The sequence below is a fragment of the Magnolia sinica genome, chromosome 2 (genome assembly GCF_029962835.1).
Source record: "Magnolia sinica isolate HGM2019 chromosome 2, MsV1, whole genome shotgun sequence".
Taxonomy (NCBI): Eukaryota; Viridiplantae; Streptophyta; class Magnoliopsida; order Magnoliales; family Magnoliaceae; genus Magnolia; species Magnolia sinica.
Genome location: NC_080574.1, coordinates 60,759,487 through 60,831,575, shown reverse-complemented (window position 1 = coordinate 60,831,575; position 72,089 = coordinate 60,759,487). Strand labels below are relative to the sequence as shown.

Here is a 72,089-nt window from a genome sequence, read left to right as displayed (position 1 = left end):
TTGTGAACCACATCGGGGTGGACTCCTGTCCACGTGATCCTATCAACAGGGTTGTATGGCAAATAAATAGTACAATGGGCCCACATGTCCACGTGACCTTATGGACAGATTGGATGATAAATAAATATTACGGTGGGCCCTACCCTAGTCCACGGACCTTATGCATAGGTTGGATGCAAAATAAACATTATAGTGGGCCGAGGTTAGGTGGAAAATAAACATTACAGGTGTACCCAGGTTGGGTGGAAAATAAACATTTCGTGGGCCCCAGTGTCTAAGTGACCTTATCAATGGGTTGGATGGGAAATAAACATTATGGTAGGCCCCACATGGGACCCACTTATGGATGTATTGTAAACCATACCCTCCATTAGTGTGGGCCCCACCATGATGCATGTGTTTCATCTAACCCGTCCAATCATTTGGAAATTATTTTAAGACCATGCGATGAGGCCCACTTTGAAATGTATAAGGCCCATTGTAATGTATGCAAGGCCCATGTGACTAGGCCCGTCTTGATGCATTTGTGAGCCCGGTTTCGAGTTCGGGGTGTGACAAAGTCTACAAGGACGCTAAAGGAAGGTCACAATGTGGATATTTAACCATCATTGCCCATCAATATGCACATTTAACCAACATTGCTCTAAGGAGTGGCCCACATAAAGCCTAAAATATAGTGGGGCCCATGGCCTCACACAGGGGCCTAAGATACATCACTATGGGCCTCACTTAAGGGCCTGATACTCATCACGATGGACCTCACTCATGGGCCACATATGCATCACATTGGGCCTCACTCATGGGCCTCATATTCATCGTATTAGGCCTCATCAAATGGGCCACAATTACATCACAATGGGCCTCCTTACATGGGTCATATATATATATATATATATATATATATATATATATATATATATATATCACATTGGGCCTTAAATACGGGTTGAATACATATCAAAATGGGTCTCAAATACGAGCCACACATACATCACATTGGGCCTCAAACACGGGTAGCATATACATCATATTGGGCCGCGACAATCGGCCTCGATATCTGACCTCGACAATCGGCCTCGACAATCGGAACCAGCCTCAACAATTGACCTCGACTAACAGAATCAGCCTCATCAATTGGACTCAGCCTTGACTAACAGAATTGGCCTCATCAATCGGACTCGGCCTCGACAATCGGAATCGACAATTGGAATCGGCCTCGACAATCGGAATCAACAATCAGAATCAGACTCAACAATCGGCCTCGACTAATGGAATTGGCCTCGTCAATCGCTAGTGGACTGGATGGCTGGTTAAAACACATGCAACATGGTGCAACCCACCATCCAGCAATCTAAACGGTGGAGATAAAACACATATATCATGGTGCGGTCCACATAAATGGACGGCATGGATAGTAGATACATCAGAGGTGGGTCCCACCATCCCAGACAGTGGACGGTGAGGATGAGGCATCTACATCATGGTGTGGCCCATTAGACAGAAGGCCCGGATATAACGTATACCTCATGACAGGGCCCACTGAACCTATTGATGTCAATTAGTAGCTGTGCTGCTCGTCCAACAGATAGACGACATTGATAAAAATGCATCAGAGGTGGGTCCCACCATCCAGCCATCTGAACGGTGTGGATCCCACACGTGTGGCCTATCTACACCGTCCAGGATGGTATGGACGTAATACATACATCAACGTGGGGTCTACAGAATTTGTTGACGTCATGCATCAGCTATGTAGCTGGTGTGAGTTACACCAGCCAATCTGCTTCCATATCAGGTGGGTCCCATGTGGGGCCCACCACATATAATATAATATATTTTTATTTTTATTTTTTTTGAAAAGGGGCACGTAACTTGCACGCTTCTCGGCTACGTAAAGAAAACGCACGCAGGAAGAACGTCCACCGACCTTGCTGGTTATAAAAATAGGGGGAGAGAGAGAGAGAGAGAGAGAGAGAGAGAGAGAGAGAGAGAGAGAGAGAGAGAGAGAGAGAGAGAAGCTCAAGTCATTGACAAGCTATTGGTTGGTATTTACAATTTATTTAAATAGCCTTTTCAATTCCCTTTAGTCTCACCAACGATCAAAATCAATGGTGGAGATCCCTTTCCACCATAAAATGCAAGGTCTAGATGACCATTCACAATGGGAAAATAAACATCATGATGGGGTCTATGGAGAATGGCCCCATCATGGGATGATCTTATGAATCACGGTGAGCCATCGACCACACTTAGGGTCCAAAGTGAGATCCATACCATCGATCGATAGACCCCACTTGGCTCATCATCAAAATATGAAATTGATCCTATTACAAAATACCTACCTATGGCCTTCTTCTTTAGCTCCTAGGACTCCTTGACTCCTAAGCTAACTCTTTAAGGGTGGATGATGAAGTTTGAAGGGTTAGATAATGAGATTGGGTGGGTAGGGAGTGGGCCACACCTAGGTTCTTGTCTCCTTAGATCTTTTCTCTCATGGACGCTTGGGAAATGGTGGAGAGAATGAGAGAGGAGAGGGTGTTATAAGAGAGATGGGATGGGAGGAATGGATGTTACAAGAAGAATGACATGGAGGGTATGGGATTGGTTGAATTTTGGATGAGAGGGGGATGGGTGGAGAGAGAGAGAGTTGACTTTGGCTAAGGCTTGTGTAAGAGAGGGATGGGTTGTATACTTGACTTAATATTGATTGATTGATGTGATTAGTTGTAGAGATTCTCTTCACACGTGTAGCGTTTTCTTTGAAATAAACACGGGCCCACAACTCCTGGCACTGGGTATCGGATCGGCGCGCGAGATACGGTGTTGGAACTGCGGTGACAATGAAGTCGCTAGGGTATAAGTTTTAAGTCGAGTCGACATAGATCTACAGGATGCTGCTTAGGGTCGTGCACAAACCCCGATTTAGATCGCGGGTTGTCAAAATTCGACCGGGAAGACCGCGGAGGTCTACGGAATGTAAGCTGGGATGAGTTTGACCAGCTCGAAATGGGTCCACTCTTGATGAGTGGGTAGATATCGGCTAACTGGTTAGGCGGGTAGCGAGGTCTCTTACACTCACTTGGCCGCGTGCCTGGGAGAGGAGCAATCAATGTGGTACTAGACCCTAGTAATATTCTAGAGATGGACTATACTAATATGTAGATCTATGAGGAATGGTATGCTTGCGTTGCATCTTACATATGACATTTGGTCATATAGGCCTTGCATCGCATAGCCTGTACGGTTGATGGTATTCATGGACTGTACTGATATGTAAATACAGCTGAGGGCTGGTATGCTTGCGTTGCTCTTGCATTTGACATTTGGCTATGTAGGCCTTAAATCGCATAGCCTTGGTATGGTGATGGTATTAATGGACTTATATGTGGATTCAGTTGAGGATTAGTATGCTTGCGTTGCATCTTGCATATGACATCGGCCATGTAGGCCTTGCATCGCATAGCCTTAGTACGGATGATGGTACTCATGGACTCACCAGTATATATGATGAGGATGGCATGCTTGCGTTGCATCTTGCATATGACATCGGCCATGTAGGCCTTGCATCGCATGGCCTTGATACGACTGATAGCATTCATGGACTTACCAGGATATTCCGCATTACTTTGATATTATATACTTGACACATATATTGTGCACACACATACACTACCCTCTAAGCTGATAAGCTTATGCACGACCGTTGCGTGTAGGTGATGCTAGGACGTAGTAGCACTAAGGCAGGAGCGTGCGGCTAAGCTTCTAGAGTTTTTGATACCTATCTTATATTTTCCCTTATGCATTGCACTCAAAAGTTTTTTTTTATAGTGGATTTGTGGTGATGTTGTTGTTTGTGTCTTGGTTATGCTTCTTACAAGAAAAAAATCATCGAAAATCCTCCTTGTAGGATCCCATGATCGCAACTGGTATATAAGTGCCAAGAGCTAAGAATGGGCTATTACGGAGGTTGTCGGCTCCAGATTCGATCGAGAATTTTATGTGCCCGAGTTTGGGGCGTGACACATAGTGTCCCGGGTATGGCTAGATGATGGAATCACTTCCAAATCTCTACAACTCTCATCCATTGAGAATTAGGTCAGTGGAAGTTCATCTGTGTTTATTGATATATCTTCTAATTGGATAGGATAGGACTCCAATTCCAAATGAGTTCCTTGAATCAAATAAGGAAACATCCTAATTGCTACAAGTGGATCCTTGGAAACCCTACTTCCCACCTTTAAGTTATTGTCCTGTGGTGGTGCTGCACTCCCTTCACTTTCTGATTTAGGTTTAGATCTTTTTCTAGTTCCAGTTCTAATCTTCTTCCGAATACACACGAGATTAGTCCCTTTGGATTCAACCTCGGTCTTATTGAGGTTATTACTACATCGCGACCCTACACTTGGGGTTGTGAACACTTATATGCTTTGATTATTATTATTACGAATCGTCACCTTATGAATGACTGTTACACAATTTAAATCATCACATTATTACTTTGTCACGCAAGTAATATATTGGAAATCTCACTCCTAATGATCAATATATTATCGTGGATATAATGCATTTCGGGTAGCGGCCCTCTTGGTCGGCACATAATCCCGTGGTTGGGTAATGGTACACAATCGATGCAAGTAAACTATTATATGTGTTACTTCACTTCTCGGGATTGGATGTCGCAAATAGTCCTCCATAGACAAATTGTGTCATGTAAATATTCCAATCGCGTTGTTGTATCGCATTGAGATGTTTGCATAAATCCTTGTTAGCATTGGACACGCCAACAAATCTCTGTAGTATGGGATGTGGGGTGAGACGGGTATTTTTGAATTATTTTCTACATTGTGATGAATCCCTAAGTGTGATGCACCACACATACTTTGCTAGGTATGCATTTCATGTAGAATGTTTGTGCATACCATTACCAGATATTACAGGTGAACTACATGTTGATGATACGGATGCTAATTATTCTATGGAAGATCCTTTCAAATAAAGAAGAAGGATAACACCATGGAGTGTGTGTACTGACATGGGTGCTTACTAACAAACTAACCCCCCCAAAAAAAAGGATAGCACCATGAATTTTTTTATTTATTTTCCGCTGTAGACTTTGATAATGTAATAAGCTCCCAATTGAGAGGACATTCAAGAATTATTTGTATGCTTTTTAACTTTAATGGAATAATAAATACCGTTGATTTTATTTTCATGAATGTAATCGGATGTGACTTTATCTTTTTATAAAAAAATAAGGTGCGATTTTGAAGCATCCAATTTTTCATTATTAACACCTACAATTCTCGAGAACGAGTATATATTCAAGCCGTGAAAATTTGAGATGTTACACACATCTATAAATAGGAGTCCCTAAGACATTTCAAAGCATCTTCTATGGTTTGGAAAGGGAGAGAAGGTAAGGTGGAGCACTGACATTGTTCTTTCACATCGATTTCTTCTCAGGTTATAGTTGATCTTTTTAGTTTTCTTCTAAGATGTTAGTCTTGTTAGACTAATATCTTAGCTAAATATTTATCTAACTTTGATTCAAGCTTATGGTTGAACTTCCATTGATTTCTAGTTTGAATAAGGGAATACTTTCAATTTTTTATGGTTTATTGTGACTCCAATTACAGTATATGCTTGGAAAGCTTTTAATATCTTCTTATCTATTTTGTAATTATTTGATCTGTAAAATTCGTGATTTACCATTGTCTCTTGGATATTGTAGATGGTTGAATTCTCTACGATCATCACATTGGTGCTTCATAAGGGAATTAATCCAATAAAAGTTCATAATTCCATTATGTTTTAACCGCTCCATTATCTGATTGGATAGGACAGGACTTCGATTCCAATCGAGTTATTGTTGAGTCAAGTAAATTGAATGTTGAGATTGCTATGAGTGGATTCCTGGATCTTTAGGCTCTTATTTTTATTATTTAAAATCCTTTTTCTTCAACGCCGGATTAAAAACCCAGACAACCAAGTTAAATTTATATTAGTTCTAGACTGTGTTCCCTATTCCCTGTGGATTCGACCTCGGTCTCACCGAGTTATTACTACAGTGTAGCACTGCACTTGGGGTTGTGAACAAGTTTTGGCGCCATTGCCGGGGAGTGGCGTTGAACACAATAGGTTTAGGTTTTCTATGTTTAATTTTTGTTTTCGATTTAGATTTTTCTTCTTTTTTTTTCTGAATTTTTTTAATATAGGTTTTTGTTTTTATAAAATTTTGAACATTTTCAATGTTTTGATGTGAATTATTTTTTTAACATTACTAATATTATTTATGTTTCTGTTTTATAGGATCTTCATTCTAGTTCCTCTTTTTGGTAACACCCTTCCTTACTCCACCTACTTGCTTTTCCATATTGTTGTAGGATTTTTATAAGAATTTATTTTAGAATTAGATTTAGAATTAGGGTTTCATCATGTTCATATAAGAGTGGACACGTGAATATTCTAATCTACTTCTCGAAGATGAGAGATACCGTGAAGGGCTATCAAATAATTATGTTAGGAAACAACATGTCCCAAAAATTTTCTAAAACCGTGATCGAGAACTGACCAGGATTTGATATTCCACCAGTTAAGAAATCCATACGCGATCATATGAGGGAGAACAATTATCATCCACCAGTATAGAAAAAGATAATGTGTGATTATATTTTGGGTGATAACGCTTACCAACAACAGTCATATACTCTCTCATATGACCCATATGACTATAATCGGTGGAAGTATCGGAGTTTAGATTAGAGAGGTGTACCAACCATGGGTTCTAGTGACTATCCTCTTGAATCTTCTACTTATGAGATCCAACCAGAAACAGTCTAAGAGGATTCGCTTCAGAAATCCATGTATGCTCAAGAATAATTCAACTAATTCATCACACAATCATTAGCAAACATTAGAAAATCATTAGAAGTGATTTAATCCTCCATTAAAAAAATTCAACCACAACCTATTGATGAGGAAGAAGCTAGTTTATCTGAGCCTCAACCTAGTCTAGAAACATAATGTGAGGAAAGTAATCCCTACTTAGTTGTGGAGTATGATAAATTTGAGAATGAGGAAGAGTTGGATTATAATCATAAGTATACGGTTTAACTTCCCAAGGAGTTAATCTCGATTACATTCCAAGTTAATGATCAAGAGGCACAAGTAATTTTCAAACATATTGATGATGATTTACTCCACCCACATAACACGCTTGACCTCAATGTGGAGAATGAGTCCCTTTCAACTAAATATCTTGAATCTTTAGAAGATTGTTTGGCACACTTTGATAATTCTAATAATATTATGATTAAAGAAATATTGGATGCCTTGTAAGACAATACCTTGGTAGTTGTTATTGACCAAGGGAATCATATTTCTGAAGCCCCTCCTTTTACACATTCAGAATGTTTACCATTAGAAATGGATGAGCTAGAATTTGAACCAAAGTATGAAATTTTGGAATGTGTTGAGACTACCTAGTAAGAATTTTTCTGAATTTCATTTACTTGTAGTCTCTGATTCACGGTGGTGTACTAACATTGAAAATTTTTCTGTCACAGGTAAATCGTATATACTTTGGATACCTCAGGGGATTAAATGAAGATTTTTTGCTGAGGTTCATAAATTTCTCTGGACATTTATGCTCTAGGACATCCAAGCCTACTGCAAAAATGGCTTTTGGATGATCTTATTGAGAAATCTATTGAGAAATTTATCAAGATATTGGCCGAAGGAGGAACCTTGCTGCATGATTGAGTAGTTTTTCCTTGCTTTCCTAGTTTAGGATTAGAATTTGTTTACTTCCTTAGGATTAGTTTTCTTTTCACAATTTAGTTACTCACTAGAACCACATTTTATTGGAAGATCGAATTCACTTCATAGGTACTATTCATCTACTCCCCTTTATTTTCATTGCTCTTAATTTTTTTATTTTTTTTTGCATATGTTTATACATTGAGGACAATGTAGATTTTAGGTTTGGGGGTAGGTTTTCTATCGAAAATTCTTCAAAATTGAGCAAAATTGTTAAAATTTTGAGCTAAAATTCTTCAAAATTCTAGGAATTTTTATGAATTTAAGTGATTTTGAAATTAATTCATAGATTAGAATTATAAGATACTTAATGTTGATGACTTATGACTCTTAGATTTTAGTTATTTAATAGATTTCAAAGTTAAGTTTGAGTTATTAATTCATAATTAGAAGTTTTTAAACATTGATTGAGTCATGATTTCACATATCACATCTAGCTTACACCTTAAAGTTTAAGTATGATATTGAACTAAGCCTGACAAATTTATCCATCATGTTCAATGAAAAGAATTAAATAGAAAGAAAGACAAAAAGAAAATACTAAAGTTACATGAAAGGACTGTAAATAAAAAAGAGTGAAAATAGTGTGAAAAACGTCAATGGAAAAAGTCAAACGCTGGACGAGTAAAAGGTTGAACTATAAGGCAAGTTTTGGTTATCCTAAATTTTATTTTGATTATCAATGTTATGATAAAAGTAGAATACTAAACCTTTGGTTGTTTTAAGTTTGGATTTCATTATGCACATGGAACTTAATGTTTAGAAATTAACTAATTATAGATTCATACTGTGAATTTGATTAGGATATTTACCAAGTGTTAGAATTTAGGTATAATTTATGCTTTTACATTAACTCGTTCATACTTGATTACACAAAGGATTGATTTCTACAAAAGTTTTGAACATTGAGAATTGAAGATTATTTCATGCATGTTTTGCTCGGGACTAACAAAATGCTAGTTGGGGAGTGTGTTGAGTGTCAAATATTACATATTTTCCTCTACCTATATCTTGTTTTTGTAAACATGATACTGTTTAATGTTATATTTTATACATGTTTGTGTTACAAGGTGAATCTGAGAGCTTGGATTCAAAAGAATGCTAAAAACATGGATTTAATGCTCAAGAATCACCAAGGTGAAAGATGGATCTTAGGAGATTAAGAATGAAGAATTTACATGACAAAATTCAAGGAAACCAAGAACAAAGGATGGAGAAAAGACTGGCAAAAGCACAAGTTAAATAAAAGAAAAATCAGACAATTCGATCCCACCTAAGCTAACTTCGGTTCGACCGAAATCGTACAAAACAATCCAGCAAGAAATCAAGATTCTCAAGCTTAATTCGGACCTACCTAAGCCAATTTCGGTCCCACCTAAGTACTCTACACATAAAATTCAAATACGATTTCGGTGCGTCCGAAGGTAATTTCAGTGCAACCGAAGGCAACTTCGGTGAGACAGAAATCGTGTAGAATTGTCTAGTAAAAAAGTACAATTTTTAATCTTAATTCGGACCAACCAAACCCAACTTCAGTCCGACCGAAGCACATTCCAAAGTATCTTCTAAGACTTGAAAAGGGAGAGAAGGCCTAGGTGGAGTGTCGACAATGTTCTTCTACTTCGATTTCTTCACGGGTTCTGGTTGATCTTTTTAGTTTTCTTCTAAGATGTTAGTCTTGTTAGGATAATCTCTTAGCTAAGGCTAAGGGATAAATCTTGTAGTTTATTTAGACATTTATCTTACTTTGATTCAAGTTTATGGTTCAACTTCCATTGATTTCTAGTTCGAATAAAGGAATACTTTCAGTTTTTTGTGGTTTATTCTGACTCTAATTACAGTAGATGGTTAGAAAGATTTTAATATCTTCTTACCTATTTTGCAATTATGTGATCTATAGAATTCATGATTTACCATTGTCTCCTGGGCACAATCTGAACTTCTCATTAAATTAGTTCACACGTGAAGGAGTATTGTGATGATTTGGAAAAGAATTCATTCATCCACCTTGTCGAGGAGACGATGGTGAATCAAGGATTTTACTAATTAATCTTACAATCTAAAAACAAAAAAGAAGATATTCAAAGCTATCATAACATCTATTGTAATTTGAGTCACAATAAACCATAGAAAACTGAAAATATTCATTAAATTCAAACTAGAAATTAATAAGTTCAATATAAACAAGAATCAAAGTAAGATAAACATCCCAACATGGCACAAGCTCCGGATTTCGAGGGTCGAGCAAAGCTCTACTCCGGAGATCCAGCACATCACTTATGCAATATGAATGATGATGTTCAGAATTTGTCCATATTAATGAGTTAAGCATGAGTAAGATTATACTAAAACAACATATCATACTCCAGATATAATTAAATTAAGCAAGCGGAAGTCTGAACCATAGATATTTAAGCATGTGGGGGTTTCACAAACCTTCAGAGTATGATTACGTAACCGGGTTTAATATATACATGAATTGTTTCAAAATAACAAAATGTGGGAAAGTAGATGTATCCAACTAAGCCAAATATCCCTGTAGTCCCTGCGCATTGACACGAGGTCTACATAGACCCGCTCAAGAGCTGAAAGTAGGAGAACTCTTCCTCCTCATCCATAAAGTCATGCTCCATTGCATAGACTTTATCATCACCTGTATATAAACCAGAGTCTGGTTGGTGTTTTAAAATACCGTCCCAGGGTGGGAATGAGTAGCCAACTCAGTGGTACTATAAGGCAAAAGTTAACATGTTATCAAGTCAATCAAGCAGTAATGATAAAGCAATACAACAATCATTTCCTAACTAGTCTTGTTAATGCAGGGATGGTATACAGTAATGATGTATGCCCTCGCACAAAGCTCCCTCACAAGCCACTCCTATAACTAAGTTGTAACGACCTTGGAAATTTTGTGCTAATCTTTCCTTAGTAGTTGTTTTGGAGTAATTAACGTTATACTCGATTGCTTGTGAAATCGCATCAATCACTTTAAATTGTATCCGCATGGCTCAAAACGTGTAGATTAGTTAGTGTTATGTTACTCTGATCTGGGATCCATCGCTAAATCCGGTTGTTCTAGGGATTTTTGGAAGTTTTGGATCGGACCTGGACCGCGCGCGAAAGTCCGATAGCGATGATCTTAGTCATTGCGGTCACTATGTTGGGCTTGACCATCACCTCAAAAATCAAGTCCAGGTGATGTTCTGGGTCGATTTAATTGAGTTCGGAGTGAAGAGTGTGAGAATGGTTGGAAATTTAATAAGCTTTTATGAAATTTGAGTCGTGTCGCTGCGCGATGATTTTAAGCAATCGACCGTTGGATTCTGGACCCAATTTCACCCTCCGATCGGGAAGGTGGCCGAGGCATATCCTTGTGCTTGTGGACTCGATCGAGATTCTATGACCGTTGAATTGAGTGTGGTCCGCCATGGCCGATCGAAGAGCCGGTCGGTACGAAAACTCGCTTGACCTAGATCCATGGTCAAAGAGCTTAAGTCCGACCTTTCGTGGTATTTGGCCTACGAAGTGCTTCGTTGGATCGCGAGAGTCGGGTTTTGGTTATACTCTAAGTATACCTTGACCCTTGGGTTATTTTCATCAATAATAGGCCTATTTATAGTCCTTAAACCCTAGCTTTCTTTTCAATACGAATTTTCTCTAACCCTAGCTTGGAAAGAGAGTGAAATAGAGAGAGATAGTGAGAGAGAAGTTGGTGAATCATCTTGGATTCTTTCCTGTTCTTCTACATCCTTGAACCTTCACTTTAAATCGTTATTTTGACGGTTCTAAGTTCATCTTGGGGTAAGTTAACCTAATCCTAATCGTGTTAGAGCTTAAATTAGTCTTGGTGTTGTTGTATCTCATTTTTATCCTTGCTTTAGGGTATTCTATCACCGTTGACGAAGACAACTCATTTCGAAATCAGTTCGGTGTTTCTTTTCTTTGCTTAAGGTGCACTTTAAGCATATAGGTTATGGTTTTCAAGGCTTTCAATGCCGATTAATGATTTATTCTTGTTATGGATGAGATTTCACATGCCAAATGTTATGTTTGCTTGCGTTCTGATATGCATGTGTTACTTTGAGATTTGTGTATTCTATGTGTATGTATAAAGTACCGTATACGTATAAAATATGCACTTGTGTTTGCCATGATTATTTGTCATGTATGTATGCTCGGTGTATGTATGACAACTCCTTGGTAAAAGGAATTGTCCAAATGCTTGTTTTTCAACATACGTCATGTATGTTGTATTATGTATTCTAAGTGTTTGTAGAAATGTCTGAATGATTTAAGGTGTGATATTTCAACCTAATATGGGTGTTGAGAAGCGATTCTCAACTCTCCCACTAGTGTGTATATTTTCCTTTATGCAAGTTACATTCCTTGTTATTTAAATTCAAGCATTTCTTATGCTTACATTTACGTTAAGTTGATATTCTTCAAATGTTTGAGTACCACATGATTTGAATTGTTGTTCCATTTCTGTTTTAATGAATATCCGTTGTAGTGTAATGTGTGTGGGACTATGCATTAGTCCAGAAATCGGTAATCTACCCTAAGGTTGTGGTGAGGTTGCTTTCGCCACGTAGGACGTATTAGACGAACCCGAGCCGTATTAGAGTTGTCGGCAGTGGTTTGGCCACCCGGAGTGTTTGCGCACTCTATGTCGTTCAACTCAACGTGCGCTCATGCTAGTCGAGTTCGCTAAGTAACCCGATTGTCCGATGTATGTTCACCATGTATGGACATTACTGATTGAATCTAGGGTACCGAACTTACCAGTGAAATCCTAATAACCATAGTACCTTGATCCGCTAAGACTCATGAGCCGGACATGGTGGTATGGGACACCATGGTCGAGCTATCGGCCTACGCTGGGGTGACTAGTCTCCCCGTAGTGACCAGTGAGCAACTAGACTCGTAAGCCGATTATGGTGGTATGGGATACTATATTCGTGTTGTCGGCCTACATTGATTGGTGACGAGCCCTTTGTAGTGACCTGGAGCATACCTTGATACCGCATTGAGGTGACGAGCCTTATTGTAGTAACGAAGGTTTGATAGGCGTGCATTGATTGGTGACGAGCCCTTTGCTACGACCTACAACCATATGATCGTATAAGATGTCTAGGACTGACGACCCTAGAATGGATCACTGTTTGGATGGCGATATGAGGAAGGTATCTTAGCTTCCCAATTCTGCTGTATGAAAAAGGACTAATAACAACTTGGTAATCATATCCATGCACCGCATTTGCATGTACTTTGTAGATGTGGCGCACTTTGAGGTGGTGTTATGCGTAACGTAAGATGAAGACGCTGAGGGTATACGCGTGAGGGCACGCATCATTCTACATACATCCTTGCATTAACAAGAGTACTTAGGACTTGTTTAATTATTCTGCTTTATCATTACTGCTTGATTGAACTGATAACATGTTAACCAGTGCCTTATTGTTCCACTGAGTTGATCACTCACTCCCATGTTCTGGGACGGTGTTAAACACCTACCAGACTCTATCTTAGGTTCTGATGTTGCAGATGTGGATGCGACTTCTGAGGCAGAGCGGGAGATGGATGATGATGAGGCTGCTTTCTCTTATATGCAGTTTTCAGAGGGGTTCTAGCGAGCCTTGGTCTGATGCACGGGATGCTGGGATTATTTTGGGGATTTAAATGATGTAACTTGATACTTATAATTTTGATAGAAACACTTACATTACGACTTGGTTTGTATATGTACTTCAGGGATTTGCACTTGTATACATATATTTCTATAAGTCTTCCACTTGCTTTCTTCACTTATCCTTGGATTATATCTGTGTTTTGGCTTAATCTATTCTATGTTTTATGCACTAATACAGTCAACATACATCTATCATTAAATATATTGCATAAGTGATGTTTTGGAACTTGGGAGCTGAGATATGCTCGACCCCCGAATTTCAGGACGTTACACAAGTTCGCGCATGATAACCTATAAGCCCCGTATCCTAGACCGTACTGCAAGGATAAAATTTTGCGGTCTTCCCGGTCGAATTTTCGGCAACCTTTGACCCTTAAACGGCATTTGCATGCAACCCTGTGTCATAGGCCGTCAACCTGATTAGACTCAAATTGTGACTTGTACCCTTGCTATCGCGCCGTCACCGCGGTTCCGATGCCACGTCTCGCGCGCTAATCCGATACTCTAGCTAGGAGATGTAGGCCAGTGTTCAGTGCGAGGAAAATGCCGCGCGTGCGAATTACAAGAGAATCTCTACGAGACGTCACATCAATCAATCAATCAATCCCATCATGTCAAGTACATGTCAAGTACACATCACCTTTCACCCTTCCCCAAGCAACCCCCAAAGTTAAAAGTTTATTACACAAGCCATACTTTTCTTACACAAATTACCTCAAAAGTCAAAAAAGGGCTCTTATACCCATCACTCACCACATCAACACATCCATCACCTTTCTCTCTCTTTACAACCCACACTCTCTCACTTTTTTAAACTCATTTCCAAGCAACCAAAATACCATATGTCCAAGCCCTCTAAGAGAGCCACAAGTGTAGCCTACTTTCCTACCCTCTCATCTCCCATCTCAACCATCTAAACCCTATCTCCTCCGTTAAGATAGAAGCTAAGGAGCAAAGGAAGCCAAGGGAGCAAGAAGATCGAACGGTGGGTGCTTCTATAGACTAGTTTTTCTTGTTTACATGATGGGCCAAGTGAGGCATACCGACCAATGGTTTAGATCTCACTTGGGACCCTAAGATGTGGCCGATGGCCCACTTTGATCATCATGATCATTCCATGATGGGGCCATTCTCCATGGACCCCATCATGATGTTTTTTTTCTTTGCATGGCTAGAGGTCATCTAGACCTTCCATTTTGGTGGAGAAGGGATCTCCACCGTCAATCTTTGATTTGTTGGGCCCACATGTTATGGGACCCACTTGATGTATGATTTAGTACAAGGGAGGGCTCATAGTGGCGGAGCCCTCCATCAAGCATGTCCCACTCTCTCTTTCTCTCTCTTTCTCTCTCTTTCTCTCTCTCCATCTTTTCTTAATTTTTTTTTATGTGATGATGAAGTGGTTGTGTGGCCTACCTGGATGGACCCCACCACGAGGTATGTATTTTTTTTAATCCAAAATATCTAAAAGTGGGGCCCACCTTTTATGTGTTGTACCCACATCATTCATCATGAGGTGGCCCACTTGAGCAAAGCCCTCCATACATGTGCTGTGAGGATCCGTCCAGCGTCCCTGGATGCTGGACGTCACTAGTAAAACACAAGTATTAGCTTATTTCCAAGCTCATGGGGTGGCCCACTCATATAGGCCCCATCTTGATGTATATTTTTAATCTATACCGTCCATTCCTTTACCTAGATCATTTTAGACGTTGAGTTAAAAACTGAACTCAATCCGATGTTCTGGTGGGCCACATCATAGCAAACGGTGGTTGTTACCGTTAAAAATTCACTTGATGTTTTAATGCACCAAAAGATATTGAATATTGGGCTTGTTCGGCTTGTATTAAGATATGGGAAACAATGGCGAGGTTGGATTCATCCGATGCGGGCCCTACACGTGAAAAACTGAAAAAAAATTGGATTCATCCGATGTTTTAATGCACCAAAATATGCTACCAAGAGGCGCAGGCAGCGCCTGCGCTGTAGGCGAGCGGGCGGAAGGTAGGAACCCACGGCCCCTGCCGTGGGCCCCACCATGATGTATATTTGATATCCAACCCGTTCATTAGGTGGGCCACCCCTAGAAGTAGGTCCCTTCCAAATATCAGCCACATCCGAATCTCAGGTGGCCCACACGATAAGAAACAATGGGATTGAGTGGCTGCCATTGAAACTCTTCTGGGTCCTCCCTCTCAGCGGATTGGATGAAAATTTAACATTTCGGTGGGCCCCACATGGGGCTACACCTAATATATGTGCTGTCTAGGCCATCCAGGGCCTGAACGATGATAATTTTATTATATTTTATTATATATATATATGGTATATATTATATATAGTATATATTATATTATATATATTATATATGGTATATATCACTGTCCAGGCCATCCAGGGCTTGGATGTGGTTTATATTATATTATATTATATATATAGTATATATGATATTATATATATTATATGGTGGTTGGCCCGATGTGGGATCCACCTCTACCTTCCTAGTGCAGCTACAACATGTGTAACAGCTATATAGCTATCCCTTTTTAACGGCAGCAAGCCCACTGGCCCCACATTGATGTATGTATTTTACACCATTCATCGTAGGAATGCTGGGGCCCATCATGATGCACACGTTGTATCCATACCATCCAAACATTTTGAGATACCATTTTTATGGCATGAGCAAAAGGATGAATTAGATCTAATGTTCAAGTGGACCCCACCATTTAAATAGTGGGCCGTGACATTCACAGTTCAACTTCTAAGGGCAACAGTAGTTTCCAATTTAAGTTGTTAATTATTTTCATTTCATCTATCTCTATGTTAACTTGTGAATGGGACGGATCTCAAAAAAATATGTGAGGGTGGGCTCGATCTGATATGCCTGAGGCCCATTTGATTCAGCCCATCTGACTCAGCCCATATGATTAGGCCCATTTGATGTAACTAAGGCCCATGGGTCGAGGCCCAATTGGATATACACAAGTCCATTACAATGTGCGACTCTACCATGGTTTGTGTAATTATGTTTATGATGGTCGTACCTTGAGAGCAATGTTGGTTTAACGTCCACATTGTAAGATTAATGTTGGTTAAATGTCCGCATTATAATTCTCCCCAGGCCCAGTGTTAGGCCCATACTTGTAGGCCGTCTAGGCCCATCTTCATTATGAACAGTGTCCATCACCATATAACATGTTTAGTATAGTTCCATGATTCATGATCATACGCATCATATATATGCTAGATATGAGAAGTGATTGATCATAGCATATGCCTTCGGGCAAATTATTCAAGGGCTCTCGGATAGGCGGTGTTGCCCTACATGAGCACACGATATGCGCAGGATTACTTTATGACTGGATAGTGTGATTCATGCATTCGCATTGTGTGATATGGTTATTGTATGCCCTAGCGACATCAGGGCCGTAGCCTCCACAGATGTATCGTGGTTGGCAGGATTGGATGCCGAAAATCTTATTTTACATGGGGTGCTACAGATATCCCTGGGTAAAAGTCCATAAACCCTTATGCTACCAAGATGTTGCTCCAACGTCGAGACTGAGTGGATGCATGAGCGCTGAGTGCCGATACCAGACGGTCGCTCTTTCCACTGTGTCGTGGTCGATTGAAAGGGGGTGCGGCCTTACTCGCCCTAATGGAGGGGGCAAAGCTAGGCTGAGTTTGACCAGCTCGAGGAATGGGTCCACTATTGACGAGCCGAGCCCGATATTGGCAGGCGGATAGTGAGGTATATTCTACTCACCTTATTGCGCGCGATGGGGCGGCAATCTGGTTGGAGTGTACTAGACCCCGGTGATATTCCAGAGTTGAGTTGTATTGATATGTGGACTTAGATGAGGATTCGTATGCTTGAGCTTGCATCTCGCATCGCATGGCCTTGGTATGGCCGACATCATTCATACCTTGCATCGCATAGCCTTGGTACGGCTAATGATATTCATGGATTTATCAGCATGTTCCGCATTACTCTGATACTGCATAACTACTACCTTGTGCACACACTTTCACCACCCTCTAAGCTTTCCATAAGCTTATGCACGACCGTTACGTGCAGGTGACGTTGGAGCGCAGCAGCGCTGAGGCAGGAGCGCTTTGCAGATCATCTGAGAGCTTTTTGTTCACTATCATTGTATTTCCCTTTATGCTTATTGTACTTGTAAAGTTTTTTATCATAGTGGAAATGTGATGAGTTTTTGGTTGTTGTTTGTGGGTTATGCCTTTGGTTATGTTTATTACGAATCAAACTAGGGTTGAAAATCCACCTCGTAGCATCCTAGGATCGAAACTCGGGAATAACCAGGAACAACATTACATGTCTGCCATGAATAATTAAGTCCTAAGTCCGGATAGCTTAGTAATCTGCTGTTACAGTCCCTTAACATGTGTGCCTTTGAGAGCTTTCAAGTTGATAGGCGCCTTTGCTCTTACTTGTAGGACAAGATGCCTAAGAGAGTAACCCGATCGACTCCCGCACCACCACCCGAGACTCCCGCACCACCACCTAAGACTCCCGCACCACCACCTGAGACCCCCGCACTACCACCTATGATTCCCGCTCCACCACCAGAGATTCTTACTGCCCAGCCTATGGATGCAGCTCCTTTACCAGAGACCGGTACGGATCCGACCGTATCCGTGAGTGCTTCCCAGTTACAGCAGATGTTGCAGGCTGTGACGGCCGCACTTCAGGGGCAGAGCAGACACCCCGTCGTTTCCCCAGCCCAGGCAAAGCAGGAGCGCGCGAGTGCCCTCCTTCGAGAGTTTCGACGACTCGATCCCCCGCGTTTTCAGGGTGAGTCAGACCCGACGGTAGCTGAGAGATGGGGCACCGATGTGGAGAAGATATTCGAGACGATAGGATGCACGACTGAGCGGCGAGTCCGATTAGCTGTATTTCTCCTCCATGGTGAGGCTGAGCACTGGTTGACGTCAGTCTCCCAAGCAGCTGGCGCTGATTTTGTATGGACTTGGGATGATTTTGTAGATCGGTTTGACCGACAGTATTTTTCTGATCACATTCGCCGACAACGAGCATTGGAGTTCGAGGCTTTGGTGTAGGGTGATATGATGGTGGCTCAGTATGCCACTCGTTTTGTAGCACTGTCCATATTTGCACCATACTTAGTAGATGATGAGGAGTGGAGAGCCTACCGATTTGAGGACGGCTTGCATTACAGTCTTCGAGGCTGTGTCATTGGGCATGAGCTCCCGACGTTCGAGGGGGTGGTACGGAAGGCCCAGATTTTTGAGGTTAAGTGGGCGGTTCTCAGTCTGATCGTGGTTAGAGGAGAGACCGGAAGAGGCAGGCTCCTTCCAGTGATTCCCAGCAGGGTCGACCACAGCAGAGGCGTACAGGTCGCCCAGCCTTCCGAGCGCTAGCAGCACCTCCAACACCACCTCCGAGGTAGTTCACAGGTTCTTGTTTTAGGTGCGGTGCAACGGGGCACCGTATGTGAGAGTGTCCTCGCCCCCAGCAGCAGCAGCAGTAGAGAGGTCCACAACAGCCTCTACCACAGCCGCAGCCTCCAGCAGCAGCGACAACAGGCCCCACCACCGAGGCCACCTCAGATAAAGACCACCTCTAGATCGCAGCGAGAGAGCGATTTCGCAGCCTCAACGACAAGAGCAGCAGACGCTCGAGAGGGGACAAGCACCTCCCGAGCCGGCTTAGGCTAGATTCTATGCAGCCCAGCAAGATCCTCAGTCATCCGGAGGAGTCGTTGAGGGTATACTTCCGGTCTACATGCATTGCTCGAGTTTTGTTTGATTCAGTGCTTCGCACTCATTTATGTCCAAGGGATTCTGCCGTTCGACTGGATTGCAGACTCTGCTTGCGAAGGGTTAACCATATCGACGCCCTTGGGGAAGACTATAGTATTAGGACTTCTGTTCGTCTTGCCCGTGTTAGTGGGAGAGATTTTCTTGCCCGCCGACTTTTACGTGTGATGTCAGATTTCGATGTCATCCTGGGCATGGATTAGTTACCGAGTACCACGCCATCTTGGATTGCTCCACGAGGACAAGTCACGTTCGTATACCCAACTTGTCACAATTCTAGTTCATTACTGAGCCCAGAGGAGAGTCGTTGTCTTGTTTGATGTCATGTGCCATAGAGGAGCCCATAGCGGTGAGCATCGACCAGTTGCCTGTGGTTTGTGATTTCTTCAATGTGTTCCAGGAGATTCCAGGATTATCGCTTCGCCGACTCACTGAGTTTCAGATTGATCTCGTGCCCGGTACAGCCCCTATTTCGAAGGCCCCGTATCGTATGACACAGTTGGAGTTGTGGAAACTGCAGAAGCAGTTGGACGAGTTGCGCGAGTTGGGCTTTACCGGTCTGAGCAGTTCGCCGTGGGGAGCGCCGGTACTCTTTGTGAAGAAGAAGGTTGGCTCATTGAGGCTCTGCATAGATTACCGCAAGCTCAACAAAGTTACGATCAAGAACAAGTACCCACTCCCGAGGATTGATGATTTGTTTGATCAGCTGCAGGGTGTATAGTTCTTTTCGAAAATCGACCTGTGTTCCGGTTATCATCAGATTCGGGTCCGAGAGGAGGACATTCCGAAGACGGCTTTCAGGATGTGTTATGGTCATTTTAAGTTTCAGGTCATGTCCTTCGGACTGACCAATGCTCCCGCAGTGTTCATGCAGCTGATGAACGAGGTCTTCCACCCTTATCTCGATCAGTTTGTTGTAGTCTTCATCGACGATATTCTGATTTATTCGAGGACCCGTAAGGAGTACGAGCAGCATTTGGAGGTTATGCTGCAGACCCTTTACGCACATCAGCTCTATGCGAAGCTGGAGAAGTGCGAGTTCTGGTAGGAGGAGGTGAAGTTCCTCGGTCACGTGGTGACGAGGGAGGGTGTCGCAGTGGACCCCTCGAAGGTTGAGGCAGTGCGTCAGTGGGGCCAGCCCACGACTGCGTCCGAGATCCGCAGTTTCCTTGGTTTAGCGGGCTATTACCGGCGTTTCATTGAGGGCTTCTCTCGTATTGCAGCCCCGCTGACCAGGTTGACTCGGAAGGGTGCAGAGTTTATTTGGAGCGACATCTGCGAGCGAGCATTTATGGAGTTGAAGGACCGCCTCACGTCTGCTCCTGTCCTCACTCTTCCCTCTGGGAGTGATGGATTTATTGTATTTACCGATGCCTCGCATATTGGTTTGGGTGCTGTCCTGATGCAGCACGAGAGACCAGTGGCCTTCGCGTCTCGTCAGCTCAAGGTCCATGAGCTGAACTACCCCACGCATGATTTGGAGCTGGCTGCAGTTGTCTTCGCACTGAAGGTGTGGAGGCACTATCTCTATGGGGTTAGGTTCGAGCTCTTCTCCGACCACAAGAGCTTGAAGTACCTCTTCTCGCAGTCTGAGTTAAACATGAGGTAGAGGCGCTGGATGGAGCTCTTGAAGGACTATGATTTCGATCTTCAGTATCACCCGGGTAAGGCGAATGTGATGGCGAATGCCCTCAGCCGTCAGCTACGAGGCCTGGTGGCGCATATGATGATTCAGGAGTGGAGGATGCTCGAGGATATAGCATAGTATGACTTTGAGTTTGGCTGCAGTCTTCTATTGTGCAGTTATCGAGCCTGTCGATTCAACCCTCTCTTGTCGCAAGGGTGATCGAGGCTCAGCAGGCAGACGAGTCATTACAAGATTACTGAGCAGAGGCAGCATCTGAGAGTCAGACAGATTGGCAGATTGGTTCAGACAGTGGACTTCGCTTCAGAGGCCGATTATGTGTCCCGGATATTCCTGAGTTGCGCAGAGATCTTATGACCGAGGCACATCGATCGGGGTTTTCTATCCATCCTGGCTCGATGAAGATGTATCGTGACATGAGGCGACAGTATTTTTAGGCGGGGATGACGCGCCAGATCGCCAGTTTTGTGGCCGAGTGTGACACGTGCTAGCGTGTCAAGGTCGATCATCAGAGACCCCCTGATCTATTGTAGGCGTTGAGTGTCCCGATGTGGAAGTGGGAGCACGTGTCGACAGATTTCATTATGGGCTTGCCGAGGACTCAGTGCGGTCATGACGCCATCTGGATTGTTGTGGATCGTCTGACGAAGTCGGCACACTTTATTGCGATTAGTGCAACTTGGCCTTTAGACTGGCTTACGAGATTATTTATCAAGGATATTGTGAGACTGCATGGTGTTCCAGTCTCGATCGTTTCTGACCGAGACCCGAGGTTCACGTCTCAGTTTTGGGAGAGCTTCCAGAGAGTGATGGGGACTGATTTACAGCTGAACACCACGTATCATCTGCAGACCGATGGCCAAACCGAGGGGTCAATCAGATCCTTGAGGATATGCTTTGGGCCTGCGCGATTGATTTCGGGGGTAGCTGGGATGAGCATCTGTGATTGGGTGAGTTTATATACAATAACAACTATCAGGTGACCATCGGCATGGTTCTATTTGAGGCACTATACGGCAGACCATGCAGATCATCGAGTTGTTGGACCAAGTTTGGAGAGCGCCGTCTCCTAGGTTTCAAGCTTGTTCAGGAGACGTCAGAGGCTATTGATATCATCAGGCAGAGGATGCGCGGCAGAAGAGTTTTGCTCATCGTCGGCGTCATCCCTTGGAGTTTGATGTAGGGGACTATGTGTATCTTAAGGTCTTGCCCATGAAGGGCGTAGTTCGATTTGGAGCGAAGGGCAAGCTTGCCCCGAGATTCATAAGACCTTTTGAGATCACTGGGCGTGTTAACACCGTGGCCTATCGGCTTGCCTTGCCATCTCAGTTGTCTGGCGTCCACAACATTTTCCATGTCTCTATGTTGAGGAAGTGTGGGTCAAACATCATTCCTGTTATTGATTGGCAGCCGTTAGAGGTTCATGAGGACGCTTCCTATATTGAGCAGCCAGTTCATATCCTTGATCGGAAGGAGCAGGTCCTCTGGACCAAGGTCATTCCGTTGGTGAAGGTTCAGTGGGGTCACCATTCTGTTGAGGAGGCTTCTTGGGAACGTGAGGCCGAGATTCGAGAGCACTATCTCCATCTCTTCGATGATTGATTATGTGTTGTATTTTGTATACTGTCTTTAGTTTTATATGATGATGATTATGTTTCTTATTCCTCTTGAATTATGCCTAGTTGCGATGATTATGTAAATTTCAAGGACAAAATTTTTATTAGGAGGGAAGAGCTATAAGCCCCGTATCCTAGACTATACAGCTCCGTAGACTTCTGCAGTCTTTCCGGTCGAATTTCGACAACCTTCGATCCTTAACCAGCATTTGCGCGCGACCCTGTTTCACACGCCGTCAACACGAGTCGACTCAACCCGAGACTTGTACCCTTAGCGACCGCGTCGTCACCGCGGTTCCGATGTCGCGACTCGAGCGCCGATCCGATACTCTAGACAAGAGATGCGGGCCAGCGCTCAGTGTGAGGAAAACGCCGCGCGTGCGAATTATGAGAGAATCTCTACGAGACGTCACATCAATCAATCAATCAATCAATCCCATCATGTCAAGTACACATCACCTTTCACCCTTCCCCAAGCAACCCCCAAAGTCAAAAGTTTCTTACACAAGCCATACTCTTCTTACACAAATTACCTCAAAAGTCAAAAAAGGGCTCTTACACCCATCACTCACCACATCAACACATCCATCACCCATCTCTCTCTCTCTTTACAACCCTCACTCTCTCCCTTTTTCAAACTCATTTCCAAGCACCAAAATACCATACGTCCAAGCCTTCCAAGCCCTCTAAGAGAGCCACAAGTGTGGCCCACTTTCCTACCCTCTCATCTCCCATCTCAACCATCCAAACCTCATCTCCTCCATTGAGATCGAAGCTAAGGAGCAATGGAAGCCAAGGGAGCAAGAAGATCGAACGGCGGGTGCTTCTATAGGCTAGTTTTTCTTGTTTTCATGATGGGCCAAGTGAGGCATACCGATCGATGGTATGGATCTCACTTTGGACCCTAGGTGTGGCCGATGGCCCACCTTGATCCACATGATCATTCCATGATGGGGCATTCTCCATGGACCCCATCATGATGTTTATTTTATTTGCATGGCTAGAGGTCATCTAGACCTTCCATTTTGGTGGAGAAGGGATCTCCACCGTTGATCTTTGATTTGTTGGGCCCACATGTTATGGGACCCACTTGATGTATGATTTAGTGTAAGGGAGGGCTCATAGTGGCGGAGCCCTCCATTACGAGTGTCCCAGTCTCTCTTTCTTTCTCTCTCTCCCTCTTTTCCTAATTTTTTTATGTGATGATGATGTGGTTGTGTGGCCCACCTGGATGGACCCCACCACGAGGTATGTATTTTTTTTTATCCAAAATATCTAGAAGTGGGGCCCACCTTCTATGTGTTGTACCCACACCATTCATCATGAGGTGGCCCACTTGAGCAAAGCCCTCCATGCATGTGCTGTGAGGATCCGTCCAGCGTCCCTGGACGCTGGACGTCACTGGTAAAACACAAGTATTAGCTTGTTTCCAAGCTCATGGGGTGGCCTACTCATATGGGCCCCATCTTGATGTATATTTTTAATCTATACCATCCATTCCTTTACCTAGCTCATTTTAGACGTTGAGTTGAAAACTGAACTCAATCCGATGTTCTGGCGGGCTGTAGCATAGCAAACGGTAGTTTTTACTGTTAAAAATTCACCTGATGTTTTAATGCACCAAAAGATATTGAATATTGGGCTTGTTTGGTTTGTCTTGATATATGGGAACCAATGGGCAGGTTGGATTCATCCGATGCAGGCCCTTCGCGTGAAAAATCGTAAAAAAAAAATTAGTTTTCTTAAAAAATATATATATATATGTAACAAGCAGCAGCCGCCGCTGCTGCTAAGAGGCGCAGGCAGCGCCTGTGCTGTAGGCAAGCGGGCGGAAGGTAAGAACCCACGGCCCCTGCCGTGGGCCCCAGCATGATGCATATTTGATATCCAACCCGTTCATTAGGTGGGCCACCCCCAAAAGTAGGTCCCCTCCAAATATCAGCCACATCCGAATCTCAGGTGGCCCACACGATAAGAAACAGTGGGATTGAGTGGTTGCCATTGAAACCCTTTTGGGTTCTCACTCTCAGCGAATTGGATGGAAATAAAACATTACGGTGGGCCCCATGTGGGGCTACACCTAATATATGTGCTGTCCAGGCCGCCCAGGGCCTGGACGATGATAATTTTATTATATTTTATTATATATATATGATATAGGGTATATATTATATATAGTATATATTATATATGGTATATATCACTGTCCAGGCCGTCCAGGGCCTAGACGTCGAAGATATTATATTATATATAGTATATATTATATATTATATTATATAATACATACATGGTGGTGGGCCCTATGTGGGACCCACCTCTACCTTCCTAGTGTAGCTACAGCACGTGTAATAGCTATATAGTTGTCCCTTTTTAACGGCAGTAAGCCCATTGGCCCCACATTGATGTATGTATTTTACACCATTCATTGTTTGAACGCTGGGGCCCATCATGATGAACACGCTGTATCCATACCATCCAAACATTTTGAGATACCATTTTTATGGCATGAGCATAAGGATGAGTCAGATCTAATGTTCAAGTGGACCCCACCATTTAAATAGTGGGTCGTGACATTCACAGTTCAACTTCTAAGGGCAACAGTAGTTTCCAATTTAAGTTGTTAATTATTTTCATTTCATCTATCTTTATGTTAACTTGTGAATAGGTCGGATTTCAAAATATATGAGGGTGGGCCCGATTTGATATGCCCGAGGCCCATTTGATTCGGCCCATCCGACTCGGCCCATATGATTAGGCCCATCTTGATGTAGTTATGGCCCATCCATTGAGGCCCACCTGATATACATAAGGCCCATGTGATTTATCAGGGTCGTATCCTCCACAGGCGTATCGTGGTTAGCAGGATTGAATATCAAAAATCTTGTTCTACATGGGGTGTTATAGATATCCCTGGGTGAAAGTCCCTAAACCCTTATGGTACCATGAGGTTGCTCCAACGTCTAGATCGAGTGGGTGCATGAGCGCCGAGTGCCGATTACTAGACAGTCGCGCTTTCCATTGTGTTATGGTCGGTTGGAAGAGGGTGCGACCTTACCTACCCGAGTGGAGGGGGCAAAGCTAGGCTGAGTTTGACCAGCTCGAGGAATGGGTCCGATATCAACGAGCCGAGCCCGATATTGGCAGGCGGATAGTGAGGTCTCTTCCACTCACCTTATTGCGCGCGATGGGGCGGTAATCTGGTTAGAGTGTACTAGACCCTGGTGATATTCCAGAGTTGAGTTGTATTGATATGTGGGCTTAGATGAGGATCCGTATGCTTGAGCTTGCATCTCGCATCGCATGGCCTTAGTATGGCCGACATCATTCATACCTTGCATCGCATAGCCTTGGTACGGCTAATGGTATTCATGAATTTATCAGCATGTCCTGCATTACTCTGATACTGCATAACTGCTACCTTGCGCACACACTTACACCACCCTCTAAGCTTTCCATAAGCTTATGCACGACCGTTGCGTGCAAGTGACGTTGGAGCGCAGCAGCGCTGAGGTAGGAGTGCTTTGCAGATCATCTAGAAGCTTTTTATTCACTGTCATTGTATTTCCCTTTATGCTCATTGTACTTATAAAGTTTTTGATCATAGTGGAAATATGATGGAGTTTTTGGTTGCTGTTTGTGGGTTATGGCTTTGGTTATGATTATTATAAATGAAACTGATGTTGAAAATTCTCCTCGTAGCATCTCAGGATTGAAACTTGGCGAATGAGCGCTGGGAGCCGAGAATGGGGTACTACAGAGGCTGTCGATACTGGATTCGGCAATCGAGAATTTTGTGATCCCGGTTTTCGAGTTTGGGGCGTGACACAACCTTCCTAAAGTGCACTTTCCTCGCCAAAGCACATGCAATGCACGCATGGTCGTGTTAGCCGTGTACTTAATTAGGCTCATTCATACGATATTTAGGAAGCTAAGGTACCTCCCTTTATATCATTGACTCAAACCGAAGGATCCATCTATAGTCGTCAATCCTAGTTAATCACATTCGATAGGCAAGTTGTAGGGCACCACCCCTAATGAAAACAGTCGATAAGCAAATTTAATAGTTTATACTCGTGGTCACTACGGGGAGGCTCGTCACCCCACCGTAGGTCGACAGCTCGAACACGGTGTCTCATACCACCATACCCGGCTCACAAGTTTGGGTTGCTTATTGTCACTACGGGAGGTTGTCACCTGAAGCATAGGCCGACGCTCGACCACAATGTCCCATACCACCATGCACGGCTCATGAGTCTTAGCGGATCGTGGTACCATGGTTGAAACGGGCTTTTACATTGGTAAGTGGTACCTTAGATTCAAGCAGTGATGTCCATATATGGTAAACACACAATAGACAAATCGATTTATTTGGTAAGTTCGATTGATACGAACATACGTTGACTTAATCGACATGGAGCATATAAGCACCCCACGTGACCTAACCACTGTCGACAATCATCGTACGACTCAGATTCATCGAGTTACCTAATGTGGCGAGACTAATTCAGCCACTCACAAGGATTGTTACCGATTTCTTAGGCTACGTTGTAGCCCCAATCTTACTTGGATGCAATAGATAGACACATGTGATAATCATACCGCATTTAACAAATAATCTAAAGAAATCCTTCATTTGAGCATTTTATCAAACACATTGAACATGCCAACAAACATTTGCATTATATCCATAAATTGTGTAGCGGTAAATATGATTACACGAAAGAAACTATATATATGATCAAGGTAATTAAGAATCCTATCTTAATACTCTTAATATGTACAATTCATCAACAATTTTGAGATAGTTAAGTCCCGCCACGAGCGCAACCCTCGTGTTAAGACAAGCATACAAATGATTTGTATGGGCATGTATTATGATGCTTTGCTAAGTATGTCATTTAGGTCATCGATTGATTATAGGAGAGTACAACATCACCATTGGACATACCTAGTAGAGCATCATAATGCATGCCCATACGATCATTTGCATGCTTATTATGAGATGTGATTGATTATAACATGTGCCATTGGGCTGGTTGTTTTTGGGACTTCCCGAGAGGCGGAGTTGCCCTACATGAGTGGGCTGCGCGTAAGATTGCTGCATGACTAGATAATATGACTCATGTATCTTGCATTTGTATGTCTCGATCATTGCATGCCCTAACGATATCAGGGTTGTGGCCTCCACAGGCATGACGTGGATGGCAGGATTACACACCGGAAATGTTTTGGTTCTTGACATGGGGTGCGATAGATGTCCTTAGGTGAAAGTCTCTAAACCCTTATGGTACCAGGAGGTTGCTCCAACGTCTAAACTGAGTGGATGCATGAGCACTAAAGGACCAAATACTAAGAGGCCGCATCTCCCACTATATCGTGGTCAGTTGGAAGGTGGTTGGGCCTTACCCGCTCAAGAGGAGGGGGTATAGCTAAGCTGAGTTTGACTAAATCGAGAAATGGGTCTGTTATCGACATACCGGATAAGTATTGGCAAACTATTGGTAGACGGATAGTGAGGTCTCTTACGCTCATATTGGATTGCGTGCCTAGGGGAGGGGTAGTCAATGTGTAGTGCACTAAACCCCGGTGATTTCCAGAGAGGAACTGTACTATTATGTGGACATTTCAGAGGTGAACTATGATACATGATGTTCTAGAGGTGAACTGTATTAACATGTGGATTAAGATGAGGACTAGTATGCTTGCATTGCATCTTACATATGACATTTGGTGCATAGGCCTTGCATCGCATAGCCTTAGTATGGCTAATAGCATTTATGGACTTAATGCTCTTGTGTCAAGGATCCATGTCCACAACCCCAAGTGTAGGGTCACGATATAGTAATAATCTCGGTGAGACCGAGGTCGAATCCACAGGGACTAATCTCGTGAGTATTCTGAAAGCAATTAGAAGAAGAACTAGAAAAAGATGAAAACCAAATCTGGAATATTCGAGAGAGTAATTGTGATTGAAGTAATTAAAACTAATGAATTTAAAGGTGGTAACTAGGGTTTCCAAGGATCCACTTGTAGCAATTGGGAAGCTACCTTGCATGATTCAAGGACACAACTGGAATCAGAGTCCGATCCTATCCAATGGGTAAGAAGAGATTTGTCAAATCTCTGAACTTCTCATGGATCTAATTATTAATGGATGCGAGTGGTGAAGATTTGAAAGTGATTCTGTCACCTAACTATGCCCATGAGATAAGGCAAACAACAAGATTTACCAATCCCAAGACCAATCATAAGAGAATTATGAAAGTTAGGAAGGATTCCATCATCCTACCATGCCCAAGGGACGATGATGAACAATAGGATTTCTTAATTTCACAATCTCAATTCAGGAAAAGAAGATATCTCAAGCTATCACAGATCTATTGTAATTTATCACAAAAAACCATTAAAATTTAAAAATATTCCTTCATAATCAAACTAGAATCCAAGAGAGTTCAATAAAATATGAATCGAAACAAAGCAAACATCCCAATTACCCTACAAGCTTCACCTCTTAGACCAAGCTAAGAGGTTTAGCCAAACATAGACATGATTGAACTAAAGACCCTTAAACAAAATAAAAAGACCAACTAAAGAGGAAGAAGAAGAACTCCCGGACGACGGCTCCACCCTTCTGCTCCACTCCTTAAACCCTTGAAGATGCCTAAGAACACCCTAGGGACTCCTATTTATAGTTCTGCAAATCTAACTTTCGCACCGAGTTCGAAAATTTCGGAAACCATCACAAATTTTCGTAATTCGTGTGCTGTCTACGTAACCTTAAACTGGTCGAGGACAACCTTCGACTGGTTGAGGGTTTCCTTCAACTGGTCGAGGATGATAGGAATTTAGAGAATTTTGTCACTGGAGTTCGAGTCGAGGAATCTTCGACTGGTCGAGCAGGATCCTTCGACTAGTCGAGGATAGGCTTAGACTAGTCGAAGGAGGCAGATTTTTAGGGGATTACGCAAATTCACTTCAAAACTTTGACTCTCTTCATTCTTGACTTAGTTTTCTTGGATCTCGGCATGTGAGTGCTTCATTTATGGTCTTCTAAGATCCTTGTCTTTGATGATTCTTGAGCGTTAAATCCATGCTTTTAACATCCTTTTCAATCCAAGCTCTTAAATTCACCTTGCAACACAGATATGATTAAAATAGAACATTAAGCGTTATCATGTTCATAAAACTAAGTAATAAATGGGGGATAATATGCAATATCTGATGACATTAATGGACTTACTAGCATTTTCCCATTCATGGACTTGCCAGTTTTCGCATTACTCTAATATATATGTGTGTGTGTGTGTGTGCGCACGCGCACTTAACACATATATTACGCACACACTTACACCACCCTCTAGGCTTCTATAAGCTTATGCACAACCGTTGCATGCGGTGACGCTAGGACATAGCCGAGCAGGACAGGAACGTGTGGCGATATTTCTAGAGACTTGTTATCTATCTTGTATTTCCCTTTGCGCATTGTATACTTAAACGCTTTGATTATAATGGATATGTGGTGATGTTATTGTTTGTGGGTTATGCTTATGGTTATGCTTTTTAATAAAAAAATCATGTTGAAAATCCTACTTGTGGGATCCCAGGATCGGAATCCAGATATGGGTGTTGGGAGCCAAGAAAGGGGTACTACAGAGGCTGTCAGCACCGGATTCGGTGATTGAAAATTTTGTGAGCCCGTTTCCAAGTTTGGGGTGTGATAAAAACTCTGCCGAAATTTTCCTCTTTCTTTCCGGACTTAGTAAAACTTCTAGTTTTCTTTTCCGACTTAACCAAATCTCAATTTTCCTAAACATGGCTCGCACAAAGAGGACTTTTCAACTTAAGAATCCACCAACCAATTAACCTTCCCATGCTAGTCTCCCACTCTCCCGACCCCTTCTCAAATTCTCGAATCTTCTTCTCTTCTGCTCCTGTACCCTCTTCAATTCCCGAACCTATATCTTACCCCCTTATCCACTAAGATTGGTCGAGGAAGAGAATCAAAGCCACCAAAAAATGTCCCACCTATATTAAAGAACCTGTTTTGCCTATCCTCGATTTCTTTGACATAATCCAAGTGTTGTCTTGGCCAATATGCAAAGCCATTATTGCTAGAGATATAACGGGACCCCTAAAACAAGGACGATAGATTGATTGGGAGACATGGCTAAAATCAACAGCCAATTTTCACACTGATATCACTCGTTCACCTATCAGAGAAGATACATCATCAACCTCATTCTCCAAAAAGAAGAGCAACAAATCGAAGAACCAAGAGCTTTAAGAGAATATTATGGAGAATAATAAAAGGAAACTTTAGAACACCTGGGATACAGTAAAAGTCCAGGAGGGCATCATAAAATTTAATAGCCCTTTCAGAAATGTGTTGATAGTGATTCCCTTGAACATTCATCGCCATCTGTCTATTCTTCAAAGTAAGCCCATAGATCAGATGACTCAGAGCAGGATGATGTATACCCAAACTGGTCTATGAAATAACCAAGAATGTTAGAGGGTATCTTGTCAGAGAGATGATCGAAATAGCAAGTTGGTGGCATTCATCCGATGTGATTCCTTATTCCTTGCTACAGCCCCCATGAACTGTTTCCTATAACCTTCTATGAAACAGTACATCAACGCTTCAGAGACAAGAGATCTTTGTGGGGAAATGAAGAATTTTGCATACGTGGTTTCTTATCCTTACGCAATTACTATACTGACTGGGTTAAAGCATTCTCAACAAGCACTCTACTGTACTGACAAAAGTTGGCTTTATGAACATGATAATGTTTAATGTTCTATTTTACTCATGTTTGTGTTGCAAGGTGAATTTAAGAGCTTAGATTGAAAAGGGTGCTAAAAGCATGAATTTAATGCTCAAGAATCACCAAAGCAAGGGATGGATCTTAGTAATGCCCTAAAAATCGAGGGTCGAGTATAGACTCAACTCCCGAGTTCCAAAGCATCACTTATGCAACATAAATAATGATGATTTAATGTTATCCGTATTAGTGCCTTAAGCATGAATGGGATTATATCAAAACAGCATATCATACTCGAGGCAATTAAAGTACGCTAGCAGAAGACTGTGATATGAATATAAACTATACAAAAGTAATAGCAAGCCCTCGGAGTATGAATGTCACTAGGTTAAATAATTACAAGTTTAATTCAAAAATGTAAAAAATAAAAAAGTATAATGTTCTCTATCCAAAACCTTGTAGCCCCATCAGCGCAACTCCGGTCTACATAGACCCGCCAAAGAGTTGCATATAGGAGAACTCCTTGTCATCGTAATAGTCCGGTTCTACCTTAAGGGTCGTATCATCACCTGCATCTAAGATAGAGTCTGGTTGGTGTTTAAAACACCATCCCGAAACATGGGGGTGAGTGATCAACTCGGTGGAGCTATAAGGCAAAGGTTAACATGTTATCAATTCAATCAAGCAGTAATGATAAAATAATACAATCAAGCATCCCTAAGTACTCTGGTTAATGCAAAAATGATATATATTAATAATGCATGCCCTCGCCTGCACTCCCTCTGCGATCTTCCTCTTACGGTCATGGCATGCACCCCTTCCTCTGTGCTCAACACCAACGCCAAAGGCACATGCAATGCGGTGCATGAATGTGATTACCGAGTTCTTATTAGACCTTTTCATACAGCAGGATTGGGAAGCTAAGACACCTCCCTTTATATCATAACCCAAATATTGATCCATCTAGGGTCGTCAATCCTAGTAGTCACATACGATAAATGGTTTCCAGGTCGCTATGGAGAGGCTCGTCACCGTCAGCGTAGGCTTGGTTTACACTCTAGTTTACTACGGAAAGGCTCGTCACCTCAACATAGTTTCTAGTGTATGCTCAAGGTCACTACGAGCTCGTCACCTGATCGTAGGCTGACAGCTCAAATACAGTGTCTCATACCACCGTACTTGGCTCACGAGTTTGGTTTACTCATTGGACACTATGGGGAGCTCGTCACCCGGCGTAGGCCGACGGCTCGACTACGGTGTCCCATAACACCTTGCTCGGCTCATGAGTCTTAGTGGATCGAGGTACGAAGGTTAAACAGGTTTGCACTGGTAAGTTGGTACCTTAGATTCAAGCAGAGCGTCCATACATGGTGAACATACATCGAGTCAACCAGGTTGCTTGACAAGCTCGACCGGTATGAGCAAGCTCCGAGCCGATCGACATGGAGCGCATAAGCACTCCACGTGACCTAACCATTGTCGACAATCCGCGTACGACTCGGATTCATCCGGCGTGTCTGTCATGGTTAAGCAATTCAACCACCATTCATAGACAATTACCGATTGCCGGCTACATCATAGCCCCAATCACAAATCACATTCCAAACAATAACATTTACATATAGTAATCCAAAACAGCATATGACAACTAAAATCAGATATAAATCCTACTTGAGCAATTTAATAAACACATACTACACACATACACAGACATTTCATCCATATAGCAGCATATAGTAGTAAGATAGGTTATATAAAGGATACTATAACCATAGTTAAGGGATTGAGAATCCTATCTCAACACCCTCATTACATACATTTAAACCAGCATTTTCTCATTCAGGCATTTTATCAAACACTTAGTCTACACATATTACATACATGTAATAAATCAGTTAAAACACATGTTATAGAAAATCCTCTTACATAGGAGTTTCCACACGCACAACGATCATGTATTAGCAATCAATAATCATAGCAAGCATAAATCATAATTCCATATTCATTCAATCATTTTAACAAACACTTAGAATGCATTCGAAATAGCCTAACCTACATAAATGTGTAATATGTTGAAACATCCTAACTACGCATATGTGATAGCACTCAAGTTAGTCATAAATCATTGGTGACATTGAAAGCCTTGAAAACCATAACCTAAACGTTTACAATCCGTTTCGTAGGTAGACTCGTAACGAATTCGTTCGTTGTCTAACTCGTCGTCTACGGCACAACTGCAACCTACAGTATGAAATAGATTAGCTATTTCATCCTTTACTCTATTTGAAACCCTAAAATAGGTTAGGGTTGGGATTTCTTACCCAAAAATGGAATCAAGATCACCGGTATAGCGACACTATAGAGATGGTTACGCGCGTGGAGTGGCAGGGAAGAATCCCAGGAACAAACTCCAACACTCTCTCTCTTCTCCTCACTTTCTTCTTCTCTTTTCTCTCTTTTCTCTCCTAGGGTTGTAAATTAGTATGGAATGAGAGAGAGAGAGGGTTTAAGTTCTTATATAGGCCCAGAACTAATGGGAATGGCCCCAGGGCCATGGTATACTTAGGTTATAACCAAAAGTTGGTTGTTTCGGTCCAACGAAGCTGTTCTAGAAGCCCCTTTCCTGCGTGCGGCTAGACTTAAGCTTCGACATTGGATCTAGGTTGAGCTAAGTTTTCGATCCGATCAGATTTACAGTCGACCATGAGAGGACCCATGTTAGATCAACGGTCATACTTATTCGATCGGGGCTACAAGTACACTAACATGTGTTGGAAATTTTCTACGATCCGAGGGTGTAATTGGGTTAGATTCGATGGTTTGAATCCTTAGATTTGGCTGCAAGTGAGCGACTCAATTCACTTAAGTTTTAGTTCATTTCTAAAGATATTCGGGTTTCTCACACACTTCGCTCTGGGCTCAAATTGTGCGTTTCTAGGTGCTATTAGGACTTGATTTTCGAGGTAGTTGTCAAGTCCAAAGTCGGTCATAATCGTATAGTTTTGGGGTAATCGGACTTTTGACGTATGGTCCAGTCCGATACGGTGTTTTGGTGTGCTCAGAGCAAACGGGTTTAGAGATTGATCCTGGATTTCAGGGTAATATAACATTAATGATTCTATAAGTTTTGGGTCTTGCGTTCGTATTTAAAGTAATTAGTGCTAATTTCATAGGTAACCTTGATTTAACACTTAGTTAATTCTTGTCTAATTTTTAAAGGATTCAGTCCTTAGTGATTTCTGCGAGGTGGTACTCGGGTTTTTGTATGGATTTTTCCGAGGACGTTACAATCTACCCCCTTAAAGAAAAATTTTATCCTCAAAATTACGCAACACTTGCTCCTTCCTATCTCGAGGGTAGTTCTTTCGAACCGAACATCGTCGACCTCCTGGTTTTTGTACTCCTCAAGAATCGAGGGTAGTTCTTTCGAACCTCGACTTTTCCCAAGTAACCTCCTCCTCGGTGTGGTGTGTCCAAAAACCTTCACAAGTGGAATCACCTTACCTGTGCAACACTTGCTCCTTCCTATCTAGAACACGCATTGGTCGTAGTATATAAGTAGCATCCTCACTCAACTACACCTACTCCCACTTGATAATGTGGGAAGGATCAGAAATGTATTTCTTCAACATAGATATATGAAATACGTTGTGCACGCCTACGAGTGGTGTGAGCAAAGAAAGGTGGTACGCCACCACACCCACTCGGTCTAGAATCTGGAATGGGTCAATGAATCTAGGCGTGAACTTCCCCTTCTTTCCAAACCGAAGGACTTCCTTCATTAGGAAAACCTTCAAGAACACATGGTCCCCAACCTCAAACTCTAGTTATCGCCGCCTTGTATTGGCGTAGCTCTTTTGTCTACTTTGTGCTATCGAAGTCGACGCCTTTGATAATGTTGATCTTTTACGAGGTCACTGTACTAACTCGGGGCTAATCAAGCTCTTCTCGCCAACCTCTGCCAGCAATGCGGTGCTCTACGCAGGCGATACAATGCCTCATAAGGAGTCATACCAATACTGCCTGGAAGTTGTTGTTGTAAGCGAACTCTGCGTAAGGAAGACAGTCGTCCCAACCGTCCTTGAAATCCGCACACAAGCTCGCGGCATATCTTCCAACACTGATTTACATTAGTCTACCCATCGGTCTATGTGTAGAACACGCATCGAACTTGATTTCACACCCATTCTTGCTGGATACAAGTCCGGAAGATATATGTGAATCGCGTGTCTCGGTCCGACGCGATCTCCAAAGGAACTCCATGTAGACACAATCTCCTTGATATACAACCTGGCCAACTCGTCTGGAGAGTTCGAAACTCTTCGGGAGGAAATGGGGCGATTTCGTCAATCGGTCCATGATCACCCATATGGAATCATGTCCCTTCCTTATCTTTTGTAGCCACGAGATGAAATCCATGGAAAAGAAATCTCATTTCCATTCAGCTATGGGCATGGGCTGAAACAGTCCAGGAGGTCGGCGATGTTCGGCCTTGACCTGCTGGCACATGAGACAACGTGATACATACTCTACTATGTGGGCCTTCATGTTGTCCCACCAGTACGAACGCTTCATGTCGCGGTACATCTTCGTACTACCAGGATGCATTGTCATCCTCGAATTGTGAGCGGCCTCGAGAACTTCCTTCCACAGGTCATGAAGATCTGGGACGCATAGGCGGCCACGATAACGTAAACACCCCCATTTGTGCCAACTCTCCATTCTGAGTCCTCATCTGCACTAACTTACTCTCTCATCTTTGCCAATAGCTCATCATCTGCCTGAGCCGCAATAATCCTATCATCAATGAGCGATTGTACCCAAATATGTGCGATGCTCTTGAATGGCTCTTCTATTGTAAGTGTCTGCTCAAAGTCTCGTACAAACTCTAACATATCCCATTCTGTTATCATCAGTGGAGCTACAAATTCTAACTCCTTGCGGCTCAATGCATCTGCCACAAGGTTGGCCTTGCCAGGATGGTAGGACACCTCGAACTTGAAGACCTTCAAGGTTTCCATCCATTGCCGCAACCTCATATTCAAGTCCCTCTGTATGAATATGTACCTGAGGCTCTTGTGGTCGCAAAAGAGCTTGAACTCCTCTCCATAGAGGTAATGTCTCCAAAGCTTCAATGCAAAGATGACCGCTGCTAACTCCAGATGCGTGGGGTAATTTTCCTCGTGTTTTCTCAACTACCATGCATATGCGATTACCTTGTCCTTTTGCATAAGGACACAAACCAAACCAACACGAGATGCGTCGGTATATATCGTACACTTGACCCCTTGCTCGACAATACTAGCACGGGGCGAACATCAACTTGTCCTTTAGCTCACGAAACGTTGCTTCCGCCTTCTCATTTTAGGAAAACTTAAGATCCTTCCGAGTTAGTTGAGACAATGGCCTGGCTATCTTGGAGAAATCCCTAATGAATCGACGGTAGTAGCCTTCCGGCCAAGAAAACTCCTCACCTCGATAATCGAACCGGGTTGCTCCTCTGAACCGCAGCTACCTTAGCAAGGTCCACACTATCCCTTCCTTGGACACCACATGTCCTTGGAAGTTAACTTCTTCTTTCCAGAAGTTGCACTTCTTGTATTGTGCAAACAACTGGTTCTTCCCGAGAGTATCGAAGGCGCTCGCAGTGCTCCTCGTGATCTTCGACTCTTAGAGTTTATCGGGATGTCATCAATAAACACAGTGACGAATGGAACAAGAATGGGCGAAACACCCTATTCATCAAGTCCATGAATACGGCGGGCGTTCGCAAGGCCGAACGACATAACGAAAAACTCATAGTGCCCAAAATCGGAAAGCGGTCTTTTGCACGTCCTCATTCTTGACGTGCAATTGATAACCGGAACGCAAGTCGATCTTTGAAAAAAACGTACCCTAATTGAGCAGATCATCTATCCTAGGCAAAGGATACTTATTCTTCACCGTCACTTAGTTCAACTGCGATAATCAATACACAACAATAAACCGTCCTTCTTCTTCACAAACAACACAGTGCTCTCCAAGGAGACATGCTAGGTCTTATGAATCCTGCATCTAATAGATTGTCGATCTGTTTCCTCAATCTTCCATCTCACATGGAGGCATGCGGTACGTCGGTAATGAAATGGGCGTCGCACCGGGCATAAGATCAATCGTAAAATCGATCTCGCGCTGAGGTAATCCAGGAATTGTCCTGAACACGTCCTCAAACTCTTGGACTACTGGCGTTTCCCTAATGTCGGGCCATCAACCTACTCTAACAAGGTAGTGTAACAACCAACACGGCAAGGCCAATTGCCTGCACCAAAAAAGTAAAGATCGTGCCCTCAGGTCCATAGGCTGTCACTACCCGGGTATCGTAATCAATCTCCGCCTTCATCTCGGTGAACCAATCCATACTGAGGATAACGTCATAGTGCCATAATGGGGCGACAATCAGGTCAACGAGCACTGTCCTACTACCCAAATCTACTGAGCAAGTCTCACAAATCTGGGTAACATTTGAAAGGGTCCTTGTAACGGTAGTGATTCTCACTCACTTCATAAGTGCAGTGTCCAACGCTAGTCGCTTGATTGCCGCGCATGAAATGATGGAGATAGTGGACCCAGTGTCCACCAATAAGAAAACTGGAGTACCTTGGATCTGTGCCGTGACTTTGAAAGCCATCGGTGCTACGTCTGTCTTAAGTGCTTCAGCTGTAAGCGCGTGTACCCGAGCCTGCTGTGAACGATTCGGCTACGGTACCATAGGCCATTGAGGCGGCCTAAATCGAGGTGTAAGTAGCCAAAAAGATGGATGCGCTGGTGTTGACCGTAGAGGTGGAGCTGCAATCGTCTGAGGAAGCTAGCCGTTGATCCTCTGAGGCGGCGAGAAGCCGTTGTCCCTCATCTTGGTGAAATAGTGGGCATCAATGTGGCCAGACCTCCTGCAGTAGGTGCACCATACGTCTGGTCGCCTCATAGGGGCCGGTGGAGCTGTAAGTTTGGGAGGCGAGTTATTGTTTGGATTCCATTGGGGCAGTTGGCTACAAAGGAATTGCATGCGACAATCCCTTTCATGTGCACTTCGAAGACTCTTCTCACTAGCATGGACTTCGCCAAGTAGGCATTCCCAGGAGTCGGGTTATTAAGCCCACATCAACTGTGGCTTCCTGCCTTCCCACGGGGATTTTGAATTGTAAAGGCTCTAATGTCGGCTCTCGAATATGGGCATAGAAGGCTCGTACAGTGCCCACATTTACACGAGACTTTCCCTTAAATATGGGACCCCACTCGGCATCCACCAAGCGATCCATCACTAGATATTCCCCAAAGAGCTTCTCGTCCACATGTGCTTCAAAAAGGACCCTACGGCCCTTGAATCTTCCATGGGACAGATTCACCAGCAAAGCTCTCTCGAGGGGTGCCTGGGGAACGAGGTCCCGCTTTGTCCTTATCTCTTGATCGATGCTTGTACCCACGGCGGTGCTTTTCAGTCTCCTTGAACGAGTAGGGCGGTTAGGCTCAGCTTCATCCGTGGAAGTCCTCTTCTTCCCCATGAGAGAAAGAAGTGTGAAAATTGAAAAAATTGCCGCCACAAGCTCAAAAAGATCCATAAGAGTGAAATGGAAAGGGGAGATAAAAGGGATTGTTGGACTTGAGGTTTTTGGGACACAAATAAGGGTTTATGTTCAAATGAAAGGAAAAGAGAGAGATGGGAGGTGGGTCTTGATGAAAACGGTAGAGGGGTATATGAAATGAAGGAAGAAGAGAAATTTTTGAGAATAGAAGGGATATTTAGAGAAAAGGGAGAGCTTGGGCATGTGTAAGAGGGGAGAGGGGAGCAAATGAAAGAAATAAAGGAGGTCCCACGTGATTTCATGGGCCCCACAGTGTCCCACAGGCGTTGGCCCGCCTGGCCCGTGCCCGCCCGACAGGCCTGGTCAGCTCGACCGGTGAGGCCTCGCCAATTCGGCGATGCCATCGCCGGTCCCTGGACTCCCCGATGATGGCTCACCCCAGGGGCGATGTCATCCCCTCCAGGGTGCCAAAAACTTGCGGGGTCCACTTTGGGTCCCTCCGAATTGTACCGATTCGGCCCCTACTCCGTTTGAGTCATTTTGAGTCCTATCTTGCTTATATTCACGCATTTCGAGTTGCCAAATAAAACTTTAACGAAAAAAATGATAACCAAATAAAATCAATCAATTCACAATGCTTAAAATGAAAAGACCTCAATAATCAAGTATTGAGAGATTGAAACAAATGCTATTCTAAGGACAACTTTACACCATAAAAACTAAGGGTTTATGGCGGGACAACCTTATTTCTAGAACGTTCTTTGTATTAAAAACTCAAACTAAAGAGGAATAAATAAATAGCAAGGAATTGAAATTCTTGCAGGAATTTAAATCTAAGTTATTACAACATTCCTCACTATGCTTGAAATGTAAAAATTACAACATTCACATCCACACATACATTCCACAACTTGAATGATAAAAGATAGAAAATTAAGCAAACATTCAAACTACAATACACAAGGAGTTATAGTGGTTCACCTGTATGTGCACCAACTGTTAAACAACAGTTACACAGAATGCTACTCCACTCTTAATATCCTCACACAGGGATATTAGCGTTCACTATCAAAATAGGTTTCACAGTTCACCTAAAATCTTCACAATTGTATCTTTTTAACTTGAGCTACACAATCCAAAACCCACACTTTCCTGAGTTTTCTGGCTCTCCTCAGATAACCAAACACAATGAGATTTTTCTGGCTTAATCTCAAAAGAAACCATAAATAGAATGTAAATTATAATAATGTAAAATACCTGAATTTCTCCTTTGTAGCAGCCCAGAAGAACCAAGTCAAAGTAGAGGTTCGAATGTCAAAGTTCAATGTCCAATACTCACTTTATAAGGATTTTAGGTTCTAATAGATTTTAAATTAAACCAAAATGGGCTAGCTTTAATTGATTTTGATTCCAGAAAAAGGAAAATAACACTTCCTCTTTTCAGATCAGATTAGAATACAAGAAACAAAATCAATTTAAAAAGCTAAAGAAAGAGAATATTAAATATGCACACTTAGCTTAAAATGGAGCACAGACTTATCTCTCAGAAAGGCTGGATTACAATTGCTTCAGATGTCCTCAATATTCAGAGATTCGTGCTCTATTTATAGGTGAGAAAATTGTATCTTCGACTGGTCCAGAGATTGCTACGAATGGTCTTAGAACCAACGGATGTTTGAAAATTTGAGCGCGATAGGATAAGGCAGTTTCACGACTGGTCGCAGGTAGTCTACAACTGGTCGATGGACACCTTCGACTAGTCTTAGGTTGATCATGACTAGTTGAAGCCAAGTAAAAACATCACTATAGTTTGAGTCGTAGGTTCACGACTGGTCGAAGGAACAGTCGACACTGTTCATACGAATGGTCGAACAGACCTCAGGACTGATTGAAGCTTAACAAAAAATTTTGAATTTTTGTAACAAACTTAAGACTGGTCCAAGAAAATCTTAGACAGGTCGAAGCAGTGCTAAGACTAGTCGAGAAAGATCCGGGACTAGTCTTAAAGTAGACCAAATTCTCAAATCTAAAACATTTGCATTATGTATCCGAAATGACCTACTCTAAAGGTCAACCTAAGGTCAAACATACCTTAATAGTGAAGTAAGGACATTGAACCCTTAAGATATGTAACCTTTAAAGAAAGTGAAGCTTGAAATCTTAATGTAGCTTTTCCTTAAAAGCTTCAATTACGCAATCTTGAATCTTGACTTGTAACTTGTAAATTCAGTTGAACATTCTCGAGTCTTGACTTGTAAACATGTCTTGTCTTTCGAAATCGATCTTGCGAGACAATGTTGTGGCTTGACATATCTTGAGTTGAGTATTGTGCTTCAGTAATGTAGTAGACATCCATACACTGAGACTTGCTTCATCCATACATGCTTCATCCATGCTGTGTTTCGAACATTTGCATTTATGTAATTTCACAAAGTACAAACAGGGCTTTTGGCACCACAAATTTGACAACATAAAAGGGCTTTCAACCATAGCACTTACAATCTCCCCTTTATCAAATTAGTGACAAAACACACTTTCAAGATATATTACATAAAGCGAGAATATATGGTTAAAGAGTCATGCACCGGTTATTATTAACCGGCCCACATTCATAATCAATTCAACATATGAGTCATGCACCAATTATTATTAACTGGCCCACATTCATAAACAATTCAACATATAGTCCACCTCTGCACATACCTGCACATACTCCCCCTGAGTAACATACATCACATAAATCCAATACCATAGACATCTATTAGACATCCATTCTCCCCCTTTTTGTCACAATAGGACAAAGGAAGCAATGATCAAATGGCGGAGGAGTTAAAATGAAAGAGAGAGAAAAAAATAATCCATAAACAGAGATAAGTCAAAAGTAGTAATAATCTCACAAACAGAGAGAGCAGAAGAGTAATAATGTTATTACAGTCCAGTAGAATAAAAAGAACTAATCTGAACCAGATGAAGGAGCAGGGATGGAAGGATCAAGTTGATGCATGCCCTTGTTCAAACGCCTAAGATATTTGCGCATATATTTAAACTGCGTGACATTAGAAACATGCAGATTCTCGACCTTCTCCTCCAATGCACGTAAACGCACATCAAACTCAGAAAGCTCATAATCTGGATCATTAATAGAATCAGATTCAAGTTCTTCAAAAATATCATCCATGTTAATGTCATCATGAGGAAGATCACCAGCATCCTCCTCATTTCCAGCTTCAGCACCACCATTACCATCACCTTGGCCAGGAAGCAAATCCAGCTTCATCTTATTAAGGTTAGAATTGTTAAATATCAGATGATGGATCGGGGCCTCTCCAACAGGCATGTCGACCAACATATGTGTAGCCAACACAGTCATCAAATAAGCAAAAGGGATGTCACTGTGACCTGGATGGAGTCTAAACTGAATAATGGAGTGACAAATCAAGGATGGTAAACAAACATGAACACCTCTGGCAACAGAATGAAGAACACGAACCATGAAGGATGTCAATTCGGATTTATTACCCGATCGAGGATACAAGTTAGACACAAAGATTTTGTGAAGAACTCTGTATTTGGGTAACAAAAACTTTGAGGGGAGCGCATTCCCTTTATGCGTCCAATGTACGTCCAAATTGCATAAGGCTCTAGTGAGCATACGTTTTTCAGTTTCTAAGGGTTTTTCAGATAAGATATGGATAGGAATGCCCTCATCATTCACAGGAATTTCCATAAGAGCTGAAATCAAATGACGATCAACGTCAAATGGTCTTTCTCTTATGGCTATTTTAAAAGTTAAATTTTTCAATGAAAACTCACTTATGCAAGCGAACATGGACTGGGCAATGGACCGGTATGCTAGCCCACCCCAATGCAATAAGTTATCCCAACCTACAGTTTGAAGAATAGGAAGGATATCATACGGTGCAACATGATCTACAGAAACAGGACGTTCTACAATAACATTCCTCAATCTAATGTCCCGTACATAAGATGGATCTTCTTCGTAGAACCGAAGATGACGCTTGGTAATAGGAGTAGATTTGGAAGAAGATGGACCGCAGGATGTTGTCTTTCTTCCTCTAGATGCCATATGTAAGAAAGATTTGAAAGAAATAAAGAGTTGTAATGGATTGAGAAATTGGTATTCTCAAATCAGACATGGGTGAAGAAAAAAACCCCAAATCTCAACAAAATAAGAAAAAGATAACTTCAAGAGAGAAATAGAAGTATACTTGACACAAATCCACAAGAAATAAGCAAATGAAACACTAACCTTAACGGATTTGGAAGTTGGGTTCGACTGGTCGGGCGTCGGCTTGTTGGAGAAGGAAGTGGAAATGAAGAAGATGAAAATTTTCCCCAATTTAAAAGCACCACCGAGTTCCATGACGGGTCGTGGATGTGCTCGACCGGTCGTACCAAGATCAGATCGAGGAAATCCTCGACTGGTCGAGTACCACCATAAAAATCTGATTTCCTACATTTTTCACAAAAATTGAAATCTAAACTAGGAAATATATACAATATGATACAAGTAGGCATAAATAATCATTTTAGAATGCACATGCCAAGATCAAATTTCATTTTGTTAAACCTGCTTTTGTCGAGCGGTTTAGTGAAAATGTCAGCACGTTGATTCTCGGTAGGTATATATTCCAAAGATATAACCTTTTCTTCTACTAATTCATGAATATAATGAAATCTAATGTCAATGTGCTTGGTACGAGAATGTTGAATTGGATTTTTCAAAATATTTATGCAACTGGAATTATCACAATATAATAACATAGAATCCTATTTAATTCCATAATCACTTGGCATAGTTTCATCCAAACAAACTGCATGCATGCATTACCAGCTGCGATATATTCAGCTTCAGCAGTTGAAAGTGATATAGAACTTTGTTTCTTGCTAAACCAAGAAACTAAGCAATTTTTGATATAAAAGCAACCACCACTGGTTGATTTTCTATCATCAAGATTACCAGCCCAGTCAGCATCCGAGTACCCAACTAATTGAACACTAGTCTCGAGTGGATACCAGAGATCGAGATTAACAGTACTTGTGACATATCTCATAATTCGCTTAACAGCAATCAAGTACGATTCTTTAGGATCAGACTAATATCTAGCGCAAATACCAACACTTAGAGCGATATTAGGTCTACTAGCAGTTAAATACAGTAAACTACCAATCATACTCCGATATAATTTCGGATCCACATTTTTACCTGTAGAATCTTTTGAGAGTTTCAAAGTTGTACTCATAGGAGTATCAAAATTCTTACCATTCTCAAATCTGAACCTTTTAATCAGGTTCAAGGCATACTTGGTTTGAGAAATAAAAATACCATCAGATTATTGTTTTACATGCAACCCTAGGAAATAATTTAATTCCCCAACCATGCTCATTTCAAATTTAGATTTCATTAAATCTCAAACTCAACAGTCATGTTAGTACATGTTGATCCATAAATAATATCATCAACATAGATTTGAACTATTAAGATATCATCGTTATGTTTCTTAATAAAGAGCGTTTTATCAACACTACCCATTTGAAAATTATGACTTAGTAAAAACTTGGTCAATTTTTCGTTTCATGCCCTGGGAGCTTGTTTTAGACCATATAGAGCCTTTTTAAGACGATGTACATGATTAGTAAGCTTAGGGTCTTCAAACCCTGTAAATTGTTCAACATATACTTCTTCATGTAAATCGCCATTCAAAAAGGCACTCTTTACATCCATTTGATAAATTTTAAAAATTTTAAAGCATGCAATGGATATGAAAAATCTGATTGATTCAAGGCCAGTAACTGGGGCAAATGTTTCATTATAATCAATGCCTTCTATTTGAGTGTACCCTTGAACAACCAGTCTTGCCTTATTTCGAATAATATTACCAAGTTCATTAGACTTATTTTTGAAAATCCACTTTGTTCCAATAATATGTTTAGCTTTAGGTCTAGGAACAAGATATCAAACATCATTTCGAACAAATTGATTAAGTTCTTCCTACATAGCTACTATCCAGTTTTCATCAAAAAACGTTTCTTTTACATTTACCGGTTCAATCTGGGATGTAAAACACATGTAGTTACATATGTATTCTAATTGTCTATGAGTGCGCACACCAGTGAGAGGGTTTCCAAGTATCTGATTGGTTGGATGATCTTTGATAGTCCTTAGTCAAAATTAACTTGATTTGATGAAGTATCTGGTTTGTCAATCAAAAGAACATCATTATCTAAACTTGGGGCAGGTGTATTCAAGTGATCATCAATGACTACATTGATGGACTCTTGAATCACACCAGTCCTATCATTGAACATGATATGCCCATTTGTTTAAAGAGTATCCAAAGAAGATCCCTTTATCACTCTTTGTATCAAACTTTCCTAGATTTTCACGGCCACGTAAAATATAGCACTTGCTGCCAAAAACTCGAAAGTATTTGACAGTAGGCTTCTTATCAAACCAAAGTTCATAAGCAGTTTTATTATCAGACTTACATGTATACACTCGGTTGATAATATAGCATGCAGTATTTACGGCTTCAGCCCAAAGATTTCTAGGGAGCTTCATACTATTCAACATTACATTTGCCATTTCTTGAAGCACTCTATTTTTTCTTTCAATAATTTCATTTTGTTGAGGTGTTTTGGGCACAGAGAATTGATGTAGTATTCCCTGATCGCAACAGAATTTCTCAAAACTGCTATTCTCGAATTCTGATCCATAATCACTACGGATCTTACTGACTTGATAACCTTTTTTAGTTTGGATCCATTTGAAAATCTTTTTAACTTTATCAAGGGTTTCTGATTATCCCTTAAGAAGGTTACCCAAGTGAATCTAGTAAAATCATCCATGTTACCAGTATGTATTTTTTACCTCCTCGACTCTCCGTCCTGGTAGGTCCTATAAGGTCCATATGGAGTAGCTCGAGTGGTCTTGATGTGGCATTGGAGTTCACCTTTTTGTGAGAGCTCCTTGTTTGCTTGCCATACTGGCATTCACCACATATTTTGTCTACTTTTTGTAATTTTGGTAGACCTCTTATTAGTTCTCTCTTGCTCAATCTATTTAAATTACGGTAGTGTACATGTCCAAAGCGTTTATGCCATAATTCAATCTCATCAGTATGGACCATGTAACACAATTGTTTAGATGAGCTACCATCGCTTACAATATAGCAGTTTTCAGAAGTCCTGCGACCAATTAATATTACAGAACCCTTTTTGTTTAAAATTTCACAACCTTTATTAGAAAATTTCACACTATGATTGTTATCACATATTTGAGATATGCTTAACAGGTTGTGTTTTAGTCCCTTAACATATAAAACATTTTTAAATAAGGGGAGGTTATAGAGTTGAACCGTACCTTGACCAATAATCTTGCAGTTGCTACCATCACCAAATGTGACTGATCCATCAGTATATCTTTAAGATCGGTGAATAAAGCCTTGTCGCCTGTCATATGCCTGGAGCATCCACTATCAAGGTACCACTTCTAATGACTTGTAGCTTTGAAAGCGGTGTGGGCAACCAAGCAAGTAACCTTAGGAACCCATTTCATAACTGATTTGGGTTTAGAAGTATAGTTGGTCTTCTTGTTTTTGTAATGACCCACTAAGTTAGATTTTAAGAGTTCCTGAAGCAAATCAACTATCTTTTCAGCTAAAGGATTTCGATTCTGATTCTTATAACTGATATGGTTATTTCTAAAAGATTGAAAAGTTTTAGAATCTTTGGAAAACTTATGATTTGTACTCTTTTCTTTTGAGTTTGAAAACTCTCCTTTCACAAATTTAGGAGGAGTATTCTTTTGTTTAGGAGGAATATTTCTATCGTATCCCATACCGGATCGATCACCACATTTTCTTGATCCAGACAGAAGTTTTTCTAATTTTGGATCACCCTGGGCATACCTCCATGTATCCTTTAAACTCAAAAGTGAAGAGACTTCAAATTTAAGTTTCTCATTTTCAGATTGTAGGTTTTCAATCAAGGAAGTTTTGAAATCTAAATCGCATTTTGATTTTTCAAAACTATCTGAAATGAGGGATTTTTCTAAAACAAGAGAATCGAAATTTTCCTTAAGCTTTGAGAACTTTTCTTTCTGAAGTTTTAATTTTACTGCAATTTTACAACTTTCCTTGTATAGGGCATTGTAAGCATCTTGAAGATCTTCTTCATTGTCATGATCACTATTCAGATTTTCTTCACTAGTTGAATCATCATGATCTGAAAAAGTGAACTTGGCTAGAGTCATAAGAGCCTTATCATTTCCTGACTCGGTTTCAAAATCTTCTGATTCAGAAGTAGCTTCAGAGTCAGAAGATTCATCCCAAGTAGCCATCATTCCTTTCTTTTTAGGTTTGCCCTTTTTAGGACACTTGTTTGCTAAATGCCCATATTCTTGGCAGTTGTAATATTGACTATCTTTTAATGATTTTCAAGGCTTAGATTTCGAGGTCTTATCATTAGATTTTTGAAAATCAACCCTCTTTTTACTTCTGAAAATCTTGTAAAACTTTTTAGCAAGAAGAGCCATATCATCTTCAGAATTTTCTAAATCAAAATCTTGATAAATGTATTTAGAAGATTTAAGGGCAATAGATTTACTTTTGGGAGCTTTAAAGTTTAACTCATAGGTTTGTAAAGAACCAACTAGTTCTTCTACCCTCATATTGTCTGTATCACGAAGTTCCTGGATCGCGGTTACCTTAGAATTGAATCGTTCAGGAAGTGAGCGTAGTATCTTTGTACATACTTTACTTTCTAGGATTTTATCGCTAAGACCCCACATAGAGTTTACAATGTCATTTAATCTTGTATAAAAGTCCATAAACATTTCATTTTCCTCCATATGAATTTCTTTAAATTTGGTTGTGAGGAGTTGGACTTTAGATTTCTTGATAATTGAAGTACCCATGTGTGTCATTTCTAAAATATCCCAAGCTTGCTTTGCAGTATCACAAGATATAATTCTTTTGAACTCATCCGGTTATAGTGCGCAAGTGATTGCATTTAGTGCTTTTGCATGGCACTACTCTCATTTTTCTGAACTGTGGTCCAAGTGAAATATGGTGAAACTTTTATTAATTTTGAACCATCGATACCAGTCACTTCAGTGGTAGGGGGGTTCCATTCAGTCACCGTGGCTTGCCACACACTCTCATCCATTGATTTGAGAAAAATCCTCATTTTGGCTTTCCAATAAGCATAGTTGGAGTTGTCAAATGGTGGAGGCCTAGTGACTGAAAGGCTATCAAAATTTGACATCTTATATATAGCTTAGATCGTTAGCTCAGGAAATGAATCCAAGAGTAAAGAATTAAAAATGAGCTATTAGACTCTGATACCACTTGAAAAGGCCAAGTTATATGTCCTAAAGGGAGGGGGAGAATAGGAAATAAAACTTTAACAGCGGAAAAATGATAACCAAATAAAATAAATCAATTCACAATGCTTAAAATGAAAAGCAGCCTCAATAATCAAGTATTGAGAGATTGAAACAAATGCAGTTCTAAGGACAACCTTACACCATAAAAACCAAGGGTTTATGGCAGGACAACCTTATTTCTAGAACGTTCTTTATATCAAAAACTCAAACTAAAGAGGAAAAAATAAATAGCAAGGAATCGAAATAAATTACAGGAATTTAAATCTAAGTTATTACAACATTCCCCACTGTGCTTGAAATGTAAAAATTACAACATTCACATCCACACATACATTCCACAACTTGAATGATAAAAGATAGGAAATTAAGCAAACATTCAAACCACAATACACAAGGAGTTATAGTGGTTCGCCTGTGTGTTCACCAACTGTTAAACAACAGCCACACAGAATGCTACTCCACTCCTAATATCCTCACACAGGGGATATTAGCGTTCACTATCAAAATAGGTTTCACAGGTTCACCTAAAACCTTCACAATTGTGTCTTTTTAACTTGGGCTTACACAATCCAAAAACCCACACTTTCTGAGTTTTCTGGCTCTCCTCAGATAACCAAACACAATGAGATTTTTCTGGCTTAATCTCAAAAGAAACCAAAAACAGAATGTAAATTACAATAATGTAAAATACCTGGATTTCTCCTTTGTAGCAGCCCGGAAGAACCAAGTCGGAGTAGAGATTCGAATGTCAAAGTTCAATGTCCAATACTCACTTTATAATGGTTCTAGGTTCTAATAGATTTTAAATTAAACCAAAATGGGCTAGCTTTAATTGATTTTGATTCCAGAAAAAGGAAAATAACACTTCCTCTTTTCAGATCAGATTGGAATACAAGAAACAAAATCAATTTAAAAAGCTAAAGAAAGAGAATATTAAATATGCACACTTAGCTTAAAATGGAGCACAGACTTATCTCTCAGAAGGCCGGATTAAAATTACTTGTATAGTTATCAATATTCTGAGATTCGTGCTCTATTTATAGGTAAGCAAATCGCATCTTCGACTGGTCCAGAAGTCGCTACGACTGGTCTTAGAACCAACGGATATTTGAAAATTTGAGCGCGATAAGATAAGGCAGTTTCACGACTGGTCGTAGGTAGTCTACGACTGGTCGAAGGACACCTTCGACTGGTCTTAGGTTGATCACGACTAGTCGAAGCCAAGCAAAATACATCGCTGTAGTTTGAGTCGTAGGTTCACGACTGGTCGAAGGAACAGTCGACACTGTTCATACGACTGGTCGAACAGACCCCAGGACTGGTCGAAGCTTAACAAAAAATTCTGAATTTTTGCAACAAACTTACGACTGGTCCAGGAAAATCTTAGACAGGTCGAAGCAGTGCTAGGACTAGTCGAGCAAGGTCCAGGACTAGTCTTAAAACAGAGTAGATTCCCAAATATAAAACATTTGCATTATGTATCCGAAATGACCTACTCTAAAGGTCAACCTAAGGTCAAACATACCTTAATAGTGAAGTAAGGACATTGAACCCTTAAGATATGTAACCTTTAAAGAAAGTGAAGCTTGAAATCTTGATGTAGCTTTTCCTTAAAAGCTTCAATTACGCAATCTTGAATCTTGACTTGTAACTTGTAAATTCAGTTGAACATTCTCGAGTCTTGACTTGTAAACATGTCTTGTCTTTCGAAGTCGATCTTGCGAGACAATGTCGTGGCTTGACATATCTTGAGTTGAGCATTGTGCTTCACTAATGTAGTCAACATCCATACACCATGACTCGTTTCATCCATACATGCTTCATCCATACGTGTCTCGAACATTTGCATTTATATAATTTCACAAAGTACAAGCGGTGTTTTTGACACCACAAATTTGACAACATAAAGGGGCTTTCAACCATAGTACTTAGTTGTTTTGAGTCCTATCTCATGTATATTCATGCATTTCGGGTTGTTTGAGTATGGAACTTGTCAATTTATCATCTAAACCCATTGATTGATGGTCTAGAAAAGATCTGGGGTCACCACGCATGATCTCGGATGCATACGGGCCTCGATTCCAAGTGTCAATTTCGATTATTTTGCCAATCGGCGAAAATGGGGATCCTATGACTATTTCTACATTTTGTCACTCCCTCCTAAGTCAAAGTACGTCGGTGTGCATCGTGTGACCATAACCGAGTTCATTTTAATCCAAATCATGCTCGATACCAACTTGTAATGCCCCTGAAAATCGGGGTCGAGCATAGACTCAACTCCCGAGTTTCAATGCATCACTTATGCAACATAGATAATGATGATTAAATGTCGTTTGTATTAGTACCTTAAACATGAATGGGATTATATCAAAATAGCATATCATACTCTAGAGGCAATTAAAGTATGCTAGTGGAAGACTATGATATAAATATAAACTGTACAAAAGTTAGCAAGCCCTTCGAGTATGAATGTCACTAGGTTAAATAATTACAAGTTTAATTAAAAAATGTGCAAAATCAAAAAGTGTAATGTTCTCTATCCAAAACCTTGTAGCCCCGAGCAACTCCAGTCTACATAGACCCACCAGAGAGTTACATATAAGAGAACTCCTCCTCATCATTGTAATAGTCCGGCTCTGCCTCATAAGCATTACCATCACCTGCAACTAAGACAGAGCTAGTTGGTGTTTAAAACACTGTCTCGTAACGTGGGAGTGAGTGATCAACTCGGAGGAGCTATAAGCAAAGGTTAACATGTTATCAATTCAATCAAGTGGTAATGATAAAGCAATACAATCAAGCATCCTAAGTACTCTAGTTAATGCAAAAATGATATGTATTAATGATGCATGTCCTCCCTGCATTCCCTCTGTGATCTTCATTCTTACGGTCGTAGCATGCACCCCTTTCTTTGTGCTCAACACCAACGCTAAAGGCACATGCAATGCGGTGCATGAGCATGATTACGAAGTTCTTATTAGTCATTTTCACATAGCATGATTGGGAATTTAAGGCACCTCCCTTTATATCATAACACAAACATTGATCCATCTAGGGTCGTCAATCCTAGTAGTCACATACGATAGATGGTTTCGGTCACTACGGAGAGGCTGGTTTATACTCTAGTTTACTATGGAGGGGCTCATCACCTCAACGTAGTTTCTAGTGTATGCTCAAGGTCACTACGGGCTCGTCACGATCGTAGGCCGACAACTTGAATACGGTGTCCCATACCACCGTATTCGGCTCACGAGTTAGTTTGCTCTCATTGGACACTACGAGGAGGCTCGTCGCCCTAACGTAGGCCGACTTCGACCATGGTATCCCATACCACCATGCCCGTCTCATGAGTCTTAGCGGATTGAGATACCAAGGTTAAACAGGTTTGCTGGTAAGTTGGTACCTTAGATTCAAATAGTAGCTTCCATACATGGTGAACATACATCGGTCAACGGGTTGCTTGACAAGCTCGACGGGTATGAGCATACATCGAGCCGATCGGCGTGGAGTGTGTAAGCACTTCACGTGGCCTAACCACTGCCAACAAGCAGTACGACTTGGATTCATCGGGCGTGTCTGTCGTGGTTAAGCGGTTCAACCACCATTCATAGACAATTACCAATTGCCTAGGTTACATCATAGCCCCAATCACATTCCAAAGCGATAGCATTTACATATAGTAATCCAAAACAGCATGTGACAATTGAAATCAGATATAAATCCTACTTGAGCAATTTAACAAACACATACTACACATATTACCATACACAGACATTTCATCCATACAGCACATAGTAGTAAGATAGGTTATATAAAAAACTGTAACCATAAATAAGGGGATTGAGAATCCTATCTTAACACCCTCATTACATACATTTAAAACCAACATTTTCTCATTCGGGCATTTTATCAAACACTTAGTCTACACATATTACATACATGTAATAAATCAGTTAAAACACATGTTATAGCAAATCCTCCTACATAGGAGTTTCCACACGCACAATGATCATGTATTAGCAATCAATAATCATAAAATGTACGATACATAATTTCATATTCATTCAAACATTTTAACAGACAGTTAGAATGCAGTCGAAATCGCTTAACCTACATAAATGTGTAATATGTTGAAACATCCTAACTACGCATATGTGATAGCAATCAAGTCAGACATAAATCATGGCTGACATTGAAAGCCTTGAAAACCATAACCTAAACGTTTATGGTCCGCACCTTACGCCGATAGACACGTAACGAACTCAGTTCGTATGCTGACTCGCCATCTACGTCACAACGGCAACCTAAAGTATGAAATAAATTAGATATTTCATCCTTTACTCTATTTAAAACCCTAAAATAGGTTAGGGTTAGGATTTCTTACCTGAAAACGGAACCAGAATCGTTGGTATGGCGATATGACAGCAGTGATTCGATAAGTAGAGCGGTAGGGAAGAATCTCTGCAGCAAAGCCTAGCTTTCCCTCACACTTTCTCTCTCTTTCCTTCTCTTTCTTTTCTCTTCTCTCAATTAAGGTTTCAAATTCGTATGGAATGAGAGAGAGGGGGTTTAAGGCCTTTTTATAAGCTCAGGACTGATGGAAATGGCCCCAGGGCCAAGGTATACTTGGGTTATAGCCAAGATGTGGTTGTTTCCGTCCAACGGAGCACTTCTAGTGGCCCCTTTTCTGCATGCAATCGGACTTAAGCTCCCTGACATTGGATCTAAGCCAGGATAAGATCTCGGCCCGATCGGATCAGTGGATTGACCGCGAGGGACCAATTTCAGTTCAACGGTCACCGGTACTTGATCAGGGTCACAAGTACATTGACTTGTGTTGAAAATTTTTCCTGATCCAAGGGTGTAATCAGGTCAGATTCTGATGGTCTGCATCCTTAGATTTGGCCTGCAAGCGAACGACTAAATTCACTTAAGTTTCAGTTCATTTCCTAAAGATATTCGCGTTTCTCACACACTTCACTCAGGGCTCAAGTTGTGCGTTTCGGGATACTATTTGGGCTTGATTTCTAAGGTGGTTATCAAATATAGTAAGGCGGTCATAACCGTATAGTTTTGGAGTAATCGGACTTTTGACGTGTAGTCCAAGTCCAATATAGAGTTTCGGTGTGCTCTCGAGAGAAAACGGGTTTAGAGATTGATCTTGGATTTCGGGTAATGCAGCGTTAATGATTCTACAAGTTTTGGGTCTTATAGTTCGTATTTAAAGTGATTTATGCTAATTTCACAGGTACTCTAGTTTAGCACTAGCCAATTCTCGTCTAATTTCTAGAGGATTTGGTCCTTAGTGATTTCTGCCTGAGGTGGTACTTGGGTCTCTGTACGAATTTTTCTAGCAAGGATGGATCTTATGAGATCAAAAATGAAGAATTCACATGCCAAAGATCCAAAAAAACCAAGTGAGGAATGAACAGAATTGAAGACTTGAAGTGAAGAAAAGGAACCCTAAAAATCTGCCTACTTCGACTAGTCTAAGCCCTCCTTCGACCAGTCTAAGGCTCCTACTCGACTAGTCGAAGATTCCTCGACTCGAACTCGAGCAACATGGACTTTTAATTTCATATGATCCTTGACCAGTCGAGGACTTTCCTTGACCAGTCAAAGGTGCCCTCGACCAGTCAAAGGTTTTCCTCGACTCGTCTAAGGTTACGCAAACAGCACACGGACTGCGTATATTTGAGGCGGTTTCAGATTTTTCCAACTTAGTGTGAAAGTTTGAGTTACAAAACTATAAATAGGTGTCCCTAGGACATTCATAGGCATCTTCTAGGGTTCGAGGAGTGGAGTAAAAGTGTGGAGAAGCCATCGCCAAGAGTTTTTCTTTCCTTAGTTGTTTTTATGCTTTTCTTAAGAGTTCTTAGTTCAATCATGTCTATGGTTGGCTAAACCTCTTAGCTAGGGCTAAGAGGTGAAGCTTGTAGCGTGATGGGATGTTTCTTTTACTTTGATTCATGTTTATGTTGAACCTTCTTTGATTCTAGTTTGATTTTAAAGGAATACTTTCAGTTCTTAATGGTTTATTGTGACTCAAATTACAGTAGATCTGCAATAGCTTTGAGTATATTCTTTCTCTGATTTTGAGATTGTGGGATTGGTAAATCCTGTTGTTAGCCATCGTCCTATGGGCATGGTTTGGTGATGGAATCTCTTCTAATTATCACAATTCTCCTCCATTGAGAATTAGGTCAAGGAAAGTTCAGATTGATCTTAATTGTATATCTTCCAATTGGATAGGATAGGACTCCAATTCCAATCGTGTGACTTAAATCAAGTAAGAGGGCTCCCTGATATCTATAAGTGGATCCTTGAAAATCCTATTTACCACCTTTGAATTTGTTAGTTTTAATCACTTTAATCACAATTGCTCTTTCAATTATTTAGATTTAGTTTTAGTTCTTCATTTAGTTCTAGTTCTAGTTAAATTCAGAAGGCACACGAGATTAGTCCTTATGGATTCGACCTCTGTCTCACCGAGATTATTACTACATCGCGACCCTACACTTTGGGTTATGAACAAGTTTTTAGCGCCATTGTCGGGGACTAACGGTTGCATTTTTCTGAGATTAACTAGTTTTGAAATTAGTTTAAGATTAGAGTTTTTCTATTTTCTATTTTTAGGATTAGGGTTTTTCTGTTTTATTTTAGAAAATAACTTTGCTTTTTTTAAGTCTAGGATTTTTTATTTTATTTTTTCCTTTTTAGAAACTAACTCCTCTTTCTATTTTTGTTTTTAGAAACTTTCTAATTTTAGAATTTCTGTTTTTAGAAACTGATTTCTTTTGTTTTGTTTTGTAGGATCTTAAATTAGGAAGTTCCAATTTGGTAACTTCTTTCTAATTCTCTTAATTTCTTTTTCTAAAATTCTTATTCCCTCTTTCCATTTTAGGTTTAGGTTAGAATTTGAAATTGAGGGCTGAGAGTGTTTCTTGCCCAAGTGGCTCCATGACAACACTCGACGTCTTTTGAGTGAAGGAGGATTAGTTGAGGGGTTATCTATCCATCACGGGATTAGCGCTACTCGAGATCCTCGAGTTAATTGAGGTTATGGCTGTAAATCAACCTATAAATCAAGCGGTGAATCAGTCATAACCTCGAGTTGCGGAAGTCCAGGATGAGAATGAGGTGCATCAAGCACCCCCCGCCTCGTACTTTATGAGATTACTTACAACCGGTGGGGGTGAGCACCCCTTCTTGTATGGTTTTTCCAGAGAATAAAGGAAACATAAACATCAAGCCTGAAGTGATCCAACTCCTTCCAAAGTTCCTTGGACTTGAATTTAAAAGTCTATACTTGCACTTGCAAGAGTTTGACGAGGTTATAGCCACTTTATATTTTCCTAACATGTCTGAGGACACGGTCAGGCTGAAACTCTTTCCTTTCTCCTTGAAAGAGAAAGCTAAGACGTGGTTGCACTCACTATATCCGCGATCTATTGGCACATGGAATGACATGATGAAGTTCATAAAAAAACTCTGTCCATACCATAAGACGAACACCATCAGGAAGTCGATCATAAACTTCACCCAAAAAGAAGATGAAACATTCTTCTAATGTTGGGAGTGGTTTAAGGATTTCGTCAGTTCATGCCCACAACACAGTTTTGAAACGTGACGCATAAAAACTTTCTTCTACGATGGACTAACATCTTCCATGCGCTAATTCGTTGAGACAATGTGCAATGGGGAATTCATGAACAAGAATGTTGATGAGGTGTGGGATTACTTTGACAAACTCATTGAAACCGCACAATCATGGGACATCACTCCAAAACCTAGCACTACGTCTAAGCCTACTCAGGCAAGGGAGAGAGGTGGGATATACTGGCTAAAAGAGGATGATGATATAAATGATAAATTGGCCAGTCTCGTAAGGAAGGTCGAGGCCATAGAACTTAAGAAGGATAAGGCTAAGGAAGTTGTTTGTGGTATCTATGTTTGCAACATACATACAACTGAAAATTGCCCAACGACACCTACTTTTTAAGAGGCACTGAACGAGCAATCGAATGTCGTAAACAACTACCAAAGACCTTTCAGTGGATCCATCTCTAACACATACAATCCTAGTTGGAGAAATCATCCGAGCTTTAGTTGGAGGAATGACCAAACTGTTATTCCTCAAGGAATCCCTAACCAATTCTTGAATCAAGGGAAACCTCAAGAGGATCCGGTCTGGAAATATATTTAAAACCAAGAGCTTATCACTCAGAGTATATTGCAAACCCTTCAAGACCTTTCAAAGGCCATACAAGGGCGTGAGACAAAAAAATCAATTGGGGAAAAAAGGATTCTTCCAGCCTAACCTTTCCCCAATCTTAAACCGTAATACAAAATAAGTAATCCAAGCTCTTTAAATCAAATGGAGCAAGCTAAGTCTATCACCACTCTTAGGAGTGGAAAGATAATTGACAAATCTATTCCGGCATTTATACCTTGGTTTTATGAACATGATACCGCTTAATGTCCTATTTTACTCATGTTTGTGTTGCAAGGTGAATTTAAGAGCTTAGATTGAAAAAGATGCTAAAAGTAAGGATTTGATGCTCAATAATCACCAAGCCAAATATTGGATCTTAAAAGACCAAGAATGAAGAATTCACATGCCAAAGATCCAAGAAAACAAAGTCAAGAATGAAGAGAATTAAAGTTTTAAAGTGAATTTGCGTAATCCTTAACTAGTCCTGACACCTACTTGACTAGTCCTGGCCCTGCTCGACTAGTCGAGGATTCCTCAACTTGAACTCCAGCGATAAAATCATCAAAAATTAGGTCATCCTTGGCCCGTCGAAGGAAACCCTCGACCAGTCAAAGGTGACCCTCAGCCAGTAGAGGGATGTCCTCGACCAGTCCTGGGTTACACAGCCAGCATACGAATTGCAGAAATTTGAAGCGGTTTTCAGATTTTTCCAACTCAGTTCCAAAGTTTGAGTTGTAAAACTATAAATAAGAGTACCCAAGGCATCCCTAGGCATCTTCTAGGGTTTAAGGGTGGAGAAAAAGCATGGAGAACATATCGCCAAGTTTATTCTTCTTCCTCTTTAGTTGGTCTTTTTATTTTGTTTAAGGGTCTTTAATTCAATCATGTCTATGGTTGGTTAAACCTCTTAGCTAGGGCTAAGAGGTGAAGCTTGTAGCATGATTGGGATGTTTGCTTTGTTTTGATTCATGTTTTGTTTAACTCTCTTGAATTCTAGTTTGATTATAAGGAAGATTTTTAGTTTTTAAGGGTTTATTGTAACAAATTACAATAGATCTGCGATGGCTTGAGATATCTTCTTTTCCTTAATTAAGATTGTGAAATTAGGAAATCATGTTGTTCACCATCGTCCCTTGGGCATGATAGGATGACGGAATTCTTCCTAACCTTCACAATTCTCTTACGATTAGTTGTAGGATTGGTAAGTCCTTTTGTTCACCATCGTCTCTTGGGCATGGTTAGGTGATGATATCACTTCCAAATCCTCACAGCTCTCATCCATTGATGATTAAATCTATGAGAAGTTCAGAGATATCATAAATCTCTTCTTACCAATTGGATAAGATAGGACTCTGATTCCAATTGTGTCCTTGAATTAAGGAAGGTAGCATCCTGAGAACCTACAAGTGAATCCTTCGAAACCCTAGTTTCCCACCTTTGATTTTACTAGTTTCAATTACTTTAATCACAATTACTCTCTCAAATATTCTAGATTTAGGTTTTCATCTTCTTCTAGTTCTAGTTATAGTTGCTTTCAGGAAACACATGAGATTAGTTCCTGTGGATTCAACCTCAGTCTCAGCGAGATTATTACTACATCGTGGCCCTACACTTGGGGTTGTAAATAAGCTTTTGGCGTCGTTGTCGGGGATTAATGGCTATGTTTTCTGAGATTAGCTAATTTTAGAATTAGGTTAAGATTAGGGCTTTTCTATTTTCTATTTTTAGGATTAGGTTTTTCTGAATTATTTTAGAAGCTAACTTACCTTCTAATTCTAGGTTTAGAAACTTTCCTTTTCTGTTTTTAGAAACTAACTTTTTCTGTTTTTAAAAACTTTCTATTTCCGTTTTTAGGAACTTTCCCCTTTTTTTTATAGAAACTAGGTTACTTTTTTTTTTAGAGGCTAATTCACTTTCCTTTTGCTTTTACAGGATCAACATAGATCTCCTCCAATCTGGTAATTTCCTTCTAACTTCTCCTCTACTTACTTTCCATATTTCTGTAAGATTTTTCTTTTATTTTATTTTTAGGATTAGATTTAAAGTTAGGGTTTCACCATGCATGAGTGGGTATGACAACATGCTGAGATGGATAAGAGATAATGGGAAGGGATGTATGATGATTATGATAGGAAACAACCTATGTCTCAAAATTTTTTTAAAATTATCATCAAGAACTGAACTGAATACAATCCTCCACCAATTAAGAAATCCTTACACAATCATATGGGGTATAATAATTACACCCTACGTATTAAGAAAATGGTATGTGAGTATTGGGGTTATCATAATTATGGGAGTGAGAACTATTATTGCCCATAAGATGAGAAGAAAATAATGCGTGATTATATTATGGGTGATAATATGTATCAACAACCATCAGATTCTCCCACCTATGACCCATATGACTATAATCAATGGAAACATTAATGTTGGGATGATGAACCAGTAATACACCATAGTGAACATTCTCTTGGGTCCTCTATGTAAGACCCGTGTTCTAGTCCGTACTATTCCATTGACTCCCGCGATCCTTCCCGTCGAATTCCAGCAACCCGCAACTTATAATCGACATTTGTGCTCGACCCTGAGTCATAACCTTTAGATTTGAGTTGGCTTAATCCGAGACTTATACCATTGCGACCGCACCATTGGGAAGTTGAATCAAAAATGTATCTAGTTTTAATTCTCTTAGGTTCTATACCTTGAGATCCAACAAGAAATAATCCAAGAGAATTCACTTTAAAATTCCATACAAACTCTAAAGCTCAACCGGAAAAATACACTTCAAAGACTTCAAGAACTTATAGATTTTATACAACAATGGAATTCACGTGATGCGATTATGGAGAATAATGAAATTGAGAATGAAGCGTTGGATTATGACAATGAGCATACAGTTCAATTTTCCAAAGAGTCGATCTCAATGACGGTTCAAAAGAATGATCAAGAGACATGAGTGTCTTTCAAATATAATGATAGTGACACATTTCACTCACATGACATAGATGATTTCAATGATGAGCGAGAGGTTAGTTCATTCGAACCTCAACCCAATCTAGGAATAGAATATGAAGAAAGTGATCCCATCCCAACTGTGTACCTGCATTGAATTGGAAGATGAAGAGTATTGGGATGACAATCATGAATGTATACCCCAAATTTTCCTGAAATCAATCTCAAGTTTAGTCCAGGTCAGTGATCAAGAAGTACACAAAGTGATCGGTCATAAGAATCTACTCCACTCATCTGACATGTCCAATTTAAATGTGGAAGATGAGCCCCTTACAACCAACCCTTCTAACTCTTGTGAGACATATTTAGACCACTTCCCTAAATTTAAAACCATCCAATTGAGGCCACCATCTGAGTTGTTAACACATGACAACACAATACCTTTACTGAGTAGTGCCGATGAATAAAGTCTTTACATCAATTCATTGCCTATTGATCTTCAATCTACTTATGTAAGGTAAAACAAGATACATCCGGTGATGATTTATTCCCACCGTAATGAAGAGCAAGAGATCATGCTTCCATCCACTTTCAGAGATAATGGAATCCTTGGGCAGATCATCACGAACTGTAATGTGGAAAATGAGTCACTCTCAACTAAATTTCCCAACTCTTTGGATGATTGCTTAACACACTTTACAGATTCAAATGACCCGATAATATAAGAAATCATGGATGCCTTACAAGACAATACCTTGGTGGTTGTTACTAACCAAGAGAACCCTTATTCTGAAGCTCCTCCTTCCCTAGACCCTAAATGTTTACCTTTAATTTAAAGGAGGAGGAGCTAGAAATTGAACCGAAATTTGGAACTTCAAAATGTGTTGAGACTACATCATCTGCTAAGAATTTTTTTAAAATTATCTACTTGTAGTGTCCGATTCACTATGGAGTATTAACATTGAAACTTTTTCTGTCACAGGTGAATCATATATACTTTGGATACCTCAAGTGATTCAATGAAAATTTTGTGCTAAGGTCCATAAGTTTCTCTGGAAATTCATGTTCTAGGGCATCCAAGCCTATTGCAAAAATGGCTTTTGGATGATCTTGTTGAGAAACCTACTGAGAAATTTATCTAGATATTGGCCAGAAGAGGAACCTTGTGGCATAACTGAGTAGCTTTTCCCTTTCTTTCCTAGTTTATGATTAGTTTATTGCTTTTATGAAATTTAGGATAGTTTGCTTTCGGCTATTTTAGGATAGTTTTCTTATCATCGGTTTGAGTCTTTTGTGCTAACACATTTTTCGCACTGAGATCATTGGAAACACCTCAAAATTCCATCTTTAGGTAATACCTTTCCATCACTTCTCCTTTACTTTCATTATCTTATGTGCATTGTATGCTTATATCTTTTACATTGAGGACAATGTAGATTTTAGGTTGGGGGTGTGGATTAGGCAAGCTAATCAGTGTTTTCTTAGTCTTTGGGCGAAAATTATGAAAGGCTTTTTGAAAATTTTGTAAATTTGAGTGATTTTAAAAGCCATCTTTGATTTATAATTATAAGATACATAATGTTGGTAATTTATGACTCTTGGATTCAACTATCTTTAGATTTCACAGTTTAGTTCAAATTGCTAATCCATCATTAGAAGTTTTAAACATTGATTGAGTCATGATTTCACATGTCACATCTAGCTTACACATTAAGGTGTCAGTTTGATATTAAATTGTTAACTTGGTGATTATTAAGCATGGAAAGAACCAACCTGAGGAATTTTTTTATCATGTTCAATGAGAAGAAATAAAAAGAAAAAAAATTAAAAAGAGAATACCCAGCTAAAAAATAATTGTCGTAAAAAACGGCTACCTATTAAAAATCTTTAAAAAGATTGACATAGTGGTAAAGCATCGATGGAAAAATCAAAATTTGGAAGAATTAAAAGGTTGAACTGTAAGGCAAGTTTAGGTTATCCTGAATGCTCTTTTGATTATCAATGTTATCATGAAATTTGAGAATTTGACCTTTTATAAGGCTTCAGTATGCACCCACGGAACTCAATCTTTAGGATTGTTCTAATTAGAGGATTAATGTTTGAACTTGACTATGAGATTTATTGTGTGTTAGAATTTAGGAGGAAATACTGCTCAATATTAATGTATCCTAAATTTCTGTGAAATGGATTGTCTTTAGAACTGCTTGAGCTTATTTAAATCCCCCTGGATTCAATCTCAAGTTTGGCCCATATCAATAATCAAGAGGTTTAGGAAATTGTCGACCATAGTGCTCTACTCCACCCATCTGACTTGACTGTCAGTGTATGTTGTATGTCAAGCACCCTATATTGTCAAATTTCATAATGACAAAACACTTTGGAATGATGGACTTGTTCATAGATGGAAAGTTCACCTTCATTCGAAGATGTGTTACAAGTCATGAAGATTTCTCTATCTACTTCAATTTCAAATGCTACATCAACGTGCAAGTTCTACTTTAAGATAAAAATACTAATGCAAGTTCAATTCCAAGCTTAAGTACAAGTTTCGTTCCAAGACAAAGAACTACTTCAAGATCAATTAGACCAAGTTCAAGTGCTACTTCAAATGCAAGATCAAATCCAAATGCACTACAAGGTTAAGTTCAAGTTGAAGCTTCAAGTGTACAAGATCAATTGGAAGCAACTGAAGCTACAAGTTCAATGTTCAATATTTCAGGTATAAATGACCCTAGAAAGACCTTAGGTTTAAGTCATTGAGAGGTTCATACAAACTTGGTTTTAAGGACAACCTAACACAAAAACTAATGGCTTATGCCAGACAACCTTACTAGAACATGGGTGAGTATCAAAAACTCAAACTCAAGAGGATATGAAAGAAATAGAAACTAATCTATTACAACATTCACCACACAATGCTGAAATATAAAGATTACAACATTCACATCCACCAATACATCCCACAATCAAAAACCATAAAAGATAAAAAAAAATAATCAACCACACATCCACTAAACACAAAGAATTATAGTGGTTCGCTTGTGTGTACACCAACTATTAATCAATAGCCACACAACTACTCTAATCCCTTGGGATATTAGCGTTTACTAATCAAAATAGGTTTTTCAACGTTCACCTAATACCTTCACAATTGGGTCTTTCAAGTGGGCTTACACAATTTAAAAACCCCACACTCTGAGTTTTCTGGATCACCTCAGACAAACCAAAAATGGAGATTTTCTGGAACAATCTCACAAACCAAAAAGAATTGAATTACAGAAAAGAAAATACTTATCTGTATAAAGATTCTAAAGTAGCCCAGTAGAACCAACTTGATGATGACATAGATGTTCAACGTTCAGTATCACAAGTGTATAGGGTTATAAGTCTAAATGATTTTTAATTAAATTAGCAAGGGCTTTGTATTGATTTTGATCTCAAGAAAGGGTAAATCAAATATCCCTTTTCAATATAAGAATGGAATAGAGATTCAAAATCAAATTACAAGAGCTACTTTAAAGAATCTTAAATATGCACAAAATAGCCTAGAATGTACTCAAAATAATCTTAGAGTGATTGCTTAAGACTGATAAGAATTGAATAGAAAACTCTAAAATTGAGCACTATTTATAGGTGAAAAATTGGTTCGCATGACTGGCCTTTGGTTAGCTACGATTGGCCTTATCCAAATAGATTTTCAAAAATTCTGGCGCGTTAAGATTTTTCAGTTGCACACTGGCCTTATGGGTCCCACGACTGGCTGAGTAGCCTGCTCGACTGGTCGTGGATACCACACGACTGGTTGTGTGAGTCCAGATTATTCACTAGAAAACGAGTCGAGCACTATTCACACGACTGGTCGAGCAGTTTCCAGGACTGGTCGTAGACCAACAGAAAAATTTTAAAAATTCATAACAAATCCTGGACTGGTCGAGGAAATACTAGGACTGGTCGAGCCAGTGCTAGGGCTAGTCGAAAGAACAGAATTTTACACTTATAAAATGACCAAAATGACCGACCGAAAGTATGAAATGATCTAATCATGATCTAAGGTCAATTTAGGTCAATCATACCTTACTTGTGAGATAGAACATATGAACTATCAAACTATCAATCACTTTCGTAACTTTAATTCTTGTGATCTTCAAAGCTTGAACTCGACATATCAAACATAGTCTTCAATTAGGTCTTGAGTTATTGAACTTTTCTAGTTCCAGATCTTGAACCATCATGTTCTTGAAAGCTAAGTCTTCACTTTCTTCCAGTTTTGAAGATCATGGTAAGTAAGTCGTAGATATCGGCAAGATAGATTTTGCACGAACAGAACGAACGTTGAAGATTCAATGTGAACAAATGCACAAGCTTGATACACATCAATATACAAACTTGAATTGGTTTGGCACACCAAAATTTGACAATACTTAGGGTTTATTAATATAGCACTTTCAATCTCCCCCTTTGTCAAATTTGTGACAAAACCAAAATTACAATATGCAATAGATATTCAAACAACACATTGCACAAACATATTATTGTAGAATAATATATGCACAATAATCAACTCTCCCCCTTAATCCACTACTCTCTGCAAAAAAAAAATCATATATCTTCATATTCATGCAATAATGTTCTCCCCCTTTTTGTCACAACATGACAAAGGAAGTGAATAATGATAAAAGAAGATAATAAGAGAGTATGTAGAATAAATAACTACTCATTCAAATAAAATAAAGTATCTGAACTGATACCATAGATAAGAGTTTAATCAATATAATCCAAGCATTTATAGGGAAAAGAGTTAGAATAAAGTTATTACAGATACCATCAAATCAAAAGATAACTAATCAGATCTTGTAGAGGGAGCAGGAATAGATGGATCAATTTAATGTAAACCCTTATTAATGTGCCGCATATATTTGCGCATATAAGAAAATTGAGAATCTTGGGTTACTCAAATCTGAGCCACCTGTTCCTCAAGAGTATGCAACCTCTCATTGAAACCAGAAGGCTGATAATCAGGGTCAGCCTCAGAATCTGATTCAAGTTTATTAAATAAATCACCCATATTAACGTCTTCTTGAGGTAAAGCATCAGCTTCTTCATCTCCTTCAGCATTCCCATCAACTTGACTAGGTGCCAAGTCTAAGTTCATTTTGTTGATATTAGAATTGTTAAATGGACGGAGATTAATTGAACCTTCTTTAACAGGCATAGCTACCAAAGCATGGGTAGCTAAGGCAGTCATAAGATAAGCGAAAGGAATATCGTTATGACCAAGATGAAAATGAAACTGAATAATATAATGACAGATAAGAGAAGGAAAACAGATATGGATGTCAGATATAACTGAATGCATAATGCGGGCCATAAAAGTGATCAGCTCAGTCTTGTTACCTACGCAAGGATAAACATTCAAAAAAAAAAATTCGATGCAAGACCCTACATTTGGGCAACATATATTTGGAACTGAGCGCAGTACCATCGTTCCATTCCGTATTCATGTTACAGAGAACTCTCGTAATCAGTTGTTTAGCATTTTTAGAAGGTTTAGATTGCAAAGTAGATATGGGTATGCCATCATCAACAACAGGTATATTCATGATTGCTGAAATTAAATGACGGTCTACCTCAATTGGACCTTGTCTAGTTGACACAGTAAATGTCAAATCTTCTATAGAGAAATCAGTAATGCAAGCGTACATGGCCTATGCAATAAATCGGTATGGAGGACCGCCCCAAGATAATATATTTTCCCAACCTACAGCTTGAAGGAGAGGGACAATGTTGAAGCGCTCATGTGCAACATATGCAAGGATGGATGTATGTTGTCTGTATAAGTGCATAAAACATGGAGTAGATTAAGCCAAACTGCAAACATAATCGAGGGATAGGTGAAATATGCAAGCGGAAGACTGAAGAAACACATGTATATAGCTAGATAAGTCCCTGAGATATGTATGCTCTGTCAGGTCATAATTACAAGTGTTTTTGTGTCAAAATATAAGTATCAAAATGAAATCACCCATTACAAAATAAACTCTGAATCCCCTTAGCTCAGGACATGGCTCACATGAACTCGCCTGAGAACTGCATAAAGGAAAATGCGTCCTCGTCATCCTCATACTCCTACTCTGCCTCGGGAGTCGCATCATCATCTGCATCTAAGATAGATTCTGGTTGGTGTTGAAACACCATCCCAAAATGTGGGAGTGAGTGATCAACTCAGTGGAACTATACAGTAAAAGTTAACATAGTATCAATTCAATCAAGCAGTAATGATAAGGCAATATAATCAAACATGTCCTAATTACTCTTATTAATGCAAGGATGTATGTAGAAATGATGCATGCCCTCGCCTGCACTCCCTCAGCGTCTTCATCTTACGGTACGCATGACAATCTCCCATAGTGCTCCACAACGCCAAGGCACATGCAATGCGGTGCATGAATATGATTACCAAGTTGTTATTAGTCCTTTTCACACAGCATGATTGGAAAGCTAAGGTACCTTCCTCATATCAATTCCCAAACGGTGATCCATTCTAGGGTCGTAAGTCCTAGACAATCTCATATGATGTTATGGTTTTAGGTCACTGCAAAGGGCTCGTCACCAATCAATGCATGTTTATCATACCTTAGTTACTACCCTAAGGCTCGTTGCCTCAACGCAGCATCAAGGTATGCTCGAGGTCACTACAAAGGGCTCGTCACCAATCAATGTAGGCCAACAGCATGAATATAGTGTCCCATACCACCATAATCGGCTCACGAGTCTGAATTGCTCACTGGTCACTACGGGGAGGCTCGTCACCCCAGCATAGGCTGACAACTCGACCACGGTGTCTCATACCACCATGCCTGGCTCATGAGTCTTTGCGGATCGAGGTACCATAGTTAACGGGATTGCACTGATAAGTTTGGTACCCTAGATTCAAACAATAGCATCCATACATGGTGCACACCCATCGGGACAATCGGGTTACTTAACGAGCTCGACTAGCATGAGCGCATGTTGAGTTAAATGACATGAAGTGTGCAAATACTCCGCGTAGTCAAACCACTGCCAAAAACTCTAATACGACTCAGGTTTGCCAAACACGCCCTACATGGTGAAAACAACCTCGACCACGAACTCAAGGTTTGTTACCGATTCCTTGGACTATTTCATGGTCCCAAACACATTCAATACCAGCAATTCAAAACAGAATGATGCATACAGTCTTCTATACATACAGCATGTGAACATTTGATGAATTTCAACTTAACATGAATTTACACATACGTAGCGTTTAAGTTAAGCAGACAAAGAATGAAAATTGTATGGAGGAAATCATACACATCATTAAGATAGTTGAGAATCCCTTCTCAACGCCTATAAAAAGTACAATATATGACACACTTAATCATTCAGACATTTCTACAAATACTTAGGCTACATACTCCAACATACATGACGTATGTTGGTGATAGCTCACATTAGGACAATTCCTCTTACCAAGGAGTTGCTACATATACAATTAGCATAAACATGCGACAATTAATCATGACAAACACATGCTCGTATTTCATACGTATATGATACTTTCTACATTTACAAGGAATATACAAATCTCCATATAGTTCATTTATATCAGAAACGTAATACAAACATCGCATTTGGCATGTGAAATTTCACCCACGACAATAATAAACCATTAACCGACATTGAAAGACTTGAAAACCATAACCTATACGAATATAGTCCGTACCTTAAACCAGAAAGTGCACAACAGATCTGATTCAGACGATAAGTCTTCGTCAACGGCGACTAGATAACCTAAGGCAATAATTAAATTAGCTGTATCAACACTTAAACTATTCTAAGCTCCAAAACAGGTTAGGGTTTAATTGACTTAGCCAAGAATGAGCTTAGAATCACCGGAATAATGATTTAGATGCGATGGATTAGGTACGCAGAGTAACTGGGAAGAATCTCAAGATGATTCACCAACTTCTCTCTCTCTTTCTCTCTCTTTTCCTCTCTCTTTCTTAGCTAGGGTTTGGAAAATTCGTATGGAATTTGAGAGTGAGGGTTTAAGGTCTTTATATAGGCCTAATATTGATGGAAATAGCCCCAGGGCTAAGGTATACTTAGGTTATAACCAAATCGGGTCCATTTCGATCCAATGGAGCACTTCTGGTGGTCCCTTTTCCATGTGCTATCAGACTTAAGATCCACGACCATGGATCTAGGTCGGTGAGTTATTGTATTGATCGATTCTAGATCGACCGTGGCGGACCAGTTTCAATTCAAAGGTCACCGAAACTGATCCACCGGCACTTTGACATGTGTGGGCCATCCTTCCCGATCCGAGGGTAAATTTGGGTCAGATTCCGACGGTCAGAATGCTTAAAATCGGTGCACAAGTGAAGTGACACGATTTCTTAAATTCATATTTAATTTCTAAATAATTTCACCTTTCTCACACTCTTTACTCCGGACTCAAGCAAATCGTCTCAGGACGTCATCTGGACTTGATTTTTGAGGTGATTGTCAAGCCCAACAAGGTGATCATAATTGTCTAAGATCATCGCTATCGGACTTTCGACGCGCGGTCCAGGCCCGATACAAAGTTTCTAAGTACTACGAGAGCAACTAGATTTAGCGTTGAATCCTAGATTTCAGGATAACATAGCGCTAACGATTCTACAGGTTTTGGGTCTTGTAGATCAAATTTAAAGTGATTGGTGCTAATTTCACAAGCAATCAAGTTTAACGCTAATTAACCCATATTTAACTTCTAAAGGATTGAGTCCTAAGAGAATCCTGATTGAGGTGGTATACAGGACCACCCCAAGATAGTATGTTTTCCTAACCTATAGCTTGAAGGAGAGGGACAATGTTGAAACGCTCAAGATGATCAACAATGACAATATGCTCAACAATAACATTTCTAAGATGGAAATCCCGCACATACTCGGGATCCACTTCGGGATGCCGTAGGTGACACACAGTAATGGGTGTGGAACAGGTTGAAGAGGGACCACGAGTGGTTTTCTTCCTATTTCTTTCTTCCATTGCAATAAGAAAATAAGGAAACAAAGGTTTGCAAAAATGAATGAAAGGATTCCAAGCAAATCAGATTTTAAGGAAGAAACACTTTCAAACCACCATAAATCTTGAAACAAGAAGCAAAATCAAGATTAAAAATGATCAAATAACTTACATTCACAAGAAAATAAAAAATGAATCACTAACCGGAGAGTAATAGAGTGATGGGTTCGACCGGTCGTGGTTGGGCTTGATGGAGAAGAAGAAAGAAATGAAGAAAAATCACTTTTTCTTAAATAAAAACCCAATTCATGCATTTCACGACTGGTCGTGTATATACTCGACTGGTCGTGCCACGACTGGTTGAGTGTGTACTCGACTGGTCGTGTAACACAAAAAATGGGTAATTTTGCATAAATTTAAATAAATAAAAATGTAAAATAATATATACATACATTATTGATACAAATGAGCACAAATCATCAGTTCATATTGCACATACCAAGATCAAATTTCAATTTTTGCAAATCGATTTTTGTCGAGTGGTTTTGTGAATACATTAGCTAGTTGATTCTCGTTTTGAATATATTCTAATGAAATTATCTTTTCTTCCATCAATTCATGAATATAATGATACATAATGTTAATGTGCTTGGTTCGTGAATGTTGAATAGGATTTTTGGAAATATTAATTGGGCTTGTGTTATCACAATATAACATCATAGATTCTTGCATAATTCCGTATCGCTTAGCAATCTCTTCATCCATACTAGTTGAGTGCATGCATTACTGGCTGCAATATTTCAGCCTCAGGAGTTGAGAGCGATACGGAACTCTGTTTCTTACTTAACCAGAAAACTGGATAGTTTCCGACATAGAAACAACCACCATTGGTTAATTTACGATCATCAATGTTACCAACCCAATCAACATCCGTGTAACTAGCTAATTGAACACTAGTATCATGTGGATACCAGAGACCAAGATTAGTCATAGTGACATACCACAAAATTCGCTTAACAGCGCAATCAAGTGGGACTCTTTAGGGTCCGATTGATATCTAACACAAATTCCAACACTAAAAGCAATATCCGGTCGACTCGTAGTTAAATAAAGTAAACTTCTTCCTAACTGCGATACAATTTAGGACCCACACTCTTACTGTTGAATCCTTAGAGAGTTTGAGTGGTACTCATTGGAGTATCAAAATTCTTCCCACTCTCAAATTCGAACCTTTTAACTAAGTTCGGAGCATATTTGCTTTGAGAAATGAAGAATCCATCAGGAAGCTATTTAACTTGCAACCCTAGGAAATAATTTAGTTCTCCAACCATGCTCATTTGAATTTGGATTTCATAAGATCTGCAAACTCAATAGTCATGTTAGCACAGGTAGGATCCATAAATAATGTCATCAACATAGATTTGCACAATTAAAATATAATCTTTATGTTTCTTAACAAATAATGTTTTATCTACACTCCCCATTATAAACTCATGACATAACAAGAATTTAGTTAATTTCTCCTACCATGCCCTGGGAACCTGTTTCAATCCATAGAGTGCCTTTTTTAAGCGATAAATATGATTAACATGTTTAGGGTCTTCAAAACCCTTTGGTTGTTCAAAGTATACTTCTTCATGCAAATCACCATTTAAAAATATACTCTTAACATCTATTTGATATATTTTAAATTTTTTAAAGCACGCTACGACTGGTCGTGAGTCACCAGGTTTGTTCGTTGTAGTTTGAGTCATAGATCCTAGACTGGTCGTAGGACGAGTCGTGCACAATTCACACGACCAGTCGAACAGAGTCCAGGACTGGTCGGAGCTCAACCAAAAAATTCTAAAAATTTGTAACAAACTTAAGACTGGTCTTGGAATTTCTTGGACTGGTCGAGGCAGTTTTAGGACTAGTCGAACAAGGTCCTGGACTAGTCTTAGAACAAACCAAACACTTATAAAATGATTCAATTGACTTATGTATACAAAATGACCTACTCTAAGGTCAATCTAAGGTTAATCATACCTTGAAAGTGAGGTATGAATATTCAGACTTCATTTCTTCAGATGATAGTTGACCTTTGAAGATTGTGAAGCTTGAGATCTTTCTACTTGATGTAACCTTGAGCTTGAGATCTTCTAGAGCTTGAATTACACTTCATCTTACGTTGTACACTAACTTGAGTCTTTGAACACGATCACTTCTTTCGTTGTATCTTGTACTTGCATTTTTTGAAATGGTTTAAAGTAGTTCTTCATTTTTGACTTGAAGCAAAGTGTTTAGAGAGGTGATGTAATGTCTTGAACATATATACCTATGAGCTACACAAGACATAGATTGAGGTTTTCGCACCACAAAATTTGACAACCAAAGGAGCAGGAAACCATAGCACTACGGTCTTCCCCAAGGGCATCGATACGGTCAAACCCTTCACCAGCAGACTGTGTTGGCAATCCAGACGATTGGCAAAAATCCTCGACATGAATGAGTGTGAAGTACCGAATCAAATAATACTTGAGCGATACATGAAAAGACTGGGAGTATACCCTCAACTACTCCTCCGAAGATAGCGGGTCCTGCTAAGCCGCATAGAACCTAGCCTGAGCCGGCGGGGAGGTACATGTCCTCTCTGAGGTCCCCTCTAAACTACCTCTCTGCTACTGTGGTCTCTAAGGCTGGTGCTGATGCTGCCGTTGAGGGGGCCTTGGTAGTGGGATATGTTGTCGCTGCTGCTATGTAGGCTGTTATGGTGCTCTCAACTGCTACTACGGAGGCTGGTGTGGTGCTCTCAGTTACTGCTGCTGCTAAGGTCGGGGACACTCCCACCTATGGTGTCCCATCTCACTCCATCCATAGCAGGTATCAGAAAGCTGCCTCTGAGGTGGTGTCACTGGAGGTGCCGATGGTGCTACTGGTGCTCTGGCGGATGGGTGGCTCCTCTACCTCTGCAGTCATCGATGCTACTGGGAGCTACTGGAGGGGGCCTGCCTCTTTCGACCTCTCCTCTAATCTCGATCGCTCTGCCCGCAGCCCACTTTGTCTCATAAATCTAAGCCCTCCGCACTACCGCGAAAAGTCGGGAGCTCGTGCCCAATAACACGACCTCGAAGACCGTAATGCAAATCATTCTCGAAACGGCGGGCCTTTCACCCTCGTCATCAACCAAATATGTTGTGAACCTCGATAGCACCACAAAACGGGCTGCATACTATGCCACGGACATGTCCCCTGCACCAGAGTCTCAAACCTCTAACGCTCGCTGCCGATGAATGTGGTCGGGGAACTGGTCGAATCGATCAATGAAATCCTCCCATGTCCGACGAAATCGGGCCCTACAACATGGGTAACGGAGGTCCACCAGTGCTCGACCTCACCCTGAAGAAGAAATACGGTCAACCGAACTCGTTGATGGGTCGTACATGCCATAATATAAAAATCTTATCCACATCGAAGCGCCATCCTCTGCTATTGTTGGATCTGGCTCGCCCTAGAAATGCAGGGATCAAGTCGGAACTCTCGAGTAGGGCACTCGAATGCTCTGATCGCTTGTCTTTGGTGAAATAATGGCGCTGCCTATCCT

General features: G+C 40.5%; 1 non-coding gene across 1 annotated transcript; it reads right to left on the bottom strand.

The window, feature by feature from the left end:
* Positions 1-55,816: 55,816 nt before the first annotated feature.
* Positions 55,817-55,923, bottom strand: LOC131238369 (small nucleolar RNA R71). Its single transcript, XR_009167771.1, has one exon. It is a non-coding gene; the product is annotated as a small nucleolar RNA R71 (small nucleolar RNA).
* Positions 55,924-72,089: the final 16,166 nt, after the last annotated feature.